Source organism: Sander lucioperca, chromosome 4 (assembly GCF_008315115.2).
Source record: "Sander lucioperca isolate FBNREF2018 chromosome 4, SLUC_FBN_1.2, whole genome shotgun sequence".
Classification (NCBI taxonomy): Eukaryota; Metazoa; Chordata; class Actinopteri; order Perciformes; family Percidae; genus Sander; species Sander lucioperca.
In genome coordinates this window covers 37505416-37577504 of record NC_050176.1, presented here as the reverse complement: position 1 = coordinate 37577504, position 72089 = coordinate 37505416, and the positions used below count along the sequence as shown (strand labels likewise).

The 72089-nt window shown below is 40.0% G+C and overlaps 3 protein-coding genes across 12 annotated transcripts in view; 1 reads left to right on the top strand and 2 right to left on the bottom strand.

The window, feature by feature from the left end:
• The window catches only part of dctd (dCMP deaminase), an 18619-nt gene extending 7028 nt beyond the window's left edge, over positions 1-11591 (bottom strand). Inside the window, exons 1-5 of one of the 3 annotated variants that reach the window (XM_031295408.2) lie at positions 11427-11588; positions 8874-8973; positions 7332-7467; positions 6096-6212; positions 2072-2168 (exon numbers count right to left, since the gene is read on the bottom strand). In XM_031295408.2, the coding sequence (XP_031151268.1) occupies positions 2072-2168; positions 6096-6212; positions 7332-7467; positions 8874-8973; positions 11427-11467 (491 nt within the window). In that variant the 5' untranslated portion in view covers positions 11468-11588. Of the gene's footprint in view, positions 1-2071; positions 2169-5195; positions 5460-6095; positions 6213-7331; positions 7468-8873; positions 8974-11426 lie in introns of those variants that run through there. The other 2 variants (XM_031295409.2, XM_031295410.2) reach the window with 2 other exon arrangements.
• A 5725-nt stretch (positions 11592-17316) lies between these two features.
• Positions 17317-32373, bottom strand: cep44 (centrosomal protein 44). 3 transcript variants are annotated; one of them, XM_036000170.1, is made up of 11 exons: positions 32203-32373; positions 31960-32057; positions 30253-30400; positions 29901-30038; positions 28343-28417; positions 24724-24927; positions 22604-22732; positions 22360-22458; positions 19095-19166; positions 18359-18396; positions 17317-17821 (listed from the first exon to the last, which is right to left on the bottom strand). In XM_036000170.1, exons 2-11 carry the CDS (start codon positions 32049-32051, stop codon positions 17761-17763), a joined length of 1056 nt encoding a protein of 351 aa, XP_035856063.1. In that variant the 5' UTR covers positions 32052-32057; positions 32203-32373; the 3' UTR covers positions 17317-17760. The 3 variants fall into 3 exon arrangements, with proteins under 3 accessions (XP_035856063.1, XP_031151262.1, XP_031151264.1); XM_031295402.2 differs by lacking the exon at positions 32203-32373 and having other exon boundaries at positions 31960-32071; XM_031295404.2 differs by lacking the exons at positions 19095-19166; positions 32203-32373 and having other exon boundaries at positions 31960-32071.
• fbxo8 (F-box protein 8) lies at positions 31573-52367 on the top strand. 6 transcript variants are annotated; one of them, XM_031295407.2, is made up of 8 exons: positions 31573-31595; positions 34981-35089; positions 38997-39080; positions 42454-42598; positions 42903-43029; positions 43314-43432; positions 43723-43919; positions 51050-52367. In XM_031295407.2, the coding sequence occupies exons 2-8, from the start codon at positions 34981-34983 to the stop codon at positions 51235-51237; spliced, it is 969 nt and encodes a 322-aa protein (XP_031151267.1). In that variant the 5' UTR covers positions 31573-31595; the 3' UTR covers positions 51238-52367. The 6 variants fall into 6 exon arrangements, with proteins under 6 accessions (XP_031151267.1, XP_035856065.1, XP_035856064.1 ...); XM_036000172.1 differs by lacking the exon at positions 31573-31595 and adding an exon at positions 31943-32166 and having other exon boundaries at positions 34981-35072; positions 38989-39080; XM_036000171.1 differs by lacking the exon at positions 31573-31595 and adding an exon at positions 31944-32166.
• Positions 52368-72089: the final 19722 nt, after the last annotated feature.

The window sequence follows — 72089 nt, the reverse complement described above, 5'->3', positions numbered from 1 at the left end:
TTGGGCAGAGGATGAAAGATGGGGGGGGGGGGGGGTTGGTGCAACAAAAGAGGTTAATTATAACACAATCACACAAAGGGTAGTCTCCCATTGCCAGACCTTCCTCCACAGCGCTGCGGAGGAGGGTCTGGCTAGTCCACACAGCATTCCTGGTTAGAAGAAAAACATGCTCTGGTTTATTGGCATTTCTTTAAACCAATCAAATTCGTCTTGGGCGGCGCTAAGCGCCAGACGGAGCCCTGGTGCCTCTGTAAAATAGCCTCAGGAAGGAACTTGTTTTGGTGGAACGTGTACGTTCAAAAGTTGTTTTAGTCGTGCGAGAGAAAACTCAGATTGGACAGATAGTCTAGCTAGCCGTCTGGATTTACCCTGCAGAGATCTGAGGTCCGTTTCAGAAAGCAGGTTTAGTGAAAACTCTGAGTTTGTTAACCCCGAGATGAGGGAAACTGAGTTTTCTGTTTCAGAAAGGGAGGTTATCAAACCTGAGAGAGAGGGGTAACTCCAGCCCGTTTCAGAAAGAGAGGTAATTTAACCTCAGAGTCAGTTACTATGGTAACTGAGCCTGTGAACCTAACCTGGTCAAGAGCAGGTTTTCTTCAAGAAACCTCAAGTTTCTCCCAGTCTCCTCCCTCTGACACAGCGCGCATTAATTTCCTCATTCATTCATTCAGTCTGTATCAGGTGCATTTTAGGGCAGTTTGTTACTGTATCTGCATGAATAAAAAAACATATTGGTTTATGTTAGGCAGATTATAAAACGTTTTTTTTCTCAAACATTGCATGTCCTTTTGTCGACGATCCCGTTGATGAAAAAGCTGTATTAGCCTACTTCAGAGAGTTTACGTCGGGAAATGATATTGAGTCCCCACTAGATGTATTTTCATTTCCAGATAACCGATTTGAGAGGTATTTTTTCTTCACAGTCGATTAGATACGTAAATACCTTATCCGTCCTCATATCACTAATATCCACCATCGTGGACATGCTTTTACATCCCAGCAGATTCTTTGTGTCACATTATTTTTTTTTTTGCTAACGGTAGTTTTCTTTACAACATTGGTGATGCAGAGCATATTAGTAAAGCCACTGTATGCAGAGCCTTCAGAAAAGTGTGACTCGCTCTGAAACATTTTTTTTTTTTAAATGTTTTTGTAGTGTTCCCTAGACACAAACCAGTGAGAGCCATTAAAAAGAATTAAATTATTATAAATTATATTTCTGTTAATGATCATGGTGCTGCAGCCTCAGAATGGGATTAGTAGCTATGTGTAATACCATTCCAGTTTTCACCAGTAATATTATAGGTTACTTGTGATTAAATATGAAATTAATACACTCAAGCAGCAATTTTCTCCCACACCAATTCTCTCTCGCTTACCGCTCAGCCGCTGTCTTGCTTTTTTAACGAAATACATGTTCAAACTCGCTGTATTTGCGCATGAGTATTTCCGCCAACCAGTTTGTTTGTGGTTATTACCATGGTGAATCGTAGTATCATGGCTCCATTCATGCTGCCTTTTTATTGTGGTGGTTAGCTCTGAGTGAACCTACTCCGAGTTCATTGAACCAACTCAAATCAGCTGTTCTGGAACCGAAAACTCAGAGTTTCCCATCTCAGGGTAAATCAACTCAGAGATCAGGGTTAGACTCAGAGTTTGTTAAACCTCCTTCCTGAAACGGGCCCCTGAGGAGCAGTTAACCATAGTCCTCATAAATCCACCGGAGTTTAAAATTCCAACACAAAAGGAAGCAGAAGGTAACATCCGGCGGAATGAAGGACATCCGGCGGAATTTCCAGAGGCAATGGACCAATCCCGGAAGTGGAACGTCGCTGATATAGACTACACAAAAGGTAACAGGGTGAAATGTTTCTTTAAAAAAGGCAAAGAAGCAACACGTCCACTGTTTTTTTGTTTCTCTCCTCTCATTTGTCGTTTTCAGATGGTGGTATTAGTAATATGTTCCTTTGTGGGTATTTCGTGTATCCCTTGGCCTTGTTTAATAATACAAAATATAAAAATAAAAACACTTGCACTTGTTCTTGTGTGCCAAAGCAAACGTTTATCTCACCTGTTTTGTATGCCTGCCATACTGAGCAGCCTTCTGGAAGCAGCCATTTCCGGCGTGTCATGGTACTTATCAGAAAGATAGACCACTTCCTTAATACCTGGACAGAGAGATGGAGGGAGCCGTTATGAAGAGACGCGGAAGGCAGGAGTGCAAAATAAAGACCATTATTAGTCTTAGCAGAGATGTGCATGACAGTTGAAAGCAGTAAGCGAGAGAACAAAATGAAAAAGGAAGAGTTGATTTAAGTGCTGTTTTCGACTACCTAGTACCCTAGCTCACCAGAGGATGAGTCCTAATAATACCCTTGACTACTCTCGGGACAATCTTTACACTTTTTGCTCCAAAAAGGCTCCAAGAATAGAAAAACCAGGAGTATGCTGTTCACACTGGCCAAGAAATGCGTAGGTTGAGGTGCAATGAACATTACAGCCACTAGTGTGGATTTAGACTAGTGATAGCGAAATGAAGCTTTCTAAAGCAGAGATCTTCAACAGGGGGTCCTCAGAGTCACTGCAGTAGGGGTCCAAATTATCGTTGTTAGTTTTATTTCCTCCCATATTAAAATATGTCTGAAGATATACAGCACATTAACATGATTCCAACATATTATTAGCAAAGATAAATCGGTCTATTTGTAAAAAAACTGGATCTGGATTCACTGTGCCTTCCACATGACATTAAAACACGATGATATATGAATATGTAAATAGTAGCTTAGTATCGTGGGGCATCATAAAAAAGGAATGTGTATAGGCTTTAGGCCGCCCTACATGTTACTGTAGGCCCAGTTTAATATGCAACTCTATTTTATTCAGTTTATGTAGTACCCTGCCTCTCTTTCAGGTTAGGGGTGCTTGGCCTAAAAAACATTTAAAAACCCTGTTCTAAAGCATTCAGGGTGTCTGTACTGTCTAAAATGTATACCACTGTATAAGGTGAAGCACCGACGGAACGATATATATATATCACTATATTCGTTTATTTTTGAAGGGGTTACACACTGGTATGTCAATTATGGAATTATATCATATTCAAAATTAAATAATAATAAATAATAATAATAATAATAATAATAATGTATACTGTATTAATCCCGCAAGGAGAAATTACAATGTTTTTCACTCTGTTGTTATTATATCCATTACACACAGGCCTGAATTACACACACACACACACACACACACACACACACACACACACACTACCTATACATGCACTAATGGAGAGATGTCAGAGTGAGGGAGCTGTCCATGGAAAGGCACCCCGAGCAGTTGGGGGTTCGGTGCCTTGCTCAAGAGCACCTTGGCAGTGCCCAGGAGGTGAACTGGCACCTCTCCAACAACCAGTCCACCACCATACTTTGGTCCGTATGGGGACTTGAACCAGTAACCCTCCGGTTCCCAACCCAACTCCCTACTGACTGAGCTACTGACATGAAATACAGTGAGGAAAATAAGTATTTGAACACCCTGCTATTTTGCAAGTTCTCCCACTTAGAAATCATGGAGGGGTCTGAAATTGTCATCGTAGGTGCATGTCCACTGTGAGAGACAATCTAAAAAAAAAAAAAAATCCAGAAAACACAATGTATGATTTTTTTAACTATTTATTTGTATGATACAGCTGCAAATAAGTATTTGAACACCTGAGAAAATCAATGTTAATATTTGGTACAGTAGCCTTTGTTCGCAATTACAGAGGTCAAACGTTTCCTGTAGTTTTTCACCAGGTTTGCACACACTGCAGGAGGGATTTTGGCCCACTCCTCCACACAGATCTTCTCTAGATCAGTCAGGTTTCTGGGCTGTCGCTGAGAAACACGGAGTTTGAGCTCCCTCCAAAGATTCTCTATTGGGTTTAGGTCTGGAGACTGGCTAGGCCACGCCAGAACCTTGATATGCTTCTTACAGAGCCACTCCTTGGTTATCCTGGCTGTGTGCTTCGGGTCATTGTCATGTTGGAAGACCCAGCCTCGACCCATCTTCAATGCTCTAACTGACGGAAGGAGGTTGTTCCCCAAAATCTCGCAATACATGGCCCCGGTCATCCTCTCCTTAATACAGTGCAGTCGCCTTGTCCCATGTGCAGAAAAACACCCCCAAAGCATGATGCTACCACCCCCATGTTTCACAGTAGGGATGGTGTTCTTGGGATGATACTCATCATTCTTCTTCCTCCAAACACAGTTAGTGGAATTATGACCAAAAAGTTCTATTTTGGTCTCATCTGACCACATGACTTTCTCCCATGACTCCTCTGGATCATCCAAATAGTCATTGGCAAACTTAAGACGGGCCTTGACATGTGCTGGTTTAAGCAGGGGAACCTTCCGTGCCATGCATGATTTCAAACCATGACGTCTTAGTGTATTACCAACAGTAACCTTGGAAACGGTGGTCCCAGCTCTTTTCAGGTCATTGACCAGCTCCTCCCGTGTAGTTCTGGGCTGATTTCTCACCTTTCTTAGGATCATTGAGACCCCACGAGGTGAGATCTTGCATGGAGCCCCAGTCCGAGGGAGATTGACAGTCATGTTTAGCTTCTTCCATTTTCTAATGATTGCTCCAACAGTGGACCTTTTTTCACCAAGCTGCTTGGCAATTTCCCCGTAGCCCTTTCCAGCCTTGTGGAGGTGTACAATTTTGTCTCTAGTGTCTTTGGACAGCTCTTTGGTCTTGGCCATGTTAGTAGTTGGATTCTTACTGATTGTATGGGGTGGACAGGTGTCTTTATGCTGCTAACGACCTCAAACAGGGGCATCTAATTTAGGATAATAAATGGAGTGGAGGTGGACATTTTAAAGGCAGACAAACAGGTCTTTGAGGGTCAGAATTCTAGCTGATAGACAGGTGTTCAAATACTTATTTGCAGCTGTATCATACAAATAAATAGTTAAAAAATCATACATTGTGATTTTTTTTTTTTTATTTTTTAGATTATGTCTCTCACAGTGGACATGCACCTACGATGACAATTTCAGACCCCTCCATGATTTCTAAGTGGGAGAACTTGCAAAATAGCAGGGTGTTCAAATACTTATTTTCCTCACTGTACATCCTAAAAATCAAATTGCAATGCTGGTTAGAAAATAATGTTTTTCCATTAACATACCAGTTAGAGTTTTGTTGAGAGCTGGAGGCAGCACCAAATTGATGGATGTGGCCGCCTCCTATTTCTCTATGCAGGAAAAAACCCTGTGTATAAATTCACACTGTTTGCGTATGATTCAAAGTTGCCAAAGGCCTGAGAATAGGGATGGGCGATGTCTACCGACTTGGCATTTGATGATGGCCACAGTGAAACATCACCATGAGGAGGGGAATTAATTCATATTCAGGCATCTTGCTCCCAGTGGTCCTCTCTGCTGCTTGAGTGCTGAGCACGGGGACTGTAGAGGCTGGCTGAAGGAGTCATCTAAACTAAAAGTAAAATCATACAAAACCCGCTACAAGTCTGTCTCTCTTATGAATCGTGACATTCTTTTGCCAGAAATTAGTGCGTTCCATAGACTGTAAAAATAAGTGTGTTTGTAAATGTACCAGTATCTCTCTCTCTAAGGCTAAACTGAATTACAACTATCCAAACTCATGATTTTGGCAAGTAAGTGACAGCCTGAATGTCCACATGCCCTCACAAATTCAAATCTGTGCACCTTGATAAACTAGAATTGTTACTTTTTAAGCAATGTTCTACATGGGCGCGCACATTTTCATCACACACACCATGATATCAATTTCTTAAAATATACAGTATTGACACGGATGTTTGCGGCAGGCTACTACTGCCGAGAGACTAAGGTTGGGTGACTGAACATACATGAGCGACTAAAGATAGAACTGATTATTCTGGGGAAGCAAAATCTATATTTGGGAAACAGTGATAATATAATTCAAAAGTACATGAAGGGGGTTTGACAAGAAAAGTTCCTCTTTTTCGACACGGAACGTTACAAAATTAGCAGTATGGTTGGATACCATTCGTGTGTGTGCGTGTGTGCGTGTGAGTGTGTGTGTCAAACACCCACCGGACTGGATGATGAGCTTGGCACACTCGTTGCAGGGAAACAAAGCTACATACATGGTGCAGCCTTTCACATCAGCACTGTTCTTGTTCATAATGGCATTCATCTCTGCATGGCACACTGTGGGACAGAGCAATTGAGATGGCCCCCAGTCAATACAAAACATTGTCAAGTTTTCTTGTTTTAAGTTTAATTAGGTTGTAGCGCAAACGAGCCAGGGCAAGACAGGCATAATATACAACGACCATGCTCCTAGGATGGTGCGTGTCTGTGAAACTGGAGAAATAGACCAAAAAACACGTCCTTCCCTCCTAAAAGCACCATAAAAGAACCAGTTATGAATCATTATATTTTACATTTGGTTGAAAATAGTCCCTATGAAAACTGTCCACAGTGAGGTCTGTGGATTATCCAGAGTAACCGTGACACCGCATCTGGAAAAAGATGTTGCTGTTTTTGAATTTTACCTGCCGCCATGGTGGGGTAGAGGTAGAAGTCTGACTACTACTTTCTCAATTTAATCTGCTCTTCCATCCCTCCTATACTTGCTTTTAGTTTCAAAAGCCAACAGGACACATTTTCGTGGATTTTGGATGAAGGATGAATCCTCTGGATAAATCCTAACATATTATGTTAACCTTTCCTCTAGCACCACCAGGCTGTGGAACTGTCAGTTCATTGAAAGACAATACTGTCTTTATTAATAAGAAATAATAACCTTCTAAATAAGGAAAAGGGTCCTCATTATGAGTGTAGAAAAAAGTAAATTCCTTATTCCCTGCCCACCATCCCACCCTAAATTGAGCACCAAGAGAGAAGGGAAGAGAGAAAGAAAAAAAGAGAAACAGGAGCAAGAGCAAGAGCATCTGATCAATGAAGAAAGAGTTAGATTGCTTCATTATTTATCCTCTAGCACCCTCTACAGGCCAAAGTTTAGCACTTGAGACATGAAGAGAACTCCGCAGCATAGTACAGTATGGACAGCTAATGAATAACAGGCTTTGTTGTACACAAATGCCTTTACAATTGGATTATGTTAATTCCAGAAATCCTCCCACACAATTTGAGATGAATACTATGTGAGTTCCTGACTGGGGTGGATGAAACCAGAAGCACTTTGTTGTATGTGCACATTTTCTTCAACCAAACTGTTTGATTCCAGAACACAAAACAAACAAAATGATCATCTAAAAATTAAAGCAAGGAAAAAGCAAGAAGTGCATGTGAATGCTTTCTCACCATAAGGGTATTTAGTGTCAAGCCGGTCGTCAGCAGACCGGGACCACGGTAGCAGGTCGTCATCACAGCCATTTGGCATACCGTTGTAACCAATGCCAACGATCTTATTCTCCTGGTTCACTATACACGCCCCCACCTGCAGAGAGGGACAGAGGTTCCACAGTTTAGTTATGCAAATGTTACTCTACAGTTTGCTTTGACAGCATCTTCCCATTTTGTTTACTTGCAATAATGAGCTTATGGGCCTCGCTGGGCCTCTCCCCTATGCTGCACAACTAAGCTATTGAATGTAATAAAAACCTTCCAGTTATGCCATTATGGAAGGTGGAATTTGAATGTGAACGTTTAATTTCCGGGATTGTACAGGTGCTGCCAGAAATTCTGGCGGATGTCCCTCATTTTGGCCGGTTGTCCGTCACTTTATGCTTTCTTTGTGTTGGCATTTTAAACTCTGATCGATTTATGCGGACTATGGTTAACTGCTCCTCAGATCTCTGCAGGGTAAATCCAGACAGCTAGCTAGACTATCTGTCCAATCTGAGTTTTCTGTTGCACGACTAAAACTACTTTTGAACGTACACACGTTCCACCAAAACAAGTTCTTTCCTGAGGCTTTTTTGCAGCGGCACTGTTGCTCCGTCCGGCGCTTAGCCCAGCCAGCCCAGCCACCCTGCGGATGTAAACCAACAACCTTTGTTGTGAGGGGACAGTGCTCACCACTACAGTGCCTACCCCATTATCTATAGTTCTACCTGTCTGGATCTCTTCATTGACATTTCTCATTGCAATCTGTACAGACGCTGTTCTTTTTTTGTTTTTACCAAAAGGTAAAACCAGAATATTACAGTCTTATAAATCTGAATTACACCTGGGATCTGTACATTATCACTTTGGATATGCCTACATAATGTGCAGAATACAGTAAATGTGAAAGACTATATTTATTCCTGTACTGTTGATGCCTGTAAAAACAACACACACACACACACACACACACACACACACACACAGACACACACAGACACACACAGACACAGACACACACACACACACACACACAGACACACACACACACACACACGTTTGTTTCACAATCTTTGTGGGGACCCGTCATTGACATAATGCATTCCCTAGCCCCTTACCCTAACCTTAAACATCACAACTAAATGCCTAACCTTAACCCTTACCCTAACCATAACCTAATTCTAACCCTAATCCTAAAACCAAGTCTTAACCCTCAAACAGACCTTTAACCTTGTGGGGTCCAGCATTTTGGGCCCCACAAGGCTGTGCAGACCACACAAATATACTGTATTCCCCGGTTTTTGGACGCCATGAATATAGTAACACACACACACACACACACACACACACACACACACACACACACACACACACACACACACACACACACACACACACACACACACACACACACACACACACACACACACACACACACACACACACACACACACACACACACACACACACACACACACACACACACACACACACACACACACACACACACACACACACCTGTGAGCTTGGGTCTTTGCTCCTTTGGGCTGACAGAAAGGCTACAGCCATAAAGTACTCCGGCCACTCCAGGTAGTCTTCCCGTTTAGTAGTTGTGCTGCTAAAGAGAAACACCACACGAAAAGACAGAGAGAAGATGAAAAGTTTCTCTTAGATCACAAAACCTTTAAGCCTTTGGCAGAATGCCCAGTGGCTCTTTGACTTTGGATTTTGGCTTGAATACATCCTTACTTTTGAGAAGTTGTAACCAGCGAATTGCTGGTTTTGAGTTTTTAAAAATAGTGGTGGAATTTAACAAATGACAAGTACTGTACTTGAGCGTTTCCATTTCATGCTAATTTATACCTCAACTCTACAATATCTCAGAGGGAAATATTGCATTTAAAATGTAGGCTAACATACTAAACATTTGATCGTCAAATAAGTATGCTTGATGATAGATTAAACTACCAAATAGTACGCCTATATCATGTAGCTATTTGATTCATTAAAATACAGCTCACCTATTAATGCATACGATTAATCACTGAATAATACAGTATAAAGCATAACACCAAAGGGGAGCATTTTCCTGCACAATGAGTACTTGTACTTCTAATACTTAAGTAGCCTAGTCATAGTAACGTCTCTTCTGTAGTTTTACTTAAGAAAGATTTTAAATGTAGGACAGTCATTTCCTAGAACTCAATGTTAAGAAAACTAAAGAATTAGTAATTGATTACAGGAGAAATAAAATGACAACTGAGGCAGTGGAAATCAAAAGGTTCAGTAATAGAAAGAATGAACACCTACAAGTATTTGGGCATTGTTTTGAATGCTAGGCTAACATGGTCAGATCATGTTGACTTATTGATGAAAGTCCACGTGTATATTGTACGAGGAAGTTGCAGTCCTTTAAGGTGAATACTGATGTGGTGAGAATGTTTTTTTATGTCAGTGATATGTAGTGTTTGGAGTTACTGTGTGGCGGGTTGGGGTGGGAATGCTGGGATAACCGAGAAGGCCAGGATTGATAGAGTGACTAAAAGGGCTGGAAAAATGGTGGGACAGTTAAATACAGTGGACCAAGTATATGACGACCGTCTGGCAAAAATGACACAGAAAATAACAAGGGACCCAGGTCACCCTCTTCATGGTAGGGGTGCATGATATATTGACTCAATATCGTTATCGCAAAATCACGTTGCGCAATATTATATCGAAAGATATAATATTAAGTAGTAAGTATGCAATATTTTGTTTATATTGTGGAGCGCTGCGTCCCGTCCGTTGGCTGTGTGGCTTAGTTAGAGCCCGCTTTAAGCGCTATAATGATCATGTTTCACATGTTAGTGCACGTCAGTGCACGGGTCCACTACGTTACAAACCCTATGTAGCGTTCCACGTGTGTGCATATTTCAACAGAGAGACAGTCTAAGTGAAGAAATAGATAGAGACAACTAAACGGAACGAATCAGAGGAGCGACAGAAAAGTTGTGTCGTGTTCTCTTTATTTATTTTATTCTGTCCAACCAGTAAAACATGTCCTGTTCTGTAGACATGGTCCTTATTTATATATTTTATTCTGTCCAACCAGTAAAACATGTCCTGTTCTGTAGACATGGTCCTTATTTATACATTTTATACTGTCCAACCAGTAAAACATGTCCTGTTCTGTAGACATGGTCCTTATTTATATATTTTATACTGTCCAACCAGTAAAACATGTCCAGTTCTGTAGACATGGTTCTTATTTATTTATTCATGTTGGACCAGTCCAATATGACCGTCAGTTGAAATAAACCTTGTGTTGTAAGAAAACTTGCGTTTTCCCGTAACTTTTGTAACTTTACATATGTTTAAAATATCAAAATTAATATCTATATCACAATATTCATAATTTATATCGCAATAGCACATTTTGTCAATATCGTGCAACCCTACTTCATGGTAATTTGACTGGCAGGGTTATGGAACGTAGTGGTAGGCTAAGGCCTCCTGTGACACGAACTAAGCGGTATGCTCTCTCTCTCTCTTTTATACCTCAGACTATTAGACAGCACAACAAGCACTTTAAACGTACATCTTTATAATTTCTGTACTGTATATTGTATTTATTGTATTGTATGTATGCTCTATTTTTTATGGCATTAAGGCGGGTATGAGCACTGTAATTTCCATTTTTTATGGATGACATAAAGTTGACTATTGACTTGTAATTGTAATAGATTACTTTTACACTGTGGTATTGCTACCACGCTAAACTACTGGGGCTGAGGGAACAACAATATATTCCTGGTAACGTTGACGTTAAATGTAACAAACAGGGTGACAGACTGATGAATGGTGAATATTCTCAGGCTGGTGTTTTAAATATGAGAAACGTAAATAACTGACTGAACGGAAAACAAACCAAACAACTTAGCACTGTGGGGCATGTGGACAGATATAATATTCCAGCAGCCTACCAGTGCTCCGTCTCATAGCCTTTAACGTTACCGGTACCTCGACTTTTTCTCGGTGGGTTTTTGCGCCTCATGTTGAACTTAGACAAAAAAAGTTACAACTAGTTACCCGTTTAGATGACCAAGCGTCGGCGGCTGAATTTCTTCCATAGTCTTCCAAATACTCGAGGTTTCTCTGCTTCTCTGTGGACGGTATGCGGGTATGTATCAATGGAAAAGTCAGCCGTGACCAAAAACAACAGACCACGTGACTTCAACACGAAACAGGAAGAAATCTCCCGCGCTAGTGATATTTTTTTGTAACATCTTTATTTAAAAAAAAACGGATACAAATGTAACTAAAGGATCTTTGCTAGTGTTAAACAATTCAGATACTAGTTATTTCTAAAATAAAATCTCCACCTCCTAAACAGAAAAAACAGAAAAATAAAAATGAAATGACGAGTTGAAGTATCGAAATAGTAGACCTACAATAAAGTACATGAAAAGATATTAAAGCTAATAAAATAATACAAATAAAATTCAAATAAGCAGAGCAAGGGGCTAGAACAAAAAGTTCTGTATCACATCAGGACCAAAATCCAATGCTCCAAACCCCCCACCCAGTCACTACAGTATGTTACATTAACAGACTTATTATCCCTGCTCATATTGCTCATGTATTTACTGTGAACGTTTGCACATCGCTGATCAATATTTTTGCACTGTTACAGTACTTTGCTTTATTGTTTATCCCCTTTAAAATGTTTATTGCATGCACCAAACATAACCAAGGCAAAATCCTTGCAAGTGAAAACTTGCTTTGGCAATAAATCTTATTCTGAGCACCTAGAACAATAGTGTTCTTTTTTTTTTTTATATAGATACTTTTTTGGGCTTTTCCGCCTATATTTGATAGGACAGCTAGGTGAGAAAGGGGGAAGACATGCAGGAAATCATCACAGGTCAGATTCGAACCCTGGACCTCTACGTCGAGGAATAAACCTCTCAGTATATGTGCGCCTGCTCTACCCACTGAACCAACCCGGCCACGAACAATAGTGTTCAACATCAGCAAAACCAAGGATTCATTTTAGGAAAAAGGAGGCGAAGACACACACCCCTGTCTACATCAACGAACAGTTGTAGATTGGGAGTCAGCATCACAGAGAACCTGACATGGTCATCTCACATCTCCACCGGTTAAGAAAGCTAAAAAATGGCTCTATTTCTATTAACATAACAAACTGGCATGCAATGTGCATGGCCCAGAACAGCAGGGCTCTGCAGCGCGGTGATTAAAACCGCCCAGAACATCATTGGTATTGGCGAGCATCAGTGATATCGGTGAGGTGCCTGCGCAGAGCCCAAAGGATACTGGGCGTACGCACACTTGGCCCAGTTGCCTTGAACCGTGCCCGAGTATGATTGTCCCCCCTCCCAACTCCCCCGCTGGCCTGCACTCAGACTGCAAAAAGACATTCTGGGCCAGAGCACGCTTATGTCAATACTTTGTGGGACTCGCCGACTACAATTCCCGTTCATCTGTAAGATAAGAACCAGACCCGGGCACGTTTAGCGATCACACTGATGTGTACCGTGCCCGAGTCCAACCTAACTATGCCCTGGCTCGCCTCTTTCAAGCATGCCTGCACGGTTTAGCAGACGCAATCTCACTAGTCAAACGAACCACACTTTGGGTTGGGTAAAACGTGCTTGAGCATGGCTTAACTGGGTGTTAAGTAAGTGAGTGACGCCCTAAAAGACCATGCCCACCCAGCAACAGCCTGTTCAACCTGCTGCCGTAGGGCAAGTGACACAAAATATCTGCTGTCATAACCACCAGACTTAAGAGCAGCTTCTTTCCTAAGGCTGTGATACTCTACAAGTCAGTTCAATTCAATTCAATTCAATTGTATTTATAATATCAAATCATAACAAGAGTTATCTCGAGACACTTTACAGATAGAGTAGGTCTAGACCACACTCTAATTTACAAAAACCCAAAAATTCCAGTAATTCCTACAAGAGCAAGCATTTAGTGTGACAGTGGCGAGGAAAAATTACCTTTTAAGGAGAAACCTTGAGTGGTGAGTAAAACTTCATTTTAGGGAGAAACCTGGGACAAACCCAGGCTCTTGGTGGGCGGTTGTCTGCCGGTGTCGGTTGGGGCTATGATGAACAGTGGCAATTATAGTCACAATAAAGATAATGGAACTATGTTTGGAACTAGTAGTTGTTGTAGTAGTTTATGGTATAGCAGGGCACTGCAGGACGTAGCAGGACACAACATGACGTAGCAGGGCACTGCGTGGTGTAGCAGGGCATAGCAGGGTGTAGCAGGGCACTGCAAGGGCATAGCAGGGTGTAGCAGGGTGCCTAGCAGGACCACGGCGAGAGCTGCAACGATGATTTAGTTGCCACTCTAATCCAGGGAAAACTGCGGGGCAAGAAAACATACGGGCTCCGGGGAACAAGCTCCCCAGAGCTAGGTTAGTAACAAGCATTTGCCCACAAATGAAAAGAGAGAGGACAGAGGAGCTCTGTGTGTCAAAAGAAAGTCCCCCAGGAGGTCTAAAACTATAACAGCATAGCCAAGAGCTGCAGAGAAGCAGAGATAGGGAGGGGGCGCGGCGAGACTGTGGCTACACACCCTCCCCCGCCGGTCTAGGTGGACGCTACAACTCCTCACTCCCTAACTATAAGCTTTATCAAAGAGGAGAGTTTTAAGTTTACTCTTAAATGTGGTGACGGTGTCTGCCCCCCGGACCCAGACTGGGAGCTGGTTCCACAGGAGAGGAGCCTGATAGCTGAAGGCTCTGGCTCCCATTGTACTTTTAGAGACTCTAGGAACCACAAGTAACTGCATTCTGGGAGCGCAGTGCTCTAGTGGGACAATAAGGTACTATGAGCTCTTCAAGATATGATGGTGCTCGACCATCATATCTCTACAGAAGCACTGAAAGACAAGGTGGGAAAACAATTTTTTCAGTTTAAGTCGAACTATGAATTCACTCCCTTTGTAGTTCGATGACTTCAATCACATGCCTAAGCAAGCTGCTGAGTTTGCTTACTGAGTTAGTTAGACTACATATGAGACAACTTTCTTTTTAGCATGTTTGTAGAAATTCGCTATTTGTGCTGTGTTACGGTAGCAGATGAGAGTAGACTGAAATATGGGTTCTCTCTGTTTATGCCTGTTTAGTCTACATGCACGTTTCATTTACAGGATTGTTCCAGTGCCACTGGATGTCCCTCATTTTCAGCTGGATGTCCCTTACCTTCCGCTTTCTTTGTGTTGGCATTCTAAACTCCGGTTGATTTTAATTATCTCTGCAACAGGATTACCCATCTGAAAATGATGACACCTTAAAATATTACCTAAACAGACCTGTGGAAGGCAGCAATGTGCCTCAAGGCATCTAGTCTGCCAGGATAGGGTACCGTTACATAGCACAAATAGCGAATTGCTACAAACATGCTAAAACGAAAGTTGTCTGATGTGCAGTCTAACTGTTTATTTTAGTAAGCAAATTATTGAAAAACTCAGCAGGTTGCTCAGGCAACCAGCATATTTTTTCTTTCTTCTGGCGGAACACAATAATATTCACGTGAATTACATCATTGGACTACACGCCAGTGAATATGAGATAGCCATGTGCTCTAGCCTAAAAGGGAAAACCTTTTGTTCATGCTACATTTGGCTGAACATTTAGTTCCCTTTGTATCATGTACTATCATATACTAAGCACGGCTTTCTCGCCCTCAAAACAGCCTAATTAAGAAGTAAAAGTTTACGTACAAGATGGTATCTCCTACGTAGGAAATACTATTCATGGCCAAAACCTAAATTTAAGTTGTACGTAGGAGATCTATCTATCTAGTACATACGACTCTAACTTAGGTTTTGGCCAAGAATGCCCGAAAAACGTGTTTTTTTTCACCTTGCCTTTCAGGGCTTGCGTACAACTCATCCTTCCTACTCCACCATAAAAAATAGTTTTGTCCTGTTTTTCTTTTGTGTAGTGATGGAAACAGGTAAGTGTCCAAAACAGACCAGGACGAGAAGCCAATTACAAAATATATATAGTTTATTCACAAAATCTGCATGAGATAAAAACACTAAAAGGAGGAGGCCAATAGCGCCAGAGTGAAGCTACACAGTAGCAACTTTAAGGGAGTGCAATGAGCTAGGCACTAAAACAATCAGCAAAAATGCACAGGAATAATTTAAAGGCTATTAATATACTTTAGGACCCAATACACACAGTAAGAGATAAATGAGCTCCAATAGGACAAAATACCACTGCACACTTTAAAACCCACATTAAATGTACACTACATGCAGGGTATAATGGGAGATTTAACTCCGCAATCAACACTAGGCTATACTATCAGGCAATGAGGGGTCTCTTAAGCCAGAGATCTTTAACAGGCGGTCCAGGACCCCTAGGGGGTCATTAGAGATGCTGCAGGGGGGGCACTAAATTCTTGTTTAATAGTTAAAATATATATACACGTTATTGTAAGCCCAGTTTAATATGCAACTCAATTCTATATAGTAAGGGGTCCCTGCTCCGTCTCTTTTTCAGCTTAGCGCTCCTTGGCCTAAAAAACGTTGAAGACCCCTGTCTTAAGATATATGTAGCATATAACCAAGTCAAGAATTGCACTACACCCGATAATAATAATCTATAAATAAAAGAACGAAAACAAATTTTACAAAGAAATGCCTGTGACTTGAACCAAACTCTTAATGTGGGAAAAATAGAGACAGTCAATATTGCACTTGAAGATAGTCCTTTAATAGTTTAGATTTAACCCAGACCAGTGTCACGTTTAATGTTTTGATCCACATTAAATAATAATCCCCACTCAAAGTCTGCACTTTTCAGCTAAGCAGCTGACTGAAGACTTCCTACAGCGTGCCTATACGACCCTTCTCCTGCTACTGCAGTATTCTGCACTTGCAAGACAAAATGTTTGGCTTCCACGCATGTACACCCCGCTGCACGTACTTATTCTGTGGACCGGTAGGAGGGAGGGAGGGAGAGAGAGAGAGAGAGAGAGAACAAATTACAGGGTGTCCCTAAATGTACTGGATCTCCCACCAAGCATTTTGATGGTGCAACTGCCAGCCCCAATCTGCTCTACCCAAGCCCTGCAGGGGATATAGCCTGACAGTTAGTTACAGTCCCTAATTCACATCTCTGTTACACCCGTGTCTCTATTTGCTGCATCTTCGATGAGGTTGCTTTGTTAACAGGTGACTACAAAGGTGCTCTTTGTAGTTTAGTTGGCTTCAGTTCATAATAGGGGTGTAAGAAAAAATCAACACTTGAGTATCACAATATTTTATTTTGCAATACTGTATAGATTTTCAAAAAGACAATCGATTTTTTTAATTAAAAAAAAATAATAAAAAGAATATTCATGTAAGACAGTGGTTCACATTTATGTTGTGTTTAAACCCCCTACCGCTAGATGGCTATGCTGAAACACACCACTAGTGTCATTACCTAACAGTGCCTGACTTTTTGCTAGAAGCTAACAATGTAGCTATGGCTGAACTTTGGCCTAATTTAGCATATAAAATTTAGCTCACTAAGAACCTGTGAACCACAATCCCAAACTGGCAGTTTGATTTTCTGTGTACTGAATTGTTTACCTAAAGTAAACTTCTTTGACTTTTATGAACATCATGTCATTTTTTAAATATTAGTTTTCCTAAATTATACTTTAAAAAAGTCCCAATGTATCGCCTTACGCACAGTATCGAAATATATTGCAATATATTGAATCGTGACCCATGTATTGTGATACGTATCGTATTGCCAGATTCTTGCCAATACACAGCACTAGTTCATAAGTTTGGAAATATCCACAGTGTAGACCACATTGGCTTCTGATGTGCTGACTGTGTGAAAGGTTTAAAAAAAAAAGTGAACTCAGTGTTGAGAAATGAGTGTTACCAATTAAAAAAAAAAAAAAGTTAAATGAAAAAACAATTCAAACAAGCACCTGCAGTTTTACGAATAGAGCATTTATTTGTAAGGAGAAATCATCTACTCATCTCTCATCAGCTGAGGTCTTCAAACTGGACATTCATTTTCATTGTGACAGTTTTTCTTTAAAAGTTAAAAGCATATACAGGAGTTTCTCATCTAAAGTAGCTTGTGATTAGGTACATAATGGCATTAATTTAATCTGGCTCAACGGATGTACAGTGCTGGGATACAGCCTGACGTGATGGATGTCCATCCCCCGCCGCTATCTCTGCTATCTGTTTTGCAAGGCCACCGTCACTCAGCGCCGCCCAGGAGGGTCGGGATTGGTTTAGAGAAATACAAACGAGATAGGTCCGGCAATGCGAGACTGGGTTTAAAAAGGTACATTAACAATGCCAAGATAGAAAAGTGCACCAAAATTGTGGTGTAATATTACATACTGTAATTTAACATTATTTATTTACAGTGTGCTGCGGAGGATTCAGTGTTCTTCAGCAGACTGGAGGTGCTCTTCAGCCTACACATTTCAGACATACACAAACACAAAAATCATAAAATGAATTTTGTCCCAATGGTGTTCTATCTGACAAGAGCAAAACAATACTGTATTATTACTGTATATGGCAGCTACACCAACACCTTCTCTATAAAATCAAAAATAAATTCAGAGGATTAAAGTTTGGAAGGCCAAGTGTCTGCTGCTATTATCAAGCTGGGCTGGATGTAGTAATTATCCCTATGTGAAAGGAATCAGAGCTTAAGCAGAGCTAACTTTTATAGTTTTGTTGGAGGGTCGAAACAGTCTGACACCGAAACAGATAACAAAGGTAAGCCAGATTTGGCGCTAGAAGCGTGTGCACCTTTAACCTGTCAAAACAGAAATTGGGAAAACTGAAACACAACAAAGTTAAGCACACAAAGTCATAATAAATCTGGGAGCAGAACGATCTCACAACCATGATGTGGTAAATTCTGAACTCCTTTTCAGTGGCCGTTTCTGAGGTCTGTAGGAAAGAGTATATTTGATATTGAAAAACTATAATTAAGAGCTTACATGTTGGTGATCCTCTCTAGCCTGTCCTTGAGGTCCTCCTGGATAAAGAAACAGGACAGACAAGAAAATATAGTTCTTGCTCTTGCTGAAGAAAGAATTACTGTAGCCTGAAAGCAGACATGCATGTAGATGGCTAGCTAGTTTGTTTGTTCAGTCAAATTATGTATGAGCAAATAGTACACATTGTCATCCAGTCAGGACATTTGAGACATGCTTGCTTTCTGTTTGGAAATCTGTTTGCTAATGCCACCAGCTAACATTATTATAATTAATTCAGTTCTCTTCTGGCACACATAGAAAACTAGAAGCGCATTTGTAAAAAAAGAACTGATATAATATTTAATAATAAGTCATTATCTTGCGGTCATGAGAAGACAATATAACGCTGAAAATAACACTTTACAGTATAATGCAACTCAGTACAACACCAAAATCTACAACCTCAACTACTTAGTTTCTACAGTCTCATCAGAAAATAAACAAGCTTTTTGTGATTTTTTTGGAAATGGAGGGAACTGGATGGTGCCCACGCCTTGTAAGACGGTCCTATTTAAATGCATGGTCAGGGGAAACAATGCCCCGAGATGTTCCCAACACAGCACAATAAGAACATGAAAGAAATAATACAACCAAAAGGTGATGTCACTTGCAAAATGATGATCCTAATCATTGAAAAGCTGGAAAAGGTTAGATGTGTTTATCCATAGTGGCAGCAAGGCGAGTTTGTCTGTCTCACCTTGGAAGCATCAGACTTGGAGCTGGAGGAACAGGAGGAGGCAGATAATGGACATGGAGGCGGGACACTTAACTAAGATAGAAAGGTGACAAAGCAAAGGGGAACGGTCATTTTAAAAATGTGCTTAGTCAAGGATTAAATCTTAAAACTGGCTTAGTGCTAACTTCAAGCTAATCCATTTTTAATGCTCAATGGTGTTTCAAGCCCCCAACGTCGACTTCAAGGCACGTCTATTCACATGCTCACCTTACTGTCACTGCAACCTGGACTAAGGGCGTTTTCACACCTGAAAGTCCGAACCAAGGTTCATGTTTTTTGTATACATTTGATCAGGTAAGTTTTGGTTTCACACTGCAGTTATGCAAGCGCACTAAAGATCTATACGTGACAAAACTACGTCCTGCCGTCATCACATACGTGGGCTCTCTGGCGTCCTCAGATACTTATAATTGATTGGTTTGTAGACGGGCTTCCCTGTCCAATCGTATCCTCTCTCTGTGTCGGAGTTTTTTCAACTGACTGCTGCTCTCCCCTACTGCCGTGGCTCTTTTTGTTTTGTTGTGATGTTGAGAAGCAAGACACGGGAACTTTCTTTCTGGAGCATTTATTCAGAGACAAACGGAAACCTACACTGTATGTTTACTACCACTTAACAAATAAACTGCTGATGTATTCTCAGCTCTGATAGCAGACAGCTGTCTGCTCTGAGCGCATTCACCATCACACACTCATGTAGCCTACACAATAAGCACCGAGCTATTCCTTAAAAGGAGCTTCCCCGGTCTTGTAACACAAGGAGAGCCTGCCAGAGCTTCTTTTATTTGGTCCGAAAGTCCGAACCATCCAAAAAATGCTTTCACACTATAAACGAACCGGACTAGTTTAGTCCGGACCGAGACCACCTCTTTTTGTCGGACCAAAATTTGGTCTTTTGATCCGGACCGTGGTCCAGGGGAGGTTTCACACCTGTAATTTTGGTTCGGATCAAACTGAAAAGTCCGAAAGTCCAGACCAAAGGAGGTAGGTGTGAAAACACCCTAAGTTAAGTGTTTTAGGGTTGTACCTGAATCAGTTTTTTTTTTATTCCTGATTTGGCTGTTTTCAATTCGACTATTCGTTCTTTTATATGTTTTCATATAGACTATCAGGCACTCAGGAAATCCACTGGCATGAGTTTCACTGATGATTTCGACCACATTAACATGGTCAAATGTGGTCCGCCAGTTTCGTGATGAACTGAAAATATTTGTGCACCTCTCAACGGGTGGCAGTCTACGCAGGTCAGGGGCGGCTGCTCGGTGTGAGAGGATCCCCACGTCTCTCTGCATTTCCTCTGTGATGGTGCGCCGTGATCTCTTATACTGAGGAATTTCCACTCCTGCTCCATTGTCAAACAGCACTGAATAGAGCCCTACAGAGAGTGGTTTCTTTCAGCTGAACGTACAATAGGCTATTTACACCAGGCGCTGGGAGAAAAAGGATCCAAACCAGCTGGTCCATGTTGAGGTCGGGCAGAAGGTACCGGATACACCAGGCCAGCACTGAGAGGCTCAGGAGGAGCTTCTACCCTCAGGCCACTGGGATCCTAAATGAGGACCCTACCTGCCCCCCACCTCCCCCAATCATACACATACATGTGTTAGTATTCCGGCCAGACCTTCCTCCACAGCGCTGCGGAGGAAGGTCTGGCTTGTTCACACAGCATTCTGGGATGGGAGAAAAACTCCAGTGCTCTGGTTTATTGGCATTTCTATAAACCAGTCACAATCATCTTGGGCGGTGCTAAGCGCCAGACAGAGCCACTGTGCCTCTGCTAAATAGCCTCGGGAAGGAACTTGTTTTGGTGGAACATATGAATTCGTCACATACAATTGACAGCACAATGTAGTGAAATTCAATTACTGCATTTTAACCCATCCTAAGTATTAGGAGCATTTGACAGCTATACATAGAGCATCTGGGGAGCAACTTGGGGTTCAGTGTCTTGCTCAGGGACACTTTGACATGTCGCCGGAGGAGCCTGGGATCCAACCCCGCCAATGTGAGCAACACATTGTGAGATCTTAGGGCACGGAGGTAGGGTAGAGACCGAGTAGTAGAGAGGGAGTGACAGGCTGAGGCTGGGAATCAAAGGAAGGATGGCAAATACGGTTTTAACATGAAATAAAAAATAAAAGGCTTATACTATCATTAATGATATACAGGAGCTCAGCTGGGAGCTTAAAGCTAAATTAATGGTCGCCACGGTGTCCCGCAGCTGTGGTTTCCAGCGCAAAGGATCCGCAAGCTGTCGTGGTGTGTGACACCTCTGAATTTTTGTAACTAGGTGCCCACTGCGCACGCTGCACTTTCAATTCAAGGCGGTCGGCTGGGAAGAGCAGGTTCGTCTCTACGAACATCTGTATGATTCTGCACGTACAGACCACAGGGAGTCAAACAGCCTTAAATATATGTGGTCAGAGAGAGACACCACACTGGGTAAAGAAGAAACATTTTGCTGGAGTGTAGAAAAACATGAGAGATCGTTTAGTCAAAGCTAAAAACCGGCCTTGTGGAATCGTGTTCTTAAAGCGTAACTCTCGCCAAAATGCAACCTAGGGTCTTTTTGTGAATGTACCCGAGTAAACCTTCGTTTAAAAGCATAATTAGGACGGAATCGCCACTTTTAAGATTTACCGCATTCTCGTTTTGGGTCAAATGGCCTTTTGAATGGGAGTGCTAGGGGCACTACAAAAAATCGGCATCAAAATCACTATTTTTAAAACACTAAGAAGGCTCGACACAACATGAGACTTTGCTCCAAGTATCACCAGGGGCTCTACACATGAACTCCAGCACACTTTAGCAGTTGTTGTTTACGCTATCAGCCATCTTGTCATTCAAAAAGTGTCGATCACCGAATGCGAATGAACGGACTCCATGGAGGAAATGTCATTTCTATATGAGGCTCCTTTTTCAACTACAAGGTCAATATTGTGTTTTACTAACGACAAAACAACGAACTATCTGTGCATTTATATGGAACTAATCTTTAGGATCTTTCCATCTTTACTCTCGTCCTCCCCCCCAAATCGTTCAGCCCTATTATAGTATACAGTGCTCTTGCTTTGATTAGCAATTTGTTACAACCCCGCAATTGTCATGTGGAGATGCCTGTAATTGGATCAACACAATAACAGGCAGAAACTGACTAAAAAAATAAGACATTCAGTGAATCCATTCTACATGATGAAATTGAAATTAACTTTTACAGCCAGAACACTACCTGTATATTGCTCAGATCTTGTTTAGTTTCCAATAACAGGACTCTGCTCATCAGATTTTCCCAGCTCTCTCTGGATATAGTGATGACTTGTCCTTCATTCTGGAATAGAACATGATAAATAGAAAAGGTATCTGCAACTGTAATGTTTTATTAAATTATCTTTGCCGTCTGTCCAACAAAAAAAACAATATAAAATACATGAAACAAGATGATAAAGATGTAGCGTAAAGAATGACTGATCCACCTTGTCTGTGTTTCTCGGTTTGTCAAGTTCCTCCAGGCGTTTCTCCAGGATACTAAGCCTGTCTAGCCCAGACAGAAGACCCCCGAGTTGAGCTTCCAGTGCTGAGAGCCTTCCCTCCACCTCTGATGACTGAAAGAGAGACAGTAACATTACATTTTAAATTGGCATGTGATCAAACTCTGCTGGAAAGATCTGGGGTGGATCCAGTGGTCCTCAAAACTTCAGGCCTTTAAGCCCAGTTCAGACCAAAGATTCTCGACGAGGCGATACCATTTTAGAACGTAGCAGAGAAAAGTTGCAGCGGTCTGAACCGGCCCGTCTCGTCTCAAACCAGCTGAAGTTGTTGCTGCGACTCAGCTGGTCGAGTCTCCAGAGGCTGCTTTTAGAACGTAAGAGACGTCAGCTGTTTCAACAGCCAATAGAGAAGTCATCTTGTCAAGTCAGCTACAATAAAATTATTCATATCTATTTTATTTCTGTTACAAACTGGTAACGGCGGCTCAACGTGCGCCTGCAAGCATGTACGGTGGAGCGAGCTGGAGAGTGACTGAAGAGAGGGAGCGCCTCGGACAAAGCCGTGAATCAGAGAAATAAAACGTGTTTTCACCGATTCATCACTAGAAATGGAACTGTAGCAGGCATCTCACTATCACTAACATTCACATTCATATTTAGACGCAACAAATAACCAAAAAGCTGCTAGTCGTAAGTTAGGACCATAGACATATATAAACTGGACCAACAGATCCCGTTGCTCTGGACGGAGACCAGTGAAGGATATTAGAAGCACTTTTCCGGTGAGCGCTGAGCGTTACTGCGCAGCCTCCAACTGAGAGAGACAACGTAGATGTGACGTGAGCAACCTGTCTGACCCCCAATTTCCACCGGCTGCGGAACGGCTGTGGAACGGCGGCGGAGTCATTAGGTTTCCATTAAAGTCAATGTGTGTATTTCCACTGACTGCAGAACGGCTGCGTTCCTACTCCGGCGGTCCGCAGCCCTCCGGAGCAGATACGCAGAGCTTCTATTTTTGCCGGATGCCGGAATTCAGCACACGGCAGATAGTGCGGGACAGGAAGTCGAGCACAGAAACAAAATAAACATCCGGTTAATTTTCAAAATAAAATACACCGTGTTCACGACGGATCATATTTCCCTGCACTACACCTTGAAAACACAGCACAGAGTTGTTTCCCCTCTACTCCTCTGGATGGAAACTAACTGTTGTTGGTTTTGTGGTTCTATTCTACGTGAATTTGCGAGATCTTGTGGGTCCTCGTGATTACAGCTGTCAGTCATGACCGCAGCCGTGCCGCAACAAATCCGGACCTAGTGGGTACTGACGGACGGCAGAGCACGCAGCCGCCGGTCCGCAGACGTTCTGCATTCAGTGGAAATCCGGAGTTAAAGTTGGAAGTCTTCTGGTAAAGAGAAATCTCAATCATTCCCAATCTTGCAGAGACGGAGAGCGTAGGTATATGTAAGGAGATAAGACTAATTATTGCTAACTAAAATGCTAGTTAACATTAGTAATTAAACTTAAACAGCTAATGTAAGTTGAAACTGCCTGCGAGCTTCTCCTGTACTGTACGGTAATTCCTCTACTGTGCGACAGTAAGTCGCTTGGTTATGACACAATCGTTAGCCTATTTTTACAAAAACGTCTGCTACGGAGCCATAACGTGAGATACAAGGTAATGGAGCCTTTTATACATTGTCGTGTTTCTTCAGAAATAAACAATGGACAAATAAAGTCTTTGAACGCTTCAGATGAAAAGTTATTCGCTGTCAAAGTGACATCAAAATGAATGGCAGTCAATGGAATGCTAACGTGGGGTGAGTGCTTGTTAGCATCAAAATGACGCCATAGGATCTACGGGTTGTTGACATACGCTTACCCCCTTGGTTAAGACGGAAGTACAAAGAGTCGTTGCCATGGAGATGATACACCGTCTCGCTTTGGTGTGAACGTTGCAAGTAGATGCAAGTTTCAACTCGTCTCCTTGCAAATCTTTTGTCTGAATTGGCCTTTAAAAGTTTCAGTACGGAACTCAAACCCCTTTCCTAAAGTCCATCACAAGCTTTCGCTTAATCTTTATACTGGTTTGGTAAATGCTTACGTAAAGACTGTTATCCTTGTCCTCCTCCCGTCCTACCAGCTCTTTGATTCCATTTGCAGGAGAATTGGAGGAGTGAACTTCATTATGAGAGGTATAGGTTTCATAATGGGGGGAGAATGCTTCCGCCTGGGGGTAGTTTGTGGAGTTTGTGTGAGAAGTGGAGCAATTTTCTGCGTGACTCACAACAAATGGCCTCTCGGACACCTGAAACACATAAAAACACAATGGCATTCAACTACGCACATTTCTAATCATTCACCTGTCTGACTCATCACACCTTTTTGTAAATAGCACCCCCCCTACCCGCTAACAGTCATTTACCGCTTGACATCCTTGTTAACACTCCTGTGTATTTCAGTGACATTAAGGTAGGTTTAATGTGCCTGTGACCATGTGCCATCTTTTCAATGCAAGTAACTGCCTTTAAAGGACAATTCCAGCGCAAAACTAATCTAGGGGTTAATAACAGATGTGTACCCACTCTGTCGCTCTCTGGAACATGTTTTCATGCTAATCGAATGTGTTTGTAGCTTGAAACAAGCTAGTGCAGACCGCTGATTAGCTTATAACGCTAGTATTCGGGGCACAGGGAAAGTAAAAACAAATCGTTATTTATACCACTAAAAAGGCTCAAAACATCACCACACTTCAACGGTGGCATAATGAGGGTCCCTAAATGTTAACCGAAGCATTGAGAACTTTGTAAGTGTACAGACAGTTTATTAAAAAGACAGATTATAAAGACAGTTGCGTTCTCGTATACAGGCGGCCGCCGTCTTGGGAGCTACTGTCAGTATGTGATTTTACATTGCTACATGATGTGTTACACAACAGCGTTGGTGTCTAGTGTGTGAGCAGATCCGTACCGTCAATCAACATTGCAAAATGATTTTTTAAATTGTGTAGTACAGAATATGCACAATGGTCCGTTTATATATGGGTGTACTCCTGCTGTGGTCCTTTAAAGTGGCTATTTGTAACTTTCAGTTTGTGTTGATTCTAGCGACTGCTTTGGACAAAAGCGGTAGTGTTTTTACCACACCTGCTGTCATAAAGGTCTTTTCTTCACGGTGCTGTATTGCCCACTCTAGATTACTGAGTTACAGCGCATTTCATCAAACCCAAGGATGCGTTACATAAGTACAGAGGGACAAGGGAAAAGAAAATAGTAGGCCAACACAAACACGGACTAAAAGGAAAACGTCCGCACTAAATGGAAGGGGGGCGTAATTTAATGTTCTCAACACGTTGCGCATTGTAAAGTTATTTTATGAATGAAACAGACATATTGCATACCTGAGGGCCAATTCGGGGGTGTTTTTTAAATAATTTACAATCCCGTAATTGTCTCAATCTGTTGAAAGTCCGACAGAGACTGACTCGCGATTTCGCCCGTCGTCTTTCACTTTCCCTTTCAGCTTTCAGTTGTTCTTTGTTTCATTGCCTTCTTTCCTGTGATGGCCCTGCCCCAGTATCAGCCATAACTACAGCAGATAACTTCTAAAATAAAAGTAAAATACAATTAAAGCGATGGATGGGCCCTCGCGCCTCTGCGCGTGTTGGGGTTACTGGTGGACGCCACTCCTTGCGACCGTGCATTTGCGTGGCACTCAGACATCGCAAATCGTCACCAATGAAAAGGGAACTCCCCGCTGAGTTCAACGATACCTCACACAAGACTCTACGTCATACATTTCATTAGCTGTCAAAAGGGACGTAGCTAAATTATAGGGGGCGGGTCAAACCATCACCAATTAAAAAGGTGCTCTCTTCTGAGTTCAGTGATACCTCACACAAGACTCTACCTTAGATGGGTCAGCATTTATGAAAGGGGGTGTGGCTTAAACATAGGGGGTGGGCCAAACCATCACCAATGAAGAAGAAAGTCTCTGCTGAGTTCAATGATACCTCACACAAGGGTGTATTTATATAGCGCTTTTCTTCTAACAACTACTCAAAGCGCTTTAACATAGTACAGGAACCATTCACCATTCACACACATTCATACGCTGTGGCTGAGGCTGCCGTACAAGGTGCCACCTGCTCATCAGATAAACACTCACACACATTTACACTCCAATGCACAGCATCGGGGGCAACTCGGGGTTCAGTGTCTTGCCCAAGGACACTTTGACATGGGACTGCAGGGCCAGGGATCAAACCACCAACCTTCCGATTGGCAGGCGACCGCTATACCACAGAGCCACAGCCGCCTCTCAATTAGTTATAAAAGGGGGCGTGGCTAAAGCTTAGGGGGCGGGTCAAACCATCACCAATGAAGAAGGAACTCTCTGCTGAGTTCAATGACACCTCACACAAGACTCTACCTTAAACGGTTCAAATGTTATGAAAGGGGGCATGGCCTGGGTAAGTGGGCATGGTTAAAGTATAGGGGGCGGCTCAGTATCACATGTAGACCACACATTCTAAGTTTCATGTAAATCGGATGATGTTTGTCATATTAGGCGTATTTCCTGTTGCCAGCGGGGGGCGCTATGACCAAAAGTCAATATTGGCCTGTAGATGTCCTCAGACCTGGACCCTTGTCAATCGTGAGAAATCTCTAGGAGGAGTTTGTTAAAGTATAGCACCTTGACTTTTAGGCCTACTTCCTGTTGCCACTAGGGGGCGCTATGACTTTAAGTAAATATCGGCCTTTATTTGTCCTCAGGGTTGGACTCTTATGAATCCTGAAAAGTGTGCGAAACGCACAAAATGGCCGCCCCACCACGGCCACGCCCTATGACGAAAAGTTTTTCTTTTAACAACTTTTCATCTTTAATGTCTTAAGATGGCACAGACCAAATTTGAAGTTGATCGGATGAAATCTCTAGGAGGAGTTTGTTAAAGTACGACATGTGGAAATGGCCAAAATCGCACTAATTTCGAACTTTGAAATTAAAATGGCGGACTTCCTGTTGGGTTTAGGGTATGGCTCCAATGACGTGTTTTGTACATCTTGACATGTTACACATGTGTAATAACTTTCATGAGTCTATGTTAAACGCTTAAAATACGTACATTTTCACCAGACTTGATGCGACCACCAATTTTGGTGAGTTTTTGAATAAGTTAAGCCTCTCAAAAAGGCAATTCATTTGCCGGGAAAATAATTCCTTCAGTTTCAACAGGGCCTTCGCCGCTGTTGGCACTCGGGCCCTAATTAGGCCTATATAAAGAAATCTCCTACTATCTTTTACCTGGCTGGATACTCACTAACACAGGCTTTTCCGGTGATACACCGAAATCTGTGACCCGTCAGAATGTGTTACCGTAGCGCGGTCTACCTGCCGTAAATCATTCTGTGACTTCGCGGGAAAAATTGGACCTAGGCAGAGGCAAAAACTATATACTGTAAAAATAGCGTTCTCAAGTCTTGTTTGCTGTTACAGGTCATTTATGATCATCAGATGAAAATTTACACATTTTAAGAAACATTAAAAAGTTACATAAAGTCACTTCACGTAAAACAAGTCAAAAAGAGAAAATGTATTTTTTTGTCAGATTTTTCAGCACTGTTGCATATGCATTTTTCTGAGATGGGGTTGCAGGCATCGCTGCATTTTAGATGCCACAGCTGTACTTTTAGTGGTGGTATGGCACTTTACACTATACTTACAGTGTCGGCATCAGTTATTGTTGGATGAGCTTCCCCTCTGTCATCCTTGTGTGAGGCAGGACATCGGACTTTTGGCTACAACACATGTAAACACACAATTCTATTGGATGCATTACAGAATTGCTGTTTCTTGAATGATGTTTGTGTACTGTTGTGTTATTTACTATAATCTTCATTACTTTTACGGCACAGATAGTGGTGTCACACAATTTGTTTTAGGTCTAGAGTATTCATTTACTGCTACGCTAGTACGCTTCATGGCTGTCCCTTAGTATGGTGACTAGAACATGCAGGCCATCTGCTACTGTAGCACAAAAACCTTTTGAAAGGAAACTTTCATTATGAGCATCATTAATATTTTGATCAAGAGCTGCCAGTCCAACTATCTTGTCATCCAACTTTGGGCAATTACTCTATTTACGCCCCAATTTGTTACAGTAGTAGTGGCAGTGACACTCTTCCATTTTGGTGGCAGGAAGCCTTGATGGCCGGCGGGAAACACCTTGCCAGATCTGTATTTATAATAGGTGTCTAATGTTATGGGATTGCTACTTTTACTTAAAGGGTAACTACCATGTTTTTCTGTCTAAGTGACTGATGGGAACAACAATATTTGACAATGGTCCAGTATTAAGCGAGATCACTGCAGTCGGCAGCAATTACAATGTAAGTTAATAGGGCAATTGTCCAGCTTGTATTTACCTTCACAAAAGTGCTCGTTTTGCCACTGAAAGGCTCAGATTATTATTCTAAGTGTCTGACAACATTATGGACAGGATCCCTACAGAGATAGACCTTAAAATCTCTTTGAGACCTTTCTGTTTAACCAGAAACAGCTCTGAAGTCGCTAGCGCTAAACCCACCAGACTCCATTTAAAAAAGCAATACTTTTAGCGTGTATAGAGCCAGCATATTTTCACATGTAAATCGGTAAACTATGTGTTTATTTCAACCAAAACTAGAGTTGTGATGGTTGGAAAAGTGGAAAGACGACCCAAAACAGCTTTTCATAGTTTTATTTTGTTTCTGTCGACTTTGAATGAAGTGTATTTTACGATGCTAAAATTGCTGTTTATTTACATGGAGTCTGGTTGGGTTAACGAACGCAATTTCGCAGATGTTTTTATGTTTTAAAAAAGGAAGAGTAAGACTCTTTAACAGAAAGGTCGACCTCCTTAGAAATCCTTTCCATAATGTTGTCAGACACTTACAATATTAATCTGAGTCTGTCAGTGGCAAAAGAAGCACTTTTGTGAAGGTAAATACAAGCTGGACAATTGTCCTATTAACTTACATTGTAGCTTGTTTCGCTGCTGCCGACTGCAGCGATCTTGCTAAATACTGGACCAATGTCAAAGATTGTTGTTCCCATCAGTCACTTAGACACAAAAACATAGAATTTGTTTTTTGAAAAAAACAGTAGTTAACCTTTAAGTAAAAGGCAGAATGCTTGGCTGCCTTTAATGTGACAGATTACAGTTACACAATATGCATCTACATTAAATACACACAGACATGTACAGTATGTAAATTAAAAAAAACATTAAAAGTTCTGTACCTTCTTCAGTTGGTTGTGTTTCTGCAGGACCAAGTTAATGACGTCACAGATGACAGAGATTTTCCTCAGAGAGAAACCCCACTGGAGGAACTGCTGCTTGGTCAGTATGGGTTTGTAGTGGAAGATATCTCGCAGCACCTACACACACAAAACACACACTCACAGTTGAACAGAGCAGTGCATGTTAGTAGAATAATCGTGAGCGTAAAAGTAAGAGTCCACTGTACACTAGTGGGTTAGTAGTCATTGTGCTTCACAGAGGGAGGGGACAAACTTGAATTAAGAAATTTGACAGCATTTCGTAATGCTGCATCTGTAAAAACAAAGCTCTCAGAATGTGTGTATGTGTTACCTTATAAAGAGTGTCAGTGAATCGGAGGTCAGTTTTGCCAGTCAGCTCCAGTCCAGCCTCCAATAGTTGCTTCGCAAAAGGTGGAGAGAATGAGGTGAAGGTAAAGCTCACAATTGGTAGAAAAGCAGAGGGATCTCCTTTGGAAAGGCTGGTGGAGAAACAAAGAACAACGTGGGAGATTGTGAGAAAAAATGTAAATGAGAAAAGAGAGACTCTGATGTGTAATGTGAATGCTGCCCACTGCTGAAAATAGCTGTCACAGTTCATAGTTGCCTCGAAATCAAGTTCACACACGTGTGCGTTTATGCAGGGAGTGACAATCATATTTTGCAGCTACCAAATCTGAGCATGAGTACCAGCCACAACAGCAATGCTGGTATTGTTGACTCTTTTTGAGTCTGTGTGTTTGCGTGTGTCATTATGGCAAAATGTGGTCCTGGAGACACCTGCTGTGGCGGGAACTTTTGAGTACTTTTTTAGGTGTCTATATGTCTGTGGCCAGCATTCACAAAACTTTACAGGTGTTTAGTTGAGATCAAAATGAAGGCCGAGTTCGAAAATGAGAAAAGAGTTTGTCTTAGCAAGGGGGAGAAGAGGGAGATTAGCTGTTGGTGCCTAGTGTGTGTGAGCAGATCTGTACCGTCAATCAACATCGCAAACCCAACCGGACCCACACACCGCCAAGTTTATATAGTATATTTTATAGTTTCACAATTGTCAGTAGAGAGAAAGACAGAGACGGACCGCCGCAGTCCATGGACAATATGGCTTCAATGTTTCTGTAAGTTATTATTAACTTTGGCTACTCTGAACGCTGCTTTGTCACTTTTTGACCGTTCTGTGGGTCGACTCGTGCATTATACTGCACGTTGTCCCGCCAGGCCGACTGTCCCTTCCACACAGACGTTGGTTCGGCTCTGTGACTACCTCCGCTGCCGGCTTAAAGGTGACACAACTCTGCCCCTCCCTTGAACTGGCTGTGTGAAAGGGGCTATAGACAACTGATTTGGGCCGGAAGTAGGGGGGTAGGAAGTAGGGAAGGGACCCCTCACTTTACGCCCCTGGCCCGACATCTGGGAAGATACAGTCACGAAACTTTACAGGTGTGTAGTTGACATCAAAATGAATACCGAGTTCGAAATTAGGTGTGGTCCAAGCAAGGGCGTTTGAAATAGAGGGGTAGGGAAGGGCCCCCACCACTTTATGCTCCTGCCCGCCCGATTTGGTGTGATCTCATTGCAAGATGTCTGTTTAACAAGGTACATTTGCAAATTAGTCGTACCTGAGACAGAGAGCACAAAATGCTGGTGTTTATATGAACCAAACAGCAGATAGTGTTACAGGTAAGCACAGTGAGAAAACACAAAATGAAATGACAACACGGTGGAAAGCAGTAACGATAGCGTTTGAACTATCTAAGGTTACATTTTGTGCTTTTTGCTGTAATGTAACTACTAAGCTACTGACCTACCGACTGATGTCAGAAGTCACGTTCGGTCTCTGAATACAAAATGCCCGTTAAATGGTTAAGTGCAGGTGCAGGTTTTCTCACTGTAAGTCCAAAACTGCCTCTTTTAATGGTATTCTAGGTTAGTTCAAAATGAACGTGTGGTGTTATAGGGGGTTCTAGCACTGTAACGTAAATCGTTATTGGTAACAAAACAACACACATCTGCATAACGGAAGTTTTGGTTGTTGTTTTGTTACCCATTGTAGTCGACATTTCCTGGGTACTTTATCACCCGCAGGAGAGTTTCCAATTTGCGAAGACAACCATGGACATCTCCTGAAGACAGCATCTTTATCTGTAAGAAAGAGAGAGAGAAGCGCCAACCTGAACAGCTAGCTAGCTAGCTAACGTTAACCGAACCGAAGTTAACGTTGGTCAGTCTGTGTTATGGCAACACAAATATGGTAACGTTAGACGCGAAGTTAGAAGACACTACAACCCTAACGTTAGCTCCTTTGCATAAACATTCGATGTTGTGTTTCGATATGCAAATGAAAGTGCAGTAGTTTCGATATCTCGTCGTTAGCTAGGATTTTTCCTTTTTGGTAATAGTCATAGACATGGTTTTGTTTCTACCGGGTGATCAACAGCAAGAAACAGGATTGGCTATTGCACGCAAGTCTTCCCACGTACGGTAACGAGTTGACGTCATTGACGTAGCCTGTACGCACACTGCTTTCTGCCTTTTTCGTAGAGTTTATCTAGATAGGTTATGAATTTGTCGTAGGCAACGCGAATTTACATAGAAAATGAATGCGTTTGACTCATCGTTGTAAAATTCTAAATTGTCATTCATGTTTCTGTGATGACTAGGGAGAGAACAGGGGAGGGGCAGAGGTGACAGGAGGAGGAGTGTGTACAAATACATCCATGGTGTCAAACAGATGATAGACCGCGGTATGAAGGGTTCCCCCTGAACCTAAGGAGCAACTGCTCTATTTTTAGTTGTGCTTGGCTAAATGAAATGACAACTGGATACGTTTGATAGCGAGGACACCGCATTTCCAGCTGTACTTGTGTGCAGGTCGGGTTGTCAGAGGAATCACTAAACTCAGGTAACGTTATGTAGTCCATGGTTACGCCGCTGTATCGTAACTATTAGGAAATACTGCACCATGCTTGTAAAATAAATAAGACCAATGTCCTTTAATAGTGCAGCAAAATCTATCTGTTTGGGTCGACACTGTCTTCGTCAACTTAAACTAGCTCGGTAAGCTAACTCGGGGATTTGTTAAAAGAGATTGTGACTAATAGCCAATTCAACCAATGACGTTCCATTTTGAATGCTGTTGTGATATGTCTGACCAATGATATAGAAGGTAGGGCGGGACTAAAGGTCAAACTACCTTGCTTGCTCGAACTTCCAACGTTGATGTTTACAACAGTGTAATAGAATTAGTTTATGCAACACAGCTGACGTTAGACAGGCTGAAAGGGAAAGGAAGACGGGGCAGTTTATTAAAAAAGACCGGGCAGTATTACTGCTTTGTTTATTGGTACACACTTATAAGTCGACTAACATATGAAGCTAATCTTGAAGTTCGTCAGCAAAGAATTCTGACAATGGTTTGAGTAGATAGAGGTGCCTTTATTGCTGTGATGCTAACGTTCATTTGTCAGCAGGGGCGTATGAATACTGAATGTCAGTGGTTGGTATATAATGTCACACATTTTTCAGTTACACTTCAGTGCTGTCTGCCATATTGTAATCACTGTGCAATACCTAATAACATCATAAACCTGTATAACTACCACAGGTCACTTAAAAAAAAGGCAACCCAAAGCTTGTATTATTACAGTTTAATTACAGTATCAAAATGTGAACCTACAGGTCTTTTTTTTTCTCTCTCTCTCTCTCTCTCTCTCTCTCTCTCTATGTATATAATAAAACAATTTTGTTTAAGTCATTACCACCTACTTGTATTGACGAAGACACTATCATAGACATGATTCAATCTATCGAACGTTGTACAGTTCTAGGGATTTCTATGCATATTATTTGAGACTTAAAAAGGAGTCAGGTTTTTTGCCTGACCCATTTTAAGTGGTTTCCCTGCAGCACATAAGCTTCAACATGACACAAGCAGTGCTTTACAATCTAACAATTTTACCAGAAGAAATGTTGATAACAAGAAATATACTGTTTTCCCCTCTCAAGCAGCAGAATTTACAATGGTTGGGCAGATTTAGTATAAAACCTGTGTTGAATTGTTTAACTTACTATTGGATAGTGATGTGATGAAATAAATCACATGCATTTCTGTGGATAGTCTGAATAATATGATACAAAAGTATTGTTACATTCTGAGAATCATTCTGCCCAGTGGTTAGTACATATTGTTTGAATTTGAATCAACTTTAATGGCCAAGTAAGTGTGAACACATTCAGGGAACTTGACTCTGGCCTCTGTTGCTCTCAAAGAATATACGGCTAAAAAATAAGGACAACAATGCTGAACAAGTTAAACAAACATTTGACGACTATGTACAGATATAGGTTTGTATATAAAAAAGTGAATATATACATACACATGCATGCATACACATACATATATGCAGTAAGACAATAATAGGGCAATGCAAAAGTGCAAATAAAGAATTATTAATAAACAGGTTGCTTATATCTGAGGTAGGTGGGTATGGTACAGTGTATATTTGGCAGATATTTACTTGTTTAAATCATGTATTCAACACTATTAAATATATAATTTACTTGAAATGTGGATGCTTGGTGTTGATCCTGACACTATGGACCGGTGTTAAGTCTTCATTATAGTGACAGCCTACAAATACAGTACAGTGGACATAGAGTATAATTAATGTACAGTGTCTTCAGTATGAGTCGTAACCTTTTTGTGATCATATTCACTCACAGTGTTTCTGACAGACACATGGATTAGATTTAACTAGAACTAGTTTTAGTCCAATGTATGTAATCAAAATATGTCTTCATGCACAATACATGAATGGGATTATGAAAAACAAATCATAAGTATGATCACATTACTGCATGTAAACATACTGATATACGAGCAGTTGTCAAATGCTGTTCCAGAACAGTACTTTTCCTGTGATAAATGAGAAAATGCACAATGAGGAGTGTGCAGGCACCGGCTGCCACTTATTACCATACATATGGGTGAACTGTAATGCAGTATATTATAAAATATTATCATCAAAGTGACTTGTTTGTACTGTGTTACTGTGCTGCCATACAGATGGGTCAAGCACTGTGGAGGCTGCCTCCCAGACAACAGCAGCAGCTTCAGGAAGAGCTTGCAGACCGACTGGCTGACCGAGGAGGAGGAGGAAGAAGACAAGAGCAAGGTAATCTGAACTTGAAATTTTTAACAAGAATGTTACATTTGGCTGAGGATATGTAATTTGTATGAGACTGCTGAGGTAGGGCTGGGCGATATGGAGAAAATCAAATATCATGATATTTTTGACCAAATACCTCGATATCGATACCGCAACAATATTGTAGTGTTGACTAATGGTGCTTTCACTAAATATTTACACAGTGAGATTTTTGATAAATAATCATCAGTAATGTGGATATAATGACTAAGTCGGTAAAGGCAAATAATAGAACAGTTACAACAGTCTGGTAAGTTCAGAAAATGACATAACTTTACTCTAATGCAGCCTTTAAAACCAGGAAAAAACAACACTTATGCCATATTACAATATTACGATATCCAAAATCTAAGACGATGTCTAGTCTCATATAACGATATCGATATAATATCGATATATTGTCCAGCTCTATGCTGAGGTAGCATTATGCACCTCTAATGTGAATGAAATGAAGACTATGGATTTATTTAATAGTTTGACTAGACTTTTTAATTCCACAGATTGAATCAGAATTTTTTTTTTAAGCGTTTATTGCCACAGTAAGTTACACTTACGTGGAATTTGCCTTGGTTTTTGGTGCATACATAAACAAACCTATACAGATACAGAGACAGATGGCTTTATTTGTCCCCGAAGGGCAATTAAGTTTCTACAGACCACCCAAACATATACACACATTCCTACTGCCAGTCATCAATGACCGAGGGAGCACAATAAAAAGGCATATGGGAAAGTGTGAGATCCAAAAGTATACAGCAAGAAAAATATTTGAAATAAGAACTGAATAAAGACGATAAAGTATCCAAATTATATTGAACATTAATAAGAATATTGAACATTAAGAAGAATAAACAATAAATACCAAAACAGAAACAAATATATACAAAATAGCTGTTTAGGGTTGAGTTAAGAATGTAAAAAATATATAGTATGTGCAATGGGCAGTTGTATAGTCCAGGATGAAGATTAGCGCAAAGTGTAGTGACTAGGGGTGGGGGGTTGAACGTCAATGACAGTGGGGGATGATATTCGTCGCATATATTATCACTGTCAGTATGTTCCGCACACAATAGCATAGGTCATTGTGTACATTTATGAAAGATCAATAAAAAGGACCGACACTCTTTAAAACTGATGTTTTTGGACAGACAATGAAATAAATTCAACCCAAACGGTGCAGTTTCCACCACATGCAGAAACTGGTGTCGCCGGTTAGTCAGGTAGTGTGAAAACAAGACAACAAGATAGCTAGTTGTGTAGTGTGAACAGTACAGCCATCTGATGACTGTAAAGGTCCTGTAGTGGGAACTCAGCCAGTGGTGGAAAAAGTATTCAGATCCTTTACTTCAGTAAAAGTACTAATACCACAGTGTAAAATACTCTGTTACAAGTTAAAGCCCTGCATTGAAAATGTAACTTAAGTAAAAGGATGTAAGTATCATCAGGAAAATGTACTTAAAGGATTAAAAGTAAAAGTACTCAATGCAGACAAATCCTCACAGTTTAGAAACTGGAAACGATCAAAATAGGCCGGTCAATTAACTAAGTGTTTAATCTGCTAATCAGGCCGTTATATTGTTGGGTAGTTTAATTTATAATAAAACATATTTTATAAACTAGATAGATAGATTGATTGATTGATTGATTGATTGATTGATTGATTTTTATTGATCCCAAAAGAAAATGGGAAATTACAGCAGCAGCAAAGTTTTTTTTTGCAGCAGCAAAATATCAGACACACAGCACACATACAGAATATACATTACATAATAGGATACAATATACATGAAATAATAATAGAATAGTATACAAAAACAAATATTAAAAATATATAGAAGTTGGGAATAAAAAATGTACAATTGTTTCACTAGTATTGATAAAGATGTAGATAAACCTATTGTGCAAGGTGCATTTAGTGCAGTTGGGATGTATAAAATGCACCTTGCACAATAGGTTTATCTACATCTTTACCTACATGTGTTTTGTGTTCAAAAATCTTAATTTGTAAAGTAACTAGTAACTAAAGCTGTAACAGATGAATGTAGTGGAGTAAAAAGTACAATATTTCTCTCTGAAATGTAGCGGAGTAGAAGTAAAAAGTGGCATGAAAAGAAAAGACTCAAGTAAAGTACAAGTACCTCAAATTTGTAAGTACAGTACTTAGTTTGTCTGCTATAAATTTGACCCCACCTGACTATCATTCTTGCTCCTGTGTTTCAGTTTTTCTTGTTGTTGTTTAGCTTCAGCAATGTGTCTCTTCCTTGTTGCTATGCTCCTAGAACTTTCACATCCAAGCTTTTCTCATAAGTCTTTAAATGTAATCCCAAGTAAGCCACATAATCCATGTTGGCAAAAATGCAAATGTTTTACACAAAGGAGCCAAGGCCAGTAGAGCAAAATAAAGGTTTGAACTTCATCACTAACTCCATTCAGCTGAAACTTCATGAGCACCTTATTTCATACATTTACAGTATGATGAGTTTTCACAATTTACCACAAATTCTAGAAATAAATACTGTACATGGAGAATGAAGACATCAGTAAAACCATGAAATAATAAGAGCCACAGAATACAATACACGGGGCGGCCTCTAGCTCACCCAGTAAGAGCGTTCGCCCCATGTTGGCTGAATCCTGCAGCGGCGCAGGTTCGAGTCCGACCTGCTTCCCTTTGCTGCGTGTCATCCCCCATCTCTCTCCCACCTTTCATGTCTATCCACTTTCAAATAAAGGGAAAATGCCACCAATAGAAATAGAATCTTAAAAAAACAAAACAAACAATACAATTAGGGCTGGGCAATATATCGATATTATGGTGATATGAGACTGGATATTGTCTTAGATTTTGGATATTGTAATATCGTGATATGACAAGTAGTGTTGTCATTCCTGGTTTTAATGGCTGGATTACAGTAAAGTTATGTCATTTTTTAATTTACCAGACTGTTATATCTTTTCTATTATTTACCTTTACCCACTTAGTCATTATATACACATTAATGATGATTATTTATCAAAAATCTCAGTGTAAATATTTTTTTGTAAGCACCAATTGTCTACCCTACAATATCGCTGCAATATCGATATCGAGGTATTTGGTCAACAATATCGTGATATTAGATTTTTTCCATATCGCCCAGCTCTAAATACAATACATAAGTCTTTGTGATTTTTTTATTTAAGGGTCACTTTGCCGATAGTCTAGATCCTCGACGTTCCACTTCCGGGATTGCTCCGGTGCCGCAGGAAATTCCGCCGGATGCATGTATTTTCGCAGATGTCCGTTTCCTTCTGCTTTCTTTGTGTTGGCGTTCTAAACTCCGGTGGATTTGTGAGGACTATGGTTAACTGCTCCTCAGATCTCTGCAGGGTAAATCCAGACAGCTAGCTAGACTATCTGTCCAATCTGAGTTTTCTGTTGCACGACTAAAACTACTTTTGAACGTACACATGTTCCACCAAAACAAGTTCCTTCCTGAGGCTATTTTGCAGAGGCACCATGCGGAGCTTAGCGCCGCCGATGACGATTATGATTGGTTTAAAGAAATGCTCTCTCTCTCTCTCTCTCTCTCTCTCTCTCTCTCTCTCTCTGTTATTGGTCCAGTGTGGCACAGTGCATTCTGGTAGTTGTAGGTTTTCTCTGTTTTCTTTGGTCTTGTAGTACCAATTTTAAAAATGTTTACACTACTACTGCAGACAGCCCAGCTTTATGAGAGTCCATCCATCCATTGGTAAAATACTTTTTTTAAGTTAAATGATGACAACAATGCAATACAGTACAATAATAATGCATGCTGGGATAGTCTCCCACTTTCCTGTCATGCTAAATAGTAGGAAGAAAGTAATGAATGAATGTTTGTTTGTTTGTTCATAGGGAGAGATGGAGGTCCCCAGAGAAGAGTTCCTCAGCAGTGTCATGGCCCTGACATCTACCATCTGCTGAGAACACGCATGGGAGGTATGAATGAACACACACACACACACACACACACACACACACACACACACACACACACACACACACATATATAGCTAGTACTAACTCTCTTCATGAGCATGTGTTTTTTTTCCATTATTTCTGATGGCGTGTGCATACAGTCAGCACAGTTAGAAAAAACAGGGATTGGTTTGCTACCTACAGATGAAGCCATCACTTCAATTGATTTCTTTTTTTATTTGGACAATGCACATTAATCAACATTTCTGTAAATGCGCCAGTGTTTGCCAGACGGCAAATTTTCAGCTGTAGTCCTTTTTAGTTACCTAAAAGCCTTCATTTGAATTTCATTGTGGTGAGTTAAGTGCTTCCACACCAGTTAGTACATTAGAATTAGGCTTGACAAACTGTTAGTGGGCATTCGCACAGCCTGCGTCGGCCGTCAGACGGTGCGGCAAAAACGTAGGTCTTTTCAGATCAGTCAGGAGGGGGTCACATTTAAAAGGACCACCTTGATGTGAGAATGGCTGTGATTGGTGTGTGTCTGATAGGAATGATAATTCAATTAGCGGGCGTATGTCTCCTTCCGTGTCCTGCAGCAACTAACGCTAAGCTTCATTTGTGAAAAAAAAGTCTACTTGTGCTACATTGGGGGGTTAAAGAACACAACAGGACATAACACAAATGGGCTGTTTCATTGACACTCCCCCGCTGCACCACCATTCATAAAATCAACGGATCGCTGTTTCGCTGTCTGAATGCAGCCTAAAGGGGACCTGAGCCTCGTAGAATGCATGATTAGTGCAAGCAATATTTCAACGCTTGCAATGGCTGATATAATAGATTAAATCTAAACCAAACTCAACCCCTCCACCATGGCACAGGAGTCCCCATTCTTAGTTGGTCAGTATGATACATCAAGTCAACAACTGGGCGGATGGAACCTCACTGTCATCTACCGGAGAGTGGCTACAAGTCAGGGAGGGCGTGGAGAAGAATGCAACCAAAAGGCTTCAAAACTACCATATTTTAGTACCAGTACGTTAGAAATCCTGTGTCACACGAAATTTAAATATTTGTTTTAAGCAATATTACGAGAGAGGGTGTGATTTAACGTCATATTATTGGCACAACAGTGATGCTTACGGATGCATCACTGTTGTGCCACTGCAGGGGTTTTCAAAGTGGGGTCCGGGACCCCCAGGGGTCCTTGAGGGGTGTCCATTCATAAATAACACAATGACAGAATATGACTGTTTTGGTCATGGGTTTCATACACTTTCTGTGATAAAACATCTAGAGGCAAAAATCCTATCAGATGGGCACTCTGGGACAAAATCTTATCAAATGGGGGTCCGTGGTCTAACCCAGGGGTCTTCAACGTTTTTTAAGCCAAGGACCCCTTAACTGAGAGAGACGGAGCAGGGACCCTCTACTACATATATTGTATAATATGAAGTTGCATATTAAACTGGGCCTACAATAACTTGTAGGGCGTCCTAAAGCCTTTATACATACCTTTTCAGTACATAGAATATTAAGCTAATGAAATAATTGTTGGCATGATTTTATATATCATGTTTTAATGTTAAACACACATGTGGCACAGTGAATCTTTAGGATGAACTGTATCTGTGGATGGCTACCTTAGGATTTTTTAATTGTTGAAAAAACGTAGTAATTTTGGAGGCCCCCCTGCATTGACTCTGAGAACCCCCTAGGGGTCCCGGACCCCCTGTTGAAGATCTCTGGTCTAACCTGTGTCAGTTTAGGGGTCCTTAACGTGAACAAGTTTGGAAAACCACTGCTTTAGTGTGTTACTGCGATTTACTGTTTTTAAGTACATATTAACAATGGAAAGCCATTCTTACCAGTGTATCTTAATTGGGAATCAAATGAACGCAAAGAAAGTTACTTTATGAACTTGACTTTAAGATTTGTAATTGTTTATTATTTATTTACTGTAAACAAAAGAAAAATGTGTGAATCTGTCATTATTGCACAATTCCTACAAGTACCTAACCTAACTGAGATGTAACACTAACACTGTGCTTATACAGCACAAACAAAATGGTCCAAAAACCGGATGCCACAGCAGGACATTTGTAACCTTTAAGTTTTTCTAATAAGGAATGTAACAATTCTCCTGGACAGAAAAGGGGGTGGACAATGTCCCAAATGACAAAAACAGTCAAAAAAACGATACAAACAACACAGTCCTAAAACTGTATGCTGATATACATAGTCAATATAGTGTGCAGTAACTTCTAAATAATGTTGATTACTCACTGACGTCCAGTGATCACCAGTTAATGAGACAGCGTTTGCACTTTGCAGCAGTTCCAGTTGGGCTGCTTTCTCCGTGTCGTACAGGCTGTGTATGCGTGAAACTACTGTCCCCCTCTGGCGCTCGCCATCCAACGTTAGCCTACTACTCTTTGGCTGGCTCGCAAACCCAAACAAGTGTGTGTGGCGTGCCTGTTGTTCTGTTTCCGGTCTAGCTAGATTCTAGCTAGATCCGGTGTGGTGGAGTTTTTCTAATGTTACTAGTTATTGCAACAGCATGTGAAAAAAACTACAAAGTTTGCTAGGCCAAAAAGAATGTTAATTTCGCGGTAAAAAAATTTACGCCGTTAAAATGGGTTTGCGTTAACGCCGTTAATAACGCGTTTAACTGACAGCACTAGTTGTAACAAATGAGTTGTTTAATCTGATAAATCACTTTATATGAATATGTTGAAGAGTTTCTGTGTCTTCCCCTGTGGTTTCTGATTTATTTTAATGAATAAAAATTAGGGGTGTTGAAATGAATCATGGCATCGATGCATCGCGATGTGGATCTGGACGATTGTGCATCGGTGCAGTGACAGACCATAATCGATTATTGCCTAATGACGTTACTTGTTGGATTTTCCGGTCGGTCAGATTTTCTGTTGTCTGTTGTCTGCTGTGAACGGATCCCCCTACATTCAGGAAGTGTCTTTTTTTTAAGAGCAGATGCAATGAAAGGGGAGTTCAGAATCTGAATTAGTCGATGAAAACCACGTGTAGCAATATATAATAATATTGAGGATGTGAAACATTGTGATGCATCGTGATATTGAATCGATTCAAATTGTTGACAGAATAATCGTAATCGAATCGTGACACTGGTGAAGATTCACACCCCTAATAAAAAATATAAATCTGCTTTTAATTTAACTCCGGAATGTTGACATGGAAATAGTGGAGCGATATTTTAAGCGATGAGAATGGGGTGCTTAAACAGCTCTGGGTTGTGCTGTTATGCTGATTTGAGCACATTCTAAATCTCTAGTTGACCAATCAGACTGCCTGCTCAGATCTACTTGTTGTATAATTCTGCCTCCCTCCTTCTTTTTCTTGGTGACTGTAGGTAGGGAAAGGCACGGTTTTATAGATTTGGAGATGTTGCCCCCCGAATTAGGCATCACCATACTGTCGTACCTGAATGCTACGGATCTGTGCCTGGCGGGCTGTGTGTGGCAGGACCTGGGAAATGACGAATATCTATGGCAAGGGTAAGGACAAGGTTCAACTCTACTTTCTGTCATCTTTCTGTGGTGATTAAACTAATGAGTTGGGGATTTGATGCAGGTTCATAAATGATTCTGAACAGTTGTGTTGTTTGAACTGCTGTACTGTATACAAAATAAATAATGGCAGGTAGACTTACAGGAGACAGAATGTTCAAGGTATTGTTGTTTCTGTCAACATGCTGTCTTCGTCAATAGTTGTCTGTCAACTTGCCAGTCAAGCCTGTTTTTCTCCACATATATGCAGTATTTTTTATTTACTTCTACAACCCCTGTGTGTATCCATCAGGCTGTGTAAGTCCACATGGGGACACTGCTCCATCTACAACAGAAGACTACCTGCTGGTTTCTCATACAGAAGACTATACCTCCAACTAGATGAAGGCAGCCTGACATTCAATTCCAACTCACAGGAGGTAAATGTGGCCAAACACACACTACCTCACTGTCTGTGTGTGCCCGCACGTGTGTGCGTGGAGAGTGTGCACATGTTGGTGTCTGAAACGATGTCATGGCAAAATTATGTATTTGATGATGTCATTATTCTTAACCTCTGATGTTTTTACACATTACAGTGTGTGTGTGTATGTCTGGATGGATTAAGAAACTACAGACCTACATGTACACTCAGAAGATATGATTCTCTGTGTGTGTGTGTGTGTGTGTGTGTGTGTGTGTGTGTGTGTGTGTGTGTGTGTAGGGTATCGGGTATTTCATGTCTAAAGGTATACTAGTGGATCATCCGACAGAGCTGGCTAAATTCATCTTCTACACTAGACGGCTCAACTGGAAGATGCTGAGGGTTTACCTGGATGAAAGGTTAACACAGAAATACAAAATAACCACATTTTTAAATTTTTACATTCGATACTTCTGTGACAACAGCTCATTAAGAAGGTCTACAACCATGCCCTGAAATGATTAGACTTTTTTGTATTATTATTTCACTAGAGTGGTGTTTATTTATTGTGTGTACGATATTAAATATACTTTTATTGGTGCCCTGTAATTTCGTAATTCAGTAACTTTCATTACACTGTGTACAAATAAAAAACAAAATGGTCGCTTCTGTCATGCCATTTAGTCTGTATTTATGTATGTGTGTGCAGGCGGGATGTCCTGGACGAGTTGGTGACCCTCCATAACTTCAGTAACCAGTTTCTACCAAATGCTCTGCGGGATTTCTTCAGACACATCCACGCACCAGAGGAGAGAGGAGAGTATCTGGAAACCCTCATCACCAAGTTCAGCCACAGGTTTTGTACCTGTAACCCTGGCCTTGTGAGAGACCTGGGCCTCAGTCCTGGTTAGTACTTACACACACACACACACACACACACACACACACACATACACACACACACACACACACACACACACACACACACACACACACAAATACAGAACACATACTGTATGTTCACTAAAGGTTTTTGTAGTTCTGTTTCTAGGCTTATTGGTATTAATTAAATACTTACACAGTAGTTGTAGGCGGACTTGTGAAAAATGGTGCTTGGTAGCAAACAACAAAAGTTATCTTTACACTAAATTTATGCTGGTATAAAGTCTAGTCTGTCCCGACTAAAAAAATCTGTGCAGAAACTAAAGATACTTTGTTGTGATTGTAACTAATTTCATCATTTAAGTTTAGTCAAGCCAAGCCAAGCCAGTTTAACTTAAAAAGCTCAACATCACAAACTTGCCTCAGGGGGCTTTAAAATCTCTACAGCAAATGACATCCTCTGTCCTTAGACTCTCAATTTAGAGAAGGAAAAACTCCACAAAAAGCCTTCAACAGGCAAAAATATGAAAGAAACCTCAGGAGGAGCATCTGAGGGGTCCCTCTCCCTGGACAGACAGACGTGCAATAGATGTTGTGTGTACAGAATAGACCAACAGAGTCAAATTACAATATGAAATATCAGGATGACAAAATTATAGCTTGATTTTAAACATTCATTCCACCTTTTATTTATACTCGTTAGATCATTTGGGGCTGACCCTCATTTCCAATGACATTGAGTCAATTACACAAACAAAAAGGTAATACAAAACAACAACAAAGACATATATACTAACAGAATAAGAGGGACTACCATTATGAAAATAATAACGTTATAGATAAATTAAGATGTAAAATAAAATACAGTTGTGTAAAACAATTTCAACATATATATGAAATATGATCCGGGCCCCCAACCTGAGCCACACAGCCCCCTCTCCATCATGGAGACCTGGGATGAGGACCGACTGCACAAACACACTAAAGGAAAACTCAAGAGTATCATTCACACAGAAGGGAGGAGAGGGAGAGGAGATGGGAAAAACCATTCGCACAGAGGGAGAGGGGGAGAGAGACATGGACATCCATCACACAAGGGACAGAGAGACAGGAGATGAGGCTGAATCTCCTGGAGGTAGTAGATTCAGATTCCAAACATCTGGAATAAGGCACCGACAGCCAGGACAGAGAAAAGAGAGGAAAACCTAGGGAGAGAGAGAGAAGGGAGAGAGAGAGAAGGGAGAGAGAGAAAGAGAGAGTGATAGGCCCACAGGGCAGTGGTTTTCAGATTATTCACATGGGCAGGACATGCATGGGCTTTAAAGTGGCCATATATGCTCATTTTCAGGTTCATAATTGTAATTTGAGGTTGTACCAGAATAGGTTTACATGGTTTAATTTTCAAAAAACACTATATTTTTGTTGTACTGCACATTGCTGCAGCTCCTCTTTTCTCCCTGTGTTCAGGTCTCTGTTTTAGCTACAGAGTGAGACCTCTCACTACTGTAACATCTTTGTTGTCATTCGCACATGCTCAGTAGCTAGGTAAGGATTGCATGAGCTAGCTAGCTGTTTCTGCAAAAGGGGCTTCTTCTAAACAAGGGCGCACTTCCAACTTTGTGTGGAATACCTGCAGAACAGGGACATGTAAGTAGTTCTATACAATTTATTTTGTAGATTAGGGTGAATTCGTGTGTGTTGTAGCAGTGTTTTGCCATTGAGTACAAGCTAGCATGCTAACGGTTAGCCCCCTAGGCCCCTCATTTCAGCTAGTTACGTAGAAAGCCGTGCAGATTTTGACCAGCTCACCCAGAGACTGAAGGCAGGACACATTCAGAAACCATATCTCACTCAAAACAGCATGGATGTTTTTTTTTTCAAAGTTTGTATGCGTGTGGAAGCACCAGAGACACAAAATAACACCCCAAATCCCAGAAAAAGGGATTATTTTCATAATATGGGCACTTTAAGTCAGGGCTGTAGTACTTGAGTCCGGATTCGAGGCGCTTTTCTGTTGTCTCGGACTCGTCTTGGACTCGTTGGTATTTGGACTCAGACTTGTCTCGGACTCGGCCATTGGACTTGCCAAATATTCTAGTTGGTCTCGACCGAGTCCAGCACTGTATGCTTTTTTTCTAAAGTAACTTCCTCCTTCAAAACAAAACCTTTGATGAAGTGTGCTCGTTCAGAAAACAGGAATTATTTTAATTCAAAATCCATCTAAAACAGGCGTTGAGATAGGTCGCCTGGTATACACCTGGCTGCATCATATACCTCAATCATCAGGTATCAATCCTTTTCATTTAGGCCACAGACACAATGTCAGCGAGCACTTTGTGCTATAGATTCTTCAGGACAAGTAAAGGCTCTGACACATCAACCCGACGGCCGACCTTCGGCAGAAAAAGGCAGTCAGACTAACTGCCTCCCTGAGTTGGTCAAAAAAGTGCCTCGGAACACACTGAAGCGACGCCGACATGAGCGTACGTTCTGCGCGTGCGCGAGACGTAATACATCTCCATAACAGCAGGCGGCGCTAATCTGTATTGTCGCCCAAAAAATGAAAACCGGCAGCTGATTGGACGAACGCGTCACGTGGGTCTGGCTTCTCCCGGATTTTACAACCGAGCATAATCGGAATACGATATTTTATGAAGATAGTTCACCGAAACGTATTTCTGAAAACATTTTAAGCGAGAAATAGGCCATGCAGTTGCTGAATCTGTCTTCATTTCAGATCGACAAAGGTCAGTTTAAAAGATTTTCGTCAAATTTTGAGAGGCGTTAGTCAGGCTCATCCCGCTCGTCATTTCCGGGTTAGCGCTCCACCGATCAGATTGGCCATTGAGTCCGACTGGACGGAACACACCGAACAGACTCGAGTCACTGACCTCGCCAGACTATCCGACGGACGATAATCGAGTTGGTGTGTCAGGGCCTTAATAATCCTATAGTATGTTACTCTGCACTTGCTTTTTGATTTGATTACAAAAAATAAAGCAAAATTATCATCTTAAAGTAGAAGATATATCTCACATCACATAATTTATGAACAGGTAAGTGAGTCTTGAAGAGGATTCTTTTTTTTCTGTCTCGGTATTGACTGTCTCTCATTTGGAGTCGGTCTTGCCTCAGTCTCGACTAGTCCTGGTCTTCGACTTGTCTTAGACTCGACAAAGGTGGACTTGACTACAGCCCTGCTTTAAGTACTAGGTCTAATAAATTCAGTGAGACTAAGAAGATCCACCAGAAGGACATTCATAACAGGTATACATGCCTGATGTAATCAAACGTTAAGCAACTATTATAATGTATATATTATATAAAGTTAAAGAGAAAAGAAGAGTTATAAGTTAGAATGTAATTTTTGAAAAAAATTAAAATGTCTTAACATGAATCCAACATATTATTTGCAAATATAAATCCCCACTGATGATGGGCTTACTGGCCTATAGGTAAGGTAGTCATCTAAAACAACAATTATTATTTTAATAGCTTAGTATTCTATGCACTAAAAAGGTATGTATAAAGGCTTTAGGCCGCCCTGCACGTTATTGTAGGCCCAGGTTAATATGCAACCTCATTTTATACAATATACTGTATGTAGCAGGGGGTCCCTGCTCCGTCTGTCTTTCAGTTAAGGGGTCCTTGGCTTAAAAGAATGTTGAAGACCCCTGGTATATAATATAGAACTTTAGGTGCAAGACTAGCAGAAGATTAAAGTCTTGATAAGGTGACCAAAGAGTAGCACCAGAGGAAATGTCATGTAATATCCAAAATGTTTGTGATATAGGAAGCATGCTTAGTACGTTTCATTGTAATCTTTCCATCAGATTCTGAAAGATGTTGTGTACTTTCACAGTCAAGATAATTCATCTTCTGGGGGCCTAAATGTACACAATACATGTCATGCCAGTACAATTGTTTGTTTTTTATAAGCCCAACTGGTACCAATATTTAAGATATAACAATATATTGGGCAACATTTATTTCTATCAACAACAAAAAAAAAGAAGATGATCATGAATTAAAAAAAAAAAAAAAATATTTGAAAAAACATTGTTGATAAGGTACAGGATTTGTGACCAAGACATTTGCTGAGGGAGACATTTTACATTTTAGGGTTGGAAATGAAAATAAATTTGTAATCCCTTACTACACTATTCCTATGTTACATTGAACATATTTTGGGCTTTTCAATCCTGCAATTTCTTGTTACATATACAAAATATACATTAACGCAATACATCTGTGGTAAACTAAAATGATCCATTTGCACACCGATTGTGCTCATGGTTGTGTACAGTGACAATATGACCTTAAGGTGGTGCTAGAGGAAAGCTCATGGACTGTCCCAAATGAAAGAGGCGTTATCCTCTGTAGAACATAAATACATTCAGTACATTTCAAGGCAGAGTCATTAAACTTGAACCAGACATCAGCACTGCAGCTAGGACGCCAAAAACTCTAGTACCAGAAGAAATGATGTTGAAGCTGCTACACTTCTGACCCATTGGCTCAACCACAAAATGAGGGGGAAACCGTCGAGGTTTTATTTTCAAGTAATCCCTGGCTTCAGTATTTTCAATAGGCCGTGCATTAAGCAACTAAGGGCTTTGTTAATGTCAGCAGACCATACAGAAACCAATCCCTGACTCTGTTACTGTTAACTCCTTGGAGCTTCTCATATGATTAGAAGGATTAGTGTAATGGTTTTGAGCCCAAGGCTAGAGATGGATGGGTGGCTGCCTTTCTGAAATCAGCCCTTTTTATTTCACTTCTATTCTGCCCCTTCTATCCCCTTTGGAAAGTATCGGGCACAGCAGTGGAGAACAGCTTAGAGTTTATTCATTAGAGTCTCATTCATTCTGTTTAGATATAATTGAAAATAATAAGTTGTATTAAGACTTATATAAGACCTTTTCTCTTTAACCTTCTAAGGTCTACGGGCATTTTTAGATATCTTCTACTTTTAAGAGTGTTTGCATATAACTTAGGGATGTCCAGATCCGATCACGTGGTTTCAGACTCGATCGGAATCGGACGTTACCTTCTGATCAGGACTCTGATATATATGTATATATATTCTCATTATTTTTTAACACATCTATAGTTATGTGGTGGCACAGAGTTAGACCCTTTTGACTCCACACAGAAACAGCAACGCGTGCGGCATGACATCACTTTGTTGCAGAGACGCTATTGGTTAAATGCCGGCAAAGTAGAACACGGAAGCAGCTTGAAGCGGAAAGCGCGAGTATGTCTGCGGTCTGGAGGTATTATAAAGTTGAATTATTATAGAAGTATCGGATCGGGACTCGGTATCGGTAGATACTCAAAATCAAATGACTCGTACTCGGACTCGAGGGCAAAAAAAGCTGATCGGGACATCCCTAATATAACTGATGTTTCACATCAAAATGTCCAGAAAAAAAACTGTATACTGCTTTCTGTATAGTGAGGCCCAATATTGTTCCAGAGCAATGCATAAAGAGATAATTTGGCCCTAAAGCGGAAATATTTCTCAAATCTCTTGTGAAAACATACCTACGCTCAATTGTTTTGGTGCTTGAAACGAGTTTACAAAAGTCTTGAGTTCATAAAAGTAGGGTAATATATGAAGAAAATAGTAAATAAATGTCTAAAATGAAATGAAATCGCTTTTTGAGTAGGAGTGTTGTCAAACATCGCTTGGACTCGCTGGTGCGTCTTTTGTCCTCAGAGGGTTAAAGGTGCAATATGTAATACTGACCGCTAGTATTTAAAATAGTTACTGCAGTACAAATTCAAAATACTGGAGAGTGTCGTCTCCCCCGGCCCCTCCTCCCCAGACTCGAAGTTCACAGAGGTTGCCAGGCTGAGAACGCAGCATCCACAACAATGTTGCTAGACGCTTGTCTCACATAGCCAGACATTACTCCACAGCACAGTGGAGTAGCAAACGTTAGATGCTGGTTACATTGACAGTCATTATAGCCCGTGCTCATGTGGAGCTCTGTATCCAACTGACAGACACACTTTTTCGGCTTAGAATTACGGTAGGAACTGCTAAAAACACAACAACCTCGCTGTCCTCTCCACCCGCCGGACAGACACTCTTCCTCAGCTTAGAATTACGATAGGATATAATTACGGCAACAATCGCTAAACACACTGCAAACTCACGATCCTCCTGATTTACAGCCCCCCTCTCTTGGCTTCAAATAACTCACCGTTGTCGGCTACGGCCGCTGAACAGGCTACATGTTGTAAACAGCCGTGTCCCGCTTACCTGGTCCCCCGGTAACGTTAGCAGTTAGCAGGGTTAGCATGGCGGCGTTATCTTTACTTTACTGGCTGTGTCTCAATTGTTTTTGTGAGTAACCAACTCGGGTACTCTAGCTATATAATTCAATGTGAGAACACAAATGTTGAAATTACATAAAATGCCTGTCCCTGTCGTAATAAATGCTTACCTGTTGAGGTCAGCGTCCTTTTGGGCTCTAAGCTGTCTCCATCTTTCAAATACATCTCCAATATTTACCCGGGGTTTGTTACGTCTCTGGTTATGCAACTGTTAGAAACATGCTGTTTTTTTTAGGCCGGATAGAATCTATCTCCGTTGATCCTGTTCGTTTGTTTGCTGCTTTCATGGCTGTACTAACGTTACAGCCGTAGCGCGCTGGGTTTACGTTTTTACAGTTATATCTGGCAACCTGGCCTGGCTGTCAAACTGGGCAGTTGATAACAACACACAGGCCAAAACACAAACAGAAATTTCGTCACGGAACGGAAATTTCAAAAGGAGAAAATACTGGCATTAGCATTGTTGTCAGAAAAGATTGTACTTCAACTTAGCATGTTTCCTTAATATCTGATGATGCATTGGGGTCATTTTTAGATTTATTACAGTAAAGTTATTACATATTGGACCTTTAAGGGGTTGAATTAGATGTACCATGCATTGTTCTTTAGTGTGAAGCTGAGGTCAAATTTAAGCAAGTCCTGACTGTATGAAACATGCTTGATATCAATGACAGGGTTGTCTTTCTCTGACCAGAGCAACTTCAGCCTATACGGGACTCTAGTGGGGCTTTGACTTCTCAGTTTGAACACTAATAACCTTTTTCTCTTTAGTGCCGCACTGATCACGGCCTACTATCGTCTCTCTGCAGATGCGGTGTATGTGCTGTGCTACAGTCTGATCCTGCTGTCCATTGACCTGACCAGCCCCCACGTCAAAAACAAAATGTCCAAGAGGGAGTTTATCAGGAACACTCGCCAAGCAGCACATAATGTCTCCGACGACTTTGTAGGCCACCTCTATGACAACATATACCTGATTGGCCACGTGGCTGCGTAGCTCCACCTACCAGCTGACCAGTCGAAAATCCTCATACTGCACTGAAGAATAGGAACAGGTGATTGGGTTCCTATACATGCCTGGAAAGTATAAAACATTGTGGAGATTGATTTTTTACAATTTTCATGACAACCAATAAATCTTACTAGAAAGGTTCGACAAACAAATACAATTCACTGCACTGTGAGAGAGACTGTGCTACCGAATATTAGTAATGTTCATAGATTTTAATCAAATGTGTGACGCATCTGAAATGTCTTTCAAACCAAAGTCAGTGCAAAGAAGGAGGTTTTAAAGTGGAACCATGGCTGCTTCTCATATTGCTTAAATTGCCTCCTCGGCTCCTCCACTTGCCTCCCTTCCTCGCATCTTAGTCCCTCCCACAGAGGAGGCACGGGAGAGACGTGAGGGAATCATGGGAGGAGAGAGGAACCGAGGAAAGGTGTTTCAGAGGGAGGAGACGTCCTTTCCTCTGAAGCGTCACATTAATTTGTCAGCTGTTTGGGCAGAGTTAGCAACTCCTTCAGCTGCACGGCTTCCGGGAAGGCTGCTCTCTGTATCCTCGCCTATAGCTCCACGGTGATCCCTCGTCGATGCTCGCTCCTCTGGGTGGACACAAGGGCTTTGAGATGGCCTTCACGAAGGAGCAACAGAACAACTTCCGGTTCAGCCGAGGAGCGAGGAGCTATCAAATAAGCGGCATGAGAAGCAGCCTATGTAAGATGAACTATGATAACTGCACTGACGGATGGTGACTACTGATTGGTGGAGGGGGGAAGCGAAGCACTGCCCTCAGCCTGTCACAGATGCCGGGACAGTCCTGCTGATTTCCTATTGGACAGCTGCTTCATGTTCGCCAGTGGGACAAACACTGGCCCAATTCTTGTAGGAAGTGACACAGGGGGGTTATTATGAGGCGAACACAAGACCACTCACAAATATCAATAGTAACATTTACCAGCAACTAATGACAAAGGTACATAGGAGCTATTCTGCAAATCAGTTGACTTGATACATTGTCCAGAATGTCCAAGTGTCAAGATTCAACTAGATCTGGTTGTCTGTGGCTCATACTAGATGTGTTTTTTTGTTCTCCATTTTATGAGTAACAAGACAACACATTGGGCCTCATGCAAGTGTGTGTATATATATATATATATATATATATATATATATATATATATATATAATAATAATATCCTTAATCCATCTTACTTTTTTTTTTTTTGCTTGTATGTGTTCCAAGTCCGAGTCACCATCTGCACAAACTTGACGTAAATGGCTCGTTTCAGTCTGATGAATGTCACCTGTCCATGAGGAGGTGTGTGCTTGTGAGATTTAATAATTAGCATAATCAACACGGCTAAAACTGCCATATAGGGCTACCTGTTCCACTCTGTTTGTGTGCAGTATCATTCACAAAATTTTAGCATAGAGTAAAAAGAAGAAGTGCATAGCGCAGAGCTTCAAGTTCTGCGGTCCGAAATATGCCGATTAAAAAAAACTACCTCTCAGTAAATTGGCAAGAAATGATGATGATCATATAACGGACAGAATGTTACAGTAATGTAGCATTAAGTTTGGTTTAGTTGTGCATTTTTATTTTAGTTGATTTTGCTCTCATATTTAAACTCCAAATTCATTCAGATTAGGCATTAATATAATTCTTACATCAAACAAATGTTTTTCCCCAGTGGAAAAAGTACATGGCTGGTGTGATGGGTTTTGGACCACTTGTGAATTTGTTCTGTACTGAAGAGAAAATTCCAAGTATAAGAACATTGACGATAACATGTAAATCCTAAAAACTGCATACATTTAAATGCATTGTTTTAGAATGAATCTGAAAGGCAACACAGGTCAAAAAAGCAAAGTAGTTTTTTCAGTGTTGGAACCAGCTACTTTATATTTTCTGCAAGCTTTTGTCCAGATTATGATTGAAACTGAATGTATTAAAACTGTTTCTGACACACATGACGTTAGGGAAATGTATAATCTCAGTGCTTTGGAGGTGACATGCTTCTTGTGCAGCAGATAGAGCACAGCAGCTTCTATGTTACGCTACTTTATGAGGATGGCAAATAGTATTTGGAAGTCAGTGTTTTGTGATAGACCTGGCTCTAAATTTTGCCATCATTATCAAGGAAATGGCTAAAGTCAAGTGTAGAGATAGAGAATGGTAAGTGAAAAAATGAAGGATTTCCATCAAGTCATTCTACAATTTTTGGCTCTTGAACTGTCACGGAAGGACAATACCACTGGCTAAAGTCTGTGGATGACTGCAGTAAATTGTATAGGTTAATGAAGTTCTAATACTGCTATAATTCATTTTTGCACAATGCACACATAATTAATACAGCTTCAGCTTTAGTTCCTGAAGTTATAGGCTTCCATTGTTTTTTAAAAATAAAAAAAAAAACAGCCCACGACGTAGCTATTGCTGCCATGATATAATAGCATTATCCATCAATTTAAATTAGACGTGTAGTTTTATAATGACTGTAAAACACCACAGCCGCTGCAGTGTCATTCTTCCAGAGATGAATGAGAAAAGATCATTATGCATCTGAAAATTCGACATCCAAGTGTCATTTAGCCTTTCATTCATGCTCACTAACAGTGCAGGCGTGGAAAAAAGAGATATTATTATTTGACACTATAATTAGCAGTGTGGTGAAGTAATAGGCCACATATACGTGTAATTTTAGATGATGGATTACATTTGTCAGTGCAGGATTTTTTAAAATAGTGGGAGCCTGTTACATCTGGAGGGCAACACTACAATCGAGTCTGGAGAAATGAAAGTGTACTGTACAAATCAGGACATATTGATGACTTCAGTGTATTTTCAGCTGTTGCATTTATCCAAATGAATCGGTTTAACAATGATTCCCATCAGACCTGAATGCAGCATGATTGTCACTCTGTGCTAGTAGCTTTGAGTCCCAGCAGCTAGCATGTAGCCGCAGTTAACAGTGAGGTGTCACAGTGGTCTGAATGTAACCATAGGAACAGACAGGATGACGCAGTGAAGCCGTTTTAAAAAAAAAACAAACCAACCTTTTTATAACTAAGGGTTTATATCATATCCTAGATATCTAGTTGCAATACCAACCAACATGTATTTATTTATTTGATTTGTTTTATATCCAAGTAAATTCTGTTCTAAGAGTCTGTAATGAGGAGTCATTAGATTGTAAATCTGACCATGGCTAAACTCAGAACATTAATAGCATTGAAGATTGATTATTGTTGATGATGCACACTGATTTAGTTCTATAACTTATAATTGTTTTCTTTAAATTATGAAGGGAATCCACTTCCTGTTGTGTGTTTTCTTCTTCTTTGTGGTTACTAGAACACTTTATAACTGACAAAATGTACTGAGAAATTGTTCCAAATATCTGACTCATTAAATCTGGGCTTGATTTTGCTGACATGTTTCAATCTCCTGCAGTTTGACAGCTTGAGGTATAAAAAGGTAGTAATACAGAGTCATTTCTTAGATGGTAATCTCATTTCATATGATCTGCTACATCCAGTGATGAACAGTTCAGTGATATATGTGCTTCTTCTTCTGCACTAGATGAAGGTGATGCAGAGATGTTTTTCCTTTCTCTCCAGCAAGTCATATACATCATCTCACATCATCACATACCCTTCACCATACCGAGAGATTGGCATGGGGTACTTTCCGTAAAATCATCTCTCAATGCAAATCAATCCAGCTATTAGGCTAACTGAAATAAAACCATGCCAATCTCTAGGTATGGTGAAGGGTATGTGATGATGTGGGGCTACTTTAATTCCAAAGGCCAAGGGAACTTCAGGATGCATAGTATCCTGGATCCATGAAATAACTGGCCTTTAAAAATAAACATCTGCCTGCCTCTATGGGAATTTAACATAGGGGTGTACTTACTTATGCCTCCTGTATTTTAAGGAAGAACATTTATTTATTTACGATACATTATTCATTCACAAAGAAAATTGGTGTCCTTAAAGATTGGATTTTTCCTATTTTTTTTCAATTAAGGCATTAAGATCAATTTCCAAAAGATGATTTTTTTATTCCTCTTTTTAGTCAACTTTAGCAGGGGTTCCCATACTCATGAGCAGCACTGTGTTGATGATGGTAAGATTACTGTAGCTAATGGCTAATGCTAAATACTGTAACATCACTGGGTTAATTCTACTGCTATTGGGTGGGTAAGTAGACTGTGATGGCACCCCGCCACATTTCGTCAGAACAGCCGATGTGCAGAGCAGCAGCAGAATTAGAAAGATATTTAAAGTGACTATATGTAACTTTAAAATGTTTCTGAAACGGTGTAATGTTCCATCTGATGATCATAAATGGCCTGTAACAGGAAACGAGACTAACAGTGAAAAGAACGCTATTTTTATATAGTTTTTATTAATGAAATGCCTGGGTCTGATTTTTCCCGAGAAGTCACAGAATGATTTACGGCAGGTAGACAACGCTACAGTAACACATTCTGACGGGTCACAGATTTCTTTGTAACACCTGAAAAACCTGTGTTAGTGAGTATCCAGCCAGGTAAAAGGTAGCAGGATATATCTTTATAATGTTATTTTAGAAGTTATCTGCTGTAGTTATGGGTGATACTGGGGCAGGGCCATCACAGGAAAGAAGGAAATGAAACGAAGAACAACTGAAAGCTAAAAGGAAAGTGAGAGATGACATCACGATGAAATCACGAGTCAATCTCTGTCGGGCTTTCAACAGATGGAGACAATTACGGGATTGTAAATGATTTAAAAACGTCTCCGAATTGTCTCTCAGGTATGTAATATGTCTATTTCATTCTTAAATAACTTTACAATGCGCCATGTGGTTGTATGTCAGTAGCTGACATTAAATTACGTCCCCCTTCCATTTAGCGTTTTATTCCTTTTACTCCTTGTTTGTGTTGGCCTACTATTTTCTTTTCCCTTATGTCCCCCTGTAACGTTATTGGGTTTCATGAAATGTGCTATATTAATTTAAGTTATTACTACATTCATTGCTACAATAAACTCTTAATGCTTTGGCTCGTGACACAGTGACAGTGATAACGTTACCCGGTTTAGCTTACAGTACATCCAAAGTAGGCTAAGTTACTGTATGCAACACTTGAAATGCAACAATGCATCTGTACCGTATTCTCTTATTGTAAATGAATGATTTTCTGTCTGAGCAAAACATTCATAGACCTCCCCGTAATGCTAACTCAGTAATCTACAGTGATTAATACAGCACCGTAAAGAAAAGACCTTTATGACAGCAGGTGTGGTAAAAACACTTCCACTTTTGTCCAAAGTGGTCACTAGAATCAACACAAACTGACAGTTACATATAGCCACTTTAAAGGAACACGCCGACTTATTGGGACTTTAGCTTATTCACAGTAACCCCAGAGTTAGATAAGTCCATACATACCCTTCTCATCTCCGTGCGTGTTGTAACTCTGTCCGACGGCTCCACCGGTAGCTTAGCCTAGCACGGATCCTACATCTAGCCTACTGCTCCGAATAAGTGACAAAATAACGCCAACATGTTCCTATTTACATGTTGTGATTTGTATAGTCACAGCGTGTACAAATAACAAGGAAAAAAATCAATTTTCGCCAGGTTTTTAGATATAAAATGTTACATTAATCAGGCTGTGAATGATATCTGGACGAACCCCTCTGTCAAAACCTTCAGAATATAGATAGGAATGTATCTGGAAAGTTTGGTGTATGTTAGTGCTACTGAAGTGGAGATTTCTGACACAGAGTCTGAGAAAAACCCATTTTGAGAAAACGGCCTTTAAAGATATGGATTAGAAAATATCAGACATTTTGCAAGATATAACAGATGAATAAATATCACCATGAAACTTCCCCAGTTGATTATATTTGTATTACAAGTTTTCTGAAATGTTATGTTTCAATATGCAAATGAGGCATTATCTAACTTTGGTGAATTTAGGATAAATTTGCAGGTGCAAATAGACAAAGTGTAGTAAAATAAACACCTAAATGTGTATTTTGGATGTTTTTTTTCCCTCCCAATAGTCTGAAAGAAGACATGCTATGGATGCTAAATAGCCCAAAAACTCTAAATTGAAAAATGATGGTTTTACCTGGGGTGTCTCCCCTTAAATGTTAATAAACTGAAAATCTGAGAATACAAGAAGTTTCACAAAAACAAACAAGTAAATGGTAATCTATCTACAGCAACTACATCATCAGACCCAACCACATCTCTTTTTAATAAAAGACAGAATAACAGATAGGAATCCAGGTCATCCAACAGCTGTGTGTGTGTGTGTGTGTGTGTGTGTGTGTGTGTGTGTGTGTGTGTGTGTGTGTGTGTGTGTGTGTGTGTGTGTGTGTGAGTGAGTGTGTGTGTGTGTGTGTGTGTGTGCCAGCATGCATGAATGCGTTTGTGTGCATGTTTGAGATCAAACAGCCAAAAGAGTAAATCCTCTTCAGACACAATATGACCTTTGACACTTGACCTGTGTGTGTGTGTGTGTGTGTGTGTGTGTGTGTGTGTGTGTGTGTGTGTGTGTGTGTGTGTGAGTTAGTGAGTGAGTGACCTATTCCTGGGTGGTGGTGTTTTATATATACTGCAAATGAAAAGGGAGCAGAGCTACACGACCTATCCATACACACATGTACACAAACACACACACAAACACACACACACACACACACACACACACACACACACAGTCACATTCTCCGACGGAGGTAAAAGTTCCACAAAGTTACACTTTCTTTTAATCTTGTGTGTATTTGACTATATATCTGCAATGAAAACAGACCTGACTTGCCAAAAGAAAGAATGAAATAGTAGCAGCAGTGTTAGTATCTATATAAAGTATACATAAGTACAAAATAATAATAATGAATATATATATATATATATATATATATATATATATATATATATATATATATATATATATATATATATATATATATATATATATATACAAGAAGAATACATACATTCACTTTATATATTGCTGTTCATGTGATGTAGTTTTTTTTTTTAACTGGACTTTTAAGTAATCTGCCTTAATCAGATAAACTAATAATGTCTTTTGTCCAACAGTCCGAAAATCCTGACATGTGACAATATAAATACTTAACTTCCTTAAATAATTGAGCAATTTCCAAAAATGATATAAATATACTTTCTGTCAATTAATCAGTTTAGCACCATTGAGAAAAGTAACTCAACTCACTGCTCTAACTACAAAGATTATGCTATATATACAAGGTGTACACTGGGATTATGTGTGTGAAAAAATGACAGCCACTGTGAGCTTCTCTTTGATGTGCCAGAAAATTATTTCATGGAGCTAGTGAATCAAGACCAGCTGTAAAAATTGCCATCTTGATTTGTATTCTACAAATGTATGTCTTTTTCGGTGATTAGATCTGAGCTGAACCCAGTGACTGTAATTTAAACTGTTAAAGCACATCTGTGATAGAAAAGGCGTTGAATTAACATTTTCATGATATTTCATGCATATTAATTAACTATTAATTATGTGTTAATCAACCACATCTTATCAGTTATAACATCTATTGGACCTCAAGCAGAATTGATCTTTTTTTTTTTTATAAATCGTTTACTCTCCAAATGTATGTTTGTGTTGAATAAGGTACTGAAGTGGCCTGTAGTTAAAAATCCAATTTTCTATCATATGTTAGCATGGATGTGAGGAACTTCAACGCCATGAATGTTCCCAGGATGTAGAATTACTGTCAACCTCATGTACAGTTGCCAGAGCTTATGATGTGGTAGAGTGAATATGGGATTTTCAAAATGAATGTATTAATATGTAATGTTATGTGCTATTGAAAAAAGAAAGAAAATAATGAACATACAACACCATGTAACCCACCAGCTCAGTCTCTGCTGCTGCTACTGCTGACCCAAGTTGGCTCTCAGGAGGGTGATGATAATGATGATGATGATGATGATGATGATGATGATGAAGGGGCTGGTGTTTATTTAGTCCAGCTCAGACCTGTGGCCTGGGTCGTCGTCTGGTGGCGTCCCAGTCCAGAGAGCCTCACTTAAGCTTGATGGAGATGATGGATGGCCTCCTGAGCCCCAGAGCCTCTGCACTTCATCAGCATGATCAGCCACTGCTGCTGACACTGCAACACACACACACACACACACACACACTGCAGGCCGGTTCACACAGTGCGCCTGCTAACACACTCGCTGACACTACAGGTACTACTCCTACTGTTACTACGGTTACTACCAACACTCATCCATACTGACTATTACCTTTGCTGCTAGTAATAATAATACATACACATAGCGTTATTATTATGACACATTACATTATTATTGCTTTTGTACAAAGACTTAAAAAATAATTTATTTTGATGTAATAATAGTAAGAAAAAGGATAGCCTAAACTATTAAAGTCATATTTTTCTACTATATATTTTCTTTCAGTTATGTGAATTCACATATTAAATACCATTTTACAAATTTTACAAAATAAATGAAAATGATTTAAATGAAAAGGAGGCCGAGAATGAAATGCATAAATAAAAAATAAATATTTGTTGCATAGGACATACGTCAAACACATATCTCCACACCAAATCAAATCAGTGCCCAATGTGAAATTTACACCTAGATTTATATTTATACATTTTAACAAATCATTCTTTAATTTAATTTTCAATTTCATTCAGATGATTTCAATTCATATTTAATATTGAATACTTTGAACCCATTCTGTTAACTGGTGCGTCAGTCAATAGAAACGTGGAATAGAAAAGTCAAACATGGTTTTAACCCCACAGAACTTCATCTTAAATTCTAGAGGAGAAAAAATACCAAATCTGTCGAACTGCATTTGGGGATTTCTGCTTCCCAAGGACTCACAATACTGTAGAAGGCTCTCTTCGCTTGCTCCACTTATGTACCTGATGAAAAGCAAATTTGAGCTTGAAACGTAATTTTTCTAATGCAATAAATGAAATGAAGTTTAAAGGGAGTGTTCTAGTGTGACGAGTCCTTGGGAGGCAGAAATCACAATGACTTTTTGGACTCAGCACCTGGACATGTGTGTACAATTCAAGACGATGGAGTGGTGTAACCATAAAAATCTTGGGTTTGAATATTTCACTTCAAATGACTACCTGGAACAAACTTAAAGAGAAATACAATTAAATGTTAATGGTTTAAAAACATCAATACATTGAGTTGTTTTATTTTTTATTTTAAGCATTTTAAAGTATTCTCCATACTTTGGATTTGGAGTACATTTGGCCCCAGAATCAAAGTTTAACTAAATTGTACTTCATTTAAGTAAAGATGTTTGGGTCAACAAGACCTCCAAAACCATACTACGATAGGTTGTTTATTCCTACCCTCTAATACAGTGGTTTTCAACCCCAAGGGGGGTCACAAGATAATTTCTGGGGGTCGCCAGATGGTTGGGGGAAAAAAAATAATGAAATAACATATTCTAGACTGGAGAATGTTTTTTACATTACTGTGTTTGGTACATTTCATGTGTTATATTCAGAGCTTCATCTGTAAATCAGGAGGTCCTGGAACACAGAAAGGGCTCTGAAGGCGCAGTCAGAGGAAGAGAAATTGTCTCAAACGCATAAAAAATCCACAGAGCCTAGAGCACGTTGGACAAGGCTAGGTGCTATAGCTGCTAAAGGTAAACTGTCATTAAAGCATAGCATTATTTGTTAACATGTCTCAATCAGAGCATTCGCAAAAATCACTCAAAATCAGCAGGGGGAGGTGTGTAAAAACAGATGTTTACACCGGTTTGCAGCTCAGTTTCTCGACATTATTCTGTGGCATCATGACTCGAAAAGGTTGAAAACCACTGCAATAATACGACCCATAGGAGCGTTTCATAAATTAGCGCCCCTAGCGGTGGCAGGAATTACGACCCACAGGCGCGTTTTCCATCCTCATATCTAAACCAGAGAACGTAACGGTCACGGTTTTAAACATGTTACCGTTGTGAAACGGTCGCAGTTTGGTTACATTTAGGCACCAGAACTACTTAGTTAATTATAGAAGAAGAAAAAAAGATTGGTTTGGGTTCAAATCAGTACATTTGTTAAAGGGTAACTTGAAGTAAGTGACTGATGGGAACAACAATCTTTGACATTGTCCAGTATTTAGCAAGATCGCTGCAGTCAGCAGCGCCGAAACAAGCTACAATGTAAGTTAATAGGGCAATTGTCCAGCTAGTATTTACCTTCACAAAAGTGGTCATTTTGCCGCTGACAGACTCAGATTAATATTCTAAGTGTCTGACAACATTATGGAAAGGATCCTTACAGAGATAGACATTTAAAACCTCTTTGAGACCTTTCTGTTTAACCAGCAACAGCTCTGAAGTCGCTAGCGCTAAACCCACCAGACTCTCTTTAAAAAAGCAATACTTTTAGCGTGTATAGAGGCAACATATTTTCACATGTAAATCAGTAAACTATGTGTTTATTTCGAGTTGTGATGGTTGGAAAAGTGGCAAGACGACCCAAAACTTTTTATTATACTTTTAATTGTTTGCTTCTGTCGACTTTGAATGAAGTGTGTTTTACGATGCTAAAATGATTGTTTATTTACATGGAGTCTGGTGGGTTTAGCGAACACAATTTTGCGGATGTTTTTATGTTTAAAAAAAAGGATCTAACTCTTAAACAGAAAGGTCGACCTCCTTAGAAATCATTTCCATAATGTTTTCAGACACTTAGAATATTAATCTGAGCTTGTCCGTGGCACAACGAGCACTTTTGTGAAGGTAAAAACAAGCTGGACAATTGCCCTATTAACTTACATTGTAGCTTGTTTCGCTGCTGCCGACTGCAGCGATCTTGCTTAATACTGGACCAATGTCAAAGATTGTTGTTCCCATCAGTCACTTAGACACAAAAACATAGTCCAGGTTGAAAAAAACAGTAGGTAACTTTTAAGTTACTTCACTGCCGAATGATGCAGAACATGGCTCCATTTGTTTTGTTTGTTCCATAAAGTTAAAAAGAAACTTGCCGTTTACTTTTATTTTAAAACGGACCATAACCCCGGTCTCTTGGGTCAAAGTCCTTTTTTTGTTTGACCCATCTACCACCCCAATCTGCCTCCTTACGTGGAGTTAGGCGCTCTTATTCTCACATTACATACACTTCATAATTACTACGGCCACCAGAAGGCGCCGCCACTATAAACATGTATATGTGTCGTAATTGCTGCTTGAAAACATCGACTTATGTGGGCGTTTTTCGGGAACAGAACACAGGACATGGTGGACTTGTCCCTGGTGAGAGCTCATGTATTGGTAAATGGATGTTGTAATTGGGTTAGTCCACAAGCCTTTTAGCATCAAGCAACCGCTGAAGGCAGTCTAGTTAAATGCAACTAACTACGAGCTAAATGAAAAGCAATGCCACATGCAGCAGAGATGGAGAATCAATAAAAACTCAAATGAAAAAAGAGAGGATTAAGACAGAGAGAGACAGAGAGGATATTAACCTGTATCCATTGACATCAGACAGAGAGGGAGAGATGCTGACACAATTAAAGACTCAAGAGAAAAAAGGATTTACAGAGGGAAGAAAAAAAAAAAAGCAGAATTAATTGATATCACATTGCCGCTTGCTGTGAGCCAGGAATGACTGGTGGCCATTTTATATGAATACTAACAGAAGGTTTCAGAGGTTTCAATGTGTGTGTGTGTGTGTGTGTGTGTGTGTGTGTGTGTGTGTGTGTGTGTGTGTGTGTGTGATTAGAATAAATGCAGCATGGTGGATTTAAAAGTCAGAGATCAGCAACAACTCTTGATCACATAACTAAACTGAGCATATTTTTCATAAATAAGGGGGAAAGCTTACACATTGATGACAGAGGAATACCGAATACATGTGACAAAACTTTTCAAGTGATAATCTGTTTTCATATTTTATACACTAGAATAATGTGAATGTGAGTCTGTATTAAATTAAATCATTAAATAGAGAGTAATTAAAAAAGAGAGTAAAGAATAGCCAAAATTGGGCTTATGAAGCACACTGTAATGCCCTTTTCTTGAACTGAAGATTTCTCAAGCTGTGTGGGGCCACAAGGCTTGGTTTGAGTAAGACGAGAATGTGTTTAAAAAAATAAAATTTAAAAAAGCAAAAATAAATTACGTTTTTTTTTACTCTGTTTATAGATAGATAGATAGATAGATAGATAGATAGATTTTTATTGTCATTCAACTGTACATACAGAGTGCACATATGAACGAAATTCCGTTCCACTAGCTCATGAATACTGCTTTTACTAAAAACAAAAGTAAAAAAAAAAAAATACTAATGCTACAGTGTTATTTTAACATTAAAATATAACACTAAAATAAGGAGTTTGACAGCAGCATAAATATTAATATTGCACATATTGAATGACAGCATATAAAAAACACTACATTTAAGAAAAATAGATACCGTTATTGCACGTTATGAATAAATACTGTTAATGCAGTGTCATAGTTCACTTTGATTTCATTCATTTATTTAACAGGGGCCTTGCACATTAATAAAATTGCTGTGAATGCGCTTAAGTTAGCCAAAAACATGGCAGTGTGTTAGGACAGACTGGGGATGGCAAGATAAGGTGACAGCTGACAGCAAGGCAGGTTCACAGCACAGATATCAAACTAAGGCAAAGGCAAGGGCTTAATGTAGCTAAAACATTACTGTAGATAAAACATAAAATTATGTAAATGTAAAAGCATCTATCAGCATGAAAAGAACATTAACTACATAATACCACGTAATGCCATTTAGACGAACATGCGGTGATGATTATGGCAAATTAAAAGAGAAACAGGAGCTGTTGAATCAACTTCCTCCATTAAAAATCAATGGGAGCGAACGAACCCAATATGGCTTTACATGAATACCACAAGAATTAATTTAATTATGTTTAATGTTTCAGTTCTGCACTTTACGTTTCCAGTTGAAGTTTTTTGTTCATAGCTTAAAGTGGGACTTTTGAAAGAAATGATTCTTCCTAATAAATAAATAATAAAATGCACCCTTATCATCCAATACAATACCTTTATCATTTGTTAATGCCAATTAATTGTGGCCACAGTTGGTGCTGTTTACCAAAAGTCACAGTGTCACTTTAAACAGCACAGTTAGCATGAAGAGTGACAGTAAGCATGGCTATGCAGACGAAGAGAAGAAACTCAAGCTGTGTCCACAGTCTAAATAACGATGGCCCTATAGTTGGAACAAAATATCTCACAGATTACCACTGTAGAATTGTAAAACTGACCTGTTGTGTATTTTCAAGTCAAACTCAGAGTGAAATAATATTATATATTGTCGTATAAAATTCCAGGTTAGGTTAAAAGGCATTTCTCACAGGCTTTAAATACACCTTTGGCCTCACAACTGCTACTTCTGTCACTGCGAGCTAAATCAAAGCTAAAGCCCTTGAAACAGAGCCATCAAAACCCACAGAAACCACCACCTCCAAACACAGGAGGATTTACACCATTTCTGCTTTCTGTCTCCCTGCCTGCTGCTCTTGTTTCTCTCTGTCATTTCACAGCGCTGCTGTCAGCCTGCTGCAGGCCCAGCTTTTACTGCTAAACTTTTACTTTCATTACGAGATCATTCTCTCATGTTATATCGGTCTCATGATTATTAACAGTGTTAGTATGATGATTCTGACCACTGTATTTGTAGTGAGGGTAACTTGTGACGGAAAAGCTTTAAAACTGTATGAAACAATATACAAAGACCCTTGAAGATGTTTTTTTTATGTTATGTTAAAAATAGATAACAAAGCCTATACACTTCACTTCTTATAGGGCACAGGTCCAATGTACAATATACTTGTAAATAGTAGGGGTGGGAATCACCAGAGGCCTCACAAAACGATATCATCAGGGATATTTATGTCACGATACAATATTATTGGGATTTTAAACATATATATTGCAATTTATTACCTTTTTTCCAACTTCAACTGTTTCCCAATTTCAAATGATGTCCCCCAGAAGGAAACTTTGCCAACATCAGTTTTATCTAAAAAGATACATTTCTCAGTTTGCTCATCTCACTTCAATTGTATTGCTTCAAAATGGGATTGTCAAGCAGACAAGTGTACAACCAGTCAAAATACTTGCAAGAAAATGCCAGTGATAAGATAAAGGGAGGCTGTTTATGTAAGTGGTATTGCCAACTTCCCTTTATTAATTGTCCCGTCTTATTAAATATCACAGGTTACTGTATATGTGTTCATCCTCTCGAGGTTAAAACTCATTCGTTGCAAAGCTGGAACCACATTTGGAGCGTGTGTTGGAAACCCTGGCAGACTAAATGATGGTAAACACATTTAGTTTTTCAATATTATTTCAAAGATAGAAAGTTATAGACATGACAGACATTCAAATTCACCTAAATTCAACAACGAGCCCACTTTCTCCCAAAATAATTCAATAGCTTCAAAATGTATACATTCATGCATATATATATATATATATATATATATATATATATATATATATATATATATATATATATATATATACTCTAGCTGTGCCTTGTGCGTCTTTCTTTGTGAGATGTCCTTAAAACTGTCCATTTTACAGGTGAAAGCTGATATCTATGGAAGACTTATTAGACTATGGAGTTCTTTTCCTTTATGCGATAATTGTCCTTTCTTATTGCATGCAGCAGATAAACAACAACATGCTTGAGTGTTTTCCCCAGATGGCTTTCATTGGGAGAACACACCAGTCTTGTGATCAGATAAGAAACACCTTTTTGTGCTGCAGGGGAAGTTGCTTTGATTTTGGTGATATAAATGACAAAATTGTTCTAAGACTATTCCAAAATAGTCTATATCCACGACGTTCCACTTCTGGGATTGCTCCGACGGATGCATGTATTTTCGTCGATTTCTGTTTCCTTCAGTTTTCTTTGTGTTGGCATTTTAAACTCCGGTGGATCGATGAGGACTATAGTTAACTGCTCCTCAGATCTCTGCAGGGTAAATCCAAACAGCTAGCTAGACTATCTGTCCAATCTGAGTTTCCTCCCGCACGACTATTTTGCAAATACACACAACACAACCAAATACACAAATGCGCTGCAAATACAGAAATTATGCAAAAAGAAAAGCACACAAACTCCGAAAACAGTGCGTTTGACCCTGTCAGCCATCGTAGATTAGCACATCCCAAGACAATTGTGATTGGTTTAAAGAAATGCCAATAAACCAGAGCACGTTTTTCTCCCATCCTGGAATACTGTGTGGACAAGGGTCTGGCAAAGCGAGACTAATTCCAAAATAACATATTAAGCATTGTGCAATATATCTTACAGTTTTTGCCGATTGCTTGTACACTGAAATCAAAAGTATTACACAATTATAAAAACGTTAAAGTGGCCATATTATGCTCATTTTCAGGTTCATAATTGTAATTTCAGATTGTATCAGAATAGGTTTACATGGTTTAATTTTCAAAAAAACACCATATTTTTGTTGTACATTGCTGCAGCTCCTCTTTTCACCCTGTGTGTTGAGCTCTCTGTTTTAGCTACAGAGTGAGGCATCGCACTTCTGTAACATCTTTGTTGTCATTCGCAATGCACAGTAGCTAGGTAAGGATTACATGAGCTAGCTAGCTGTTTCTGCAACTTCGGCCTGTACAAGGAAGGATTAGCCTGGAGATTTCTTCTAAACGAGGGCGCACTTCCAACTTTGCGTGGAATACATGCAGAACAGGGACATGTAAGTAGTTCTATACAATTTATTTTGTAGATTAGGGTGAATTTGTGTGTGTTGTAACAGTGTTTTGCCATTGAGAACGAGCTAGCATGCTAATGGTTACTCCTCTAGGCCCCTCGTCTCGGCTAGTTACGTAGAAAGCCGTGCAGATTTTGAACAGCTCACCCGGAGACTGAAGGCAGGACACATTCAGAAACCGTATCTCACTCAAAACAGCATGGATGTTTTCTTTTTCAAAGTTTGTATGCGTGTGGAAGCACCAGAAACACAAAATAACACCCCAAATCACAGAAAAAGTGATTTTTTTTCATAATATGGGCACTTTAAACTCAAGGAGCAAACATTGGCCCAGATGTACTATAAGCACAATGTCAGCCTCACACTTTTTGCAAAACAACACACAGTGATTTGCAAAACACTAAACACACTTGTATACATTAGACACAGAAGTATGTCATGATGTCACTTCCTTGCAATTCCAAAGCAGTGACTGTCACATGACCACACCTATGAGCCAATCTGTGGAACACAGCCATCAGGTGCGCAAACACATGATTGCTTAATTGTAGACACATCATCAGGTTTAAGCACTATAAAATGCAGCAGGTAAGTCTTTTCAGACCTTTTTTACTGTAATTGTAATCTGGAGACAGTATTTTATGTGGGTCTGTTGTTTGCTAAGCTAACAGTGTTATGCACACTACTTTAGTAGCTGTATGAAAACTGGGACATGTTGTTGTGATTCTCCGTGTTGACATGTTGACTGATTTGGAGAGAAATAAATTATATTTTCCTCAGTCTGCAGCATTGGTCTTGTGTAGTGTTTGGTGAATTTATTGTATATTTGCACTTCCTCTGTGTACTTAATTTACAGTACCCTAATCACTGAGAAGTACAATTGCTAAAAGTGTTTTAGGTTAGTAACAGCAGTGTGTAACTGGTTCAAACAGAATTAAGTCATATGAAACGTGTGTGTTTTACAAGGTACAAAATATGTTTTTTTTTTTTTTTTTTTTTTTTTATAAATTTGTGTTTTTGCAAAGGGTCTGAGGTGTTCTGCTGATTGGGTGTGTGGATGTGCTAATTGTGTGTAGTGTTCTGAAAAAACGGTCCCTGTTTTCAAAATAGTGCTTAAGCAATTGAAAAAAACTGTAATTACATATAATATAGAGTCAAATTGTAGATAGGTATTCAGGCAGATTCACTAGTTATGAATTAGTAGCCTACCTGTACTTCTTATGAATAATATTTCAGTATTAATGAATCTTTAAACTGCAAAGACACATTTTCCATCTGACAGAGAACATATGGGTATAAATGATGATGATATGATAATGATGATGATGATAAAGGAGTAAGGTGGAATGGTGTACAGTAGTTTTAATTTTTTAAGTACCATTGTTTTAGTTGTTGCAGCAGTGATCTGGTCCCTGTGTTTGTGTTCTGAGCGGTTGTGTTAAATATATGTGTGTGTGTGTGTGTGTGTGTGTGTGCGTGTGTGAGTGCGTTTATATATCTTAATATTTACGATGAAACCTGAATTGTCCTTTGCAGTCTATTTCAAAATGCTGCTGTTTTCTAAACATGTAAACCTTTGGATATGAAATGTTCTGCCTTTTCTGTAATATGTGGCCAGTTTCTCCGCCACACATCCCCACCGTCCTCCTCCGGTCATTGGAAGGACGGTAAATTGAATTGTTAGCAACATATGCAGGCCTTTCCAAAGGATTCCTGTGCCTGTATTCTTTTTTCTATGGCGAGGGGCCTCAAATTTCTATGTGGCAAAACAGAACAAAGGTGACTCCTTATTTGCATTTCATTAAATTGCTTTTCATTAGCTCTGTCCTTGTACTCTGCTTAATGACAATAAAATTGAATCTGAATCTGATCTGATTTACTGAAAGCTATGGTATCAGTACAAACGGTCCTGTCATGGTAACAAATTCTAGATAGTTCTGCTCCCTTATAATAAGGCTTATACGAAGGCTTAACAAACTAATTAATCTGCACACATTTTAAAAATGGAGTTCTCAAATTACCCAGAGAACTACATACTGTTAGTGGTATGTATTATTTGGTATAGGTACATATTCGTCCATTGTGGACATTTTAACTTCTAGGAATGTACTTTGTAAATTGTTATTGGAATTATTATTAATAATGTTTCTTTTCCCCCTTTATTTTTGCCAGGCCATGCTTCAGTGCCAATTTAATGACCATATTTGCCAGTAGTTCCTGCAGGCTGCGTATTTGGATGAAGCTGAAATTCTTGTAAAACACAGCATGAAATGACAAAAAACTATGGAAGTACTTTGCCACTGTCAGCCATCAATTGAGCTCGACACATATGAGTCGGTGTGTTTCTGTGTATAGACCTACTGGGTTAAAGTTCCCAAGTTTTCCAATCATGGAAAAAAGAAATAATGTCCTTGACAATGCTTTATCTTCCTACAGAATAATTTGCATATTTCTTGTATGTATTTCATACACACAGGCCTATATCTTCTGTAGACAGGGAATTGACAATGTAAGACTCGTCGGACAAAAACATCTGCCAAATAATTGTAATGTGGAGACCAAACTGTATTCGCATAGCCTACCTTGATATGACTTTTTTTATGTTTAGCCTGCTTTTTCTGTTTAGTTTTCAGCGTTTTCAATTTTTCAACTAATTTCACAGTTTTCACATTTTTTTACTCTCAGTGGGGAGTCCCACTGAGAGTCCTAATCTTGTCAAATCCTACAAAGTTCAATTACATTAAGAAGGGGAGACAGGGAGGAATGAGAGACAGAAGGAGTGCAAGCAGAGAAGGGAGGAGTGAGTGAAAGAGAGACAGAGAACAGCAAAGAGAAGAGAGACAAAAGGTATAAACTATAAAGCATATCATGGGAAAAACTTTGACAGCTTCGAACACAGTCTGACCTGAGGGAAGACTCGTTAAGTCCTTTTGCAAGACTTTCCATACATTGGTTTTTGTCAGCTTGGGGTACAACAAACTAATTACAGTAATGAAAAAAGCATTAACATCTCAGTGGAATAGTGGAGTAATAACATAGGCATAATTTACAGGGGCCAGTGCAACCCACCCCAAAAACCTATTATAATTTCCTTTCCATAAATAAAGACATTTGCTTGCACCATAAATTGATGCAGAAAAGGCACAAATTGTTGCAGAACAATTCACCAGAATGCAGAAAATTAAAGGTGCTCTGCCACACAAAACCGTTTTTACTTGTATATTTTGAAATATGTTAGGTCCATATGTGTTTGTGTTATGTCGTGAATGTGAAAATGAACTGCTACCTCCTCTGTCAGCTCTAGCCACTGAAAAGAAATAAGCGGCGAAATCAGGCCAATTACAAAAGCTGGTCAGTCTGACGTGGTGTTGCCTGAGCTCATTACTTTTCATGAGCTCGCCCAGTTGTGCTGGGTAAAGGATGCTGATAGCCAGGCTCTCATTGGATAGCGGTTAGCCAGTCAGAGTCAAGCAGCTTAGCTCGTTGAATATTAATGAGAACTGGCACATATCGAGCTGAGTCTTCCTGCAGGCTTTCTATACCACGCTAGAATGGCAAAGTACTGAAATATGTGTGGCAGGGCACCTTTAAATGTTTCATGCACAAAATGTCAATTTTGCTATATCTCAACCCCCCCAATGTTGAACCCACAGTTACGCGCTTGAGTAATATGCATCACATACCCCTTTAAAATGTAGTGAAATATAATGGAAATCATCAAGTGAAATTCAACTGCAGAAAAAATGTTTGTAAGCATTCAAATGTACTCAGTCTCCACAAATGAGTTGCCTTATCTAGACAGAAGTATCAGGAGCTTTGCCAAGATGGATGCGTATTTCATTCAAGCACAACATGAATCAACATATAGTTACCAACCTTAATGCAACAAGATGATATGGATCTAATGAGCACAGACATTGAGTTGAACCATGCAAATACATGCACAGTGAGTAACTATCATCAAACAAGCAACTGGGCCTTTTTATTTGCTTCCTTTCCTAGAAATAAGCATTGCTACAATTTCTGATTTAATTTTTCAAAGATAATGATCAGCGGATGGATTACAGAAACCGAATGAGTGTTTTGTTTCAGACCCTTCTAGGCAGCTGTTATCCACATTGTTGTCCAGACTAGCGCTGCCCATGGCTCACCTCTTGTCAGATGTTGTACAACACTCAGCAGCAGCTGGCAGAGCCACGCAGCTCGAGCGCTCTAAATGATGATTTATTAGTTCGGAAGACACACAAGGACATGATCACTGTTAGTTCTCCCTGTCTCCCTGTGTCCGTCTACTGATAGATTTACTGCTGCTAGTGCTGCTCCAGGACAGCAGAGAGCTGCTAGCTTATGTTTTCATCACAGACACAGGAAGGAAGGAGGAAATTGAACGAGGTGAGCACTGAGCATTATGTGAATGAAAAAAAAAAGTCTTGTGATGAGACTGAGAAACACACTAGAGAAGGGAGACAAGGAAGGATTCTTTATAAAAAATATTTTTTGCTTTGCTTGTTTCTATATTGTTCTAAAAAAACTATTCCTCAACTTATCAAACAATTTAAATTCAAAAATAGACATTAAATATCACAATGAAAGTACAACCTACTGCAAAATAATAATCACACTGCATGACAGCAAAATGGGTGAAAGAAATGAAAGTCAGAAATACACGCAAACACTGAAAAATATGTGCAGCAGAAAAGCACTGCACTTCAAGTTAACGTAACACACAGGCTCCAGGCCAGAGGGAGTGCTAAGTAGGATAAGCTGAATAAGTCCTAGTTCCCTCTTGGGAAATGTTTTTCTGGCAGATCCACTCCAGACTGTTCTTTTCCATCACAGAAACAGTGACTTGTGGCATCCGTACACTTACAGAGCTGATGTGACTGCTCATGGCTGAAGCCAACCAACCAAAATACAGTATCCCTCCTAATCCAGCACTGCTTCCAACAGTGTTACAACTGCATCTCTAGCTGTGAAGTCAGAGGAACTACACCACACATTGTGCACTAATTTAGCCCTTGGAGTGCAAACTATAAAGTTT

Excerpts from the sequence above, each read along its gene's own strand:
- cep44 (XM_036000170.1), bottom strand. The coding sequence starts at position 32,051 with ATGCTGTCTTCAGGAGATGTCCATGGTTGTCTTCGCAAATTGGAAACT. Across the intron at positions 24,928-28,342 it reads CAATAACTGATGCCGACACT|GTGTCCGAGAGGCCATTTGT; the intron begins GTAAGTATAGTG and ends TATGTGTTTCAG. Across the intron at positions 19,167-22,359 it reads AAGATCTGAGCAATATACAG|TTAAGTGTCCCGCCTCCATG; the intron begins GTAGTGTTCTGG and ends TTTCTATCTTAG.
- fbxo8 (XM_036000171.1), top strand. Across the intron at positions 35,090-38,996 it reads AGGAAGAAGACAAGAGCAAG|GGAGAGATGGAGGTCCCCAG; the intron begins GTAATCTGAACT and ends GTTTGTTCATAG. Across the intron at positions 43,030-43,313 it reads TCAATTCCAACTCACAGGAG|GGTATCGGGTATTTCATGTC; the intron begins GTAAATGTGGCC and ends GTGTGTGTGTAG.